Source organism: Atractosteus spatula, chromosome 10 (genome assembly GCF_055471065.1).
Source record: "Atractosteus spatula isolate fAtrSpa1 chromosome 10, fAtrSpa1.hap1, whole genome shotgun sequence".
Lineage (NCBI taxonomy): Eukaryota > Metazoa > Chordata > Actinopteri > Semionotiformes > Lepisosteidae > Atractosteus > Atractosteus spatula.
In genome coordinates, this window is record NC_142715.1 from 15,930,689 (window position 1) to 16,002,777 (window position 72,089).

A 72,089-nucleotide genomic window follows, 5' to 3' on the forward strand; every position below is an offset into this window, starting at 1 on the left:
AGGCATTGAAAGTTTTTTTTATTATTGTTCTAAAAATGTTTCATTTGGTTTTAATTCTTAAATATTTTTGGTTAAAAGATTTTTAAATGTGAAAAAAGCTCTGATTGTGAAACGGTCAAAATGTCAGTGAAGAAATCGGTAATGTGAGGAAAGATGAATTCCCCATTTCGTGCTGTATTTCTCTTTCATTCTAGTAGGAGTGGTGCTATTGCTTCTGGATAAAGTCTGGCAGTGGTCGTTCCAGACGGGTCAGGTATGACTGCGCTTTGGCACAAGAAGAGACATGTGACTTGCGAGTATGCCAATGGTGTCATTTTTTTTTTCCAGATCCTGGATAGCTTGATTGGTAGCGTATCAGGCTTTTAATCTGAAGGTCCAGGACTCAAGTCCCTGTTTGGCAGGTTGTGCTTTTTTAAATCTATTGTGAATGTCATTATAAATCTGTACTGTGGTTATTTTAAATGTTCTTTTATTTTCTGTAGCGTTTCCTTTCACAAACCGAAAATGTTCAAGGTGATCTTTCTACTGCACTCCATGTAGATAATCTAAATGAAATCACAGTCGAGAAAAGTACACACAGTGAGGAGCTCATGAATATGCCAAGAAGAAAGGAACACTGCACATATGCTGAACATCATGTTCGAGTTTACAATGACATCAGAAATTGGAAGCTAAGGCGTGTTTTTATTAAAGGTTCAAGGAAACCTGAATACCTTTGGTAGTACGATGATGCACAGATCTGCAGTCTGCAATTAGAATACTGTTTGTATGTTGTGTAAAATACGCCGTTCAAAACTTTTCTAAAACAGGAGATATGTTTTAGAATGCGTCTTCCTGTAAAAATAAAATAACTATAAGGGCGCTATAAGCAGAGTCTGAAGCCTGCTCCACAGAAGAACTATATTCAGAGGGCCAAAGAAGTGAATATTTCACCAAGTGAGAGGAAGCATCTTAGAAAAAGGAGGTGCAGTCACTTCCATGTGTCATAACACCACAAAGTCAGACTACAAGTGCTAAAAAGCTGCTCTCAAGGGTAACCCGGCCAAGTGCTCTAAGGAGATGAATTAAAGCTCTGTCTCTACAGGGCCGTGAGTTGGAATCCCACTGCTGCCAAATATCTCCTTGTTAAGAATTACGGTTTTGTTGTTGTTGCCTCCGTGCGATTTAATCAGTTTCAATAGAATTCATTTGAACAACAATAATAATAATAATAATAATAATAATATTTTTTTATTCCTCTTCTCATTGCAATTTGTACACAAAGATTATTTTTTTATATATTAAAAACGTGTTATCCTTGATGTTATCCTTATAAACTGGTGATTGAGGGTTCGAGCCCTCTCTGTGCCTGTTTTGTTTTATCATAACTTTGCTTTACTTAAGTTGTCAATTGTCTTGCAATGTAGAAATCTCTGTAATAAGAAGAAAAGAACTATCGGTAGTGGTTAATAATCCTGTTTTTCTAGTACAATCTGCCCTGCTTTTGCGTCGATACAGCATCAGGTGCATTCAACACACCAACCTCCACTGCTCATCAGAATGGCTGAGTGCTCTAAGGTGCCACACTCATGTGGACTCAATCATGTGTAGTGACAGTTTTATGTGATTCACAACACGGATTTCCCTTCATGTTTATTAGGATGTGTCATTAGTATGTTGGTTGTATGAGAACAGTTTCTTCAAATGTCCTGTCAATTAACAGTGGAGAGGTAGCCGACGTATGCCTTCATGAAAACTCTCTACAAGTGATTACAAGTGTCTTGAACAAATCTACATCATATTTTTAAAATAGTTTAGCTCAAGATGCAACGGGAGTATAAATTAATTCTTCCGCCCTCCATTCCAAGATAAAACTCCGTGTGTGAATCTTATTTTCCTGGAAGTTGCTGATGTTGGTCATTATTGGAAATGCCCAGTGATATCGACTCAGGTACTCAGTTGTTACGTGCTGTAATTCGATACATGCGAAGCATTTGCATTCCCTCCAATTATCAATAAAGTCAATAATGTATTAAACATCACATGCCACTTCTTCTCTAGATGATGTTCATGTTGGATCAGTGAGAAAGGCATGCCAGGTTGTGCTTGAACCAGCACCTTACTATCATTTTAATCCCAACCTGAACGCACTAAGCGATTGTACCACAGAGACTCAAACGGGTCGGTTTTCTCCATTTACGGTTTTTGGGGAAAATATAATCTGCATTTTTAAGCAAGATTGTATTTCAAATTTCACAAATTGTAAGTATTTCTGGAAAAACGCTGTTTCAGAAAGAAACTGAGTAGACGGGAATAGCCCAGTCAGTAGAATATCGAACTTTTCATCTCAGGGTCCCTATTCAGGCGGCTGATTTTCTTGCAACTACTTATTCCATGCTGAAACGGGCAGGAAACAACGTTTCAGCAGTGGAGCCTTCTTTGGGTGTGATATAGAATAAACCTTTACTTGTTTCTTTCAAATGAATTTAAACCTCATCTCCAGCACCTAAACTCATCAGTTGCTTTCAGTAGCTAAAGACACAGGCCAAACTGCTCCAGGTGAGGTTTGAACTCACAACCTCAGCATAGCTTCGCTGTGTACTGCCATATAAGTACAGTACCGCACGCTGACCAATTGCACCACTGGAGCTGTGGCACACCCACTCCTCATACAGACTGACGCTGCAGAAACACAGGGTGAAAACAGGGTTTCGGTTGTGAATCCATCTCCACATGGGGGAAAGGGACAGTACAATAGAAAAGAATATACAAGAGAAGAAACGGAAAGAATTGTGCTCACTGCAAAGTAGGAAGGAAAGAGGTGGCCGGATACATAAAACAGCTCGGTGGATAATTTGTAATGACATTCTTTGCTGACAACCAGCAGTCGGATTTCTTTTCATGTTCCGCTGTGCAGTTTGAACGTTTGTTCTCCCAGATCGGTTGGTTATATGAGATCAAGTGATATAAATTAGGACTAATCAGAATCAATACAATTGATGTCTGGCAAAGGCAAATAACCTTTGTACATGATCTGGAATGTGACTGGTTAAATTTCAGCACAGTTGCAACCCCCTTTATAAAGGGTGTGCACATGTATACAACCAAGGCATTGAAAGTTTTTTGTTGTTTATTGTTCCAAAAAATGTTCCATTTGTTTTCTTTCTTAAATGTTGTTGATTAAAAGATCTTATTAAATGTGAAAAAATCTGATTGTGAAAAGGTCAAAATGTTAGTGAAAAAATGTGTAATGTGAGGAAAGATGAATTGTGGGAGCCCCTTGACTCCTCATGTCGTACTGTATTTCTCTCTCATTCTACTGGGAGTGGCGCCATCACTTCTGGATAAAGTCCATCAGTGGTCATTCCAGACAGGTCAAGTACGACTGCACTTTCGGCACAAGAAGAGACATGTGACTTGCGAGGATCCCGACAGTGTTGACTTTCTTCCGGATCCCAGATAGCTCAGTCGGTAGAGCATCAGACTTTCAATCTGAGAAGCCAGGGTTCAAGTCCCTGTTCGGGAATTTGTGCTTTTATTAAATCTATTGTGAATGTCATTACAAATCATCTTTTATCTTTCTTCTTCTAGCTGTACTGTGGTTATTTTAAATGTTCATCACTTGTATTTTCTTTAGTTTTTCCTTTCACAAACCGAAAATGTTCAAGGCGATCTTGTCACTGCACTCCACGTAGATAATCTAAATGAAATCACAGTAGAGTACAGAACACGCAGTGAGGAGAGAAAAGCACACTGCACATCTGCGGAACATCACGTCCGAGTTTACAGCGACATCGGAGATTGGAAGCTAAGTCTTTTTTTATTAAAGGTTCAAGGAAATCTGAATATCTTTACTAGAAGTATTTCAGAATCACAGTTAAATCGAGTACGATTGCTGCACAGATCTGCAGTCTGCAATTAGAATACTGTTTGCGTTGTATAAAATATGGCGTTCAAAGCTTTTCTTAAACCGGAGAGTTACATTTCGGAATGCCTCTTCCTGTAAAAATAAAATCTCTACGCGGACGCTATAAGCAGAGTCTGAAGCCTGCTTAACAGAAGAACTATATTCAGAGGGCCAAAGAAGTGAATATTTCACCAAGTGAGAGGAAGCATCTCAGAAAAAGGAGGTGCAGTTGCTTCCACGCGTCACAAAGTCGGACTACAAGTGCTGAAAAGCTGCTCTCAAGGATAACCCGGCCGAGCACTCTAGTAAAAGGCGTGGAACCGACTGCACCTGATTTTTCTGAGATGCTTCCCCTCTCATGGCGAGATCTCGACTTCTTTAACACCTCTTGATTTAGTTCTTCTGTGGAGCAGGCTTCACACCTCTACGTATAGCGCCCGCGTAGAGATTTTTTTACTACGTAGCACCTCTACGTATAGTGCCCTTGATGTTATTTTATTTTTACAGAAGCACACACACGGAACGTTTTTGTGTTTTACTTTTTATTTGAACAACAAAATAGATTCAATATAAACAAGATTCGGTAGAATCGTCAGGGACACATAAAATAATACAGTTACACTTTCTTAAAAAACAATTAAAATAGGTAAATAAAGACAAGGTCCGCACAGCTTTAATGTTCTTACATTTCGAAAGAGTCTGTAATTACCTCTTTTCGTCTATTGTGAACTGTTCAAACTTAGGACTCAGACCATTTCACTCTACCTATAGAGTAGGTATCTCCTGTTTTAGAAATGCTCTGGGCGGTCTTACACGACGCACCTAAAGTATTCTAATCGTGGACTGCAGATCTGTGCTATAGCTCAGCTGAATCCTAAGATCCAGCAATCGTACTGGATTTGACTGGGATTCTGAAATGTCTTTTGCAAAGTTATTCGGGTTTTCTTGAACCTTTAATAAAAAAGTGATCTGAGACTTGCTAGCTTCCAGTCTTCCAGTGCCACTGTCACTAAACTAGGATGTGATGTTCCGCAGATGTGCAGTGTGCCTTTACTCTTGTCATGTTTTGTCATGTATTCGTTGCATGAGCTCCTCACTGCGTGTCCTGTACTGTATTGGGAATTCGTTGAGATTATTTACGAGGAGTACAGCGACTAGAATGCCTTGAACTTTTTTTCGGTATATAAAAGAAAACGCTAAAGCATATACAAAGTGACTAACATTTCCTATATGTAGGTTTTCTGATTATGTCTCTACTTCACTTTATTTCCTTAGTGACAGGCCATTTCTTTCGGATATTTGTTCTGGCGCGGTTATTGATCCCATACGAAAGATTATTTTTATAAAGAACATGTCACCTGCAAACTCACAGTAAAACTGGTATTGGGAAAAGTTTTATAATAGTACTTTTTATTAGAAAAAAATGTAAATTTATCATTACCTATAGGGTTTCTTACCAGCGTGGAGCTCAAATTCACAACCCCGAAGATTAAGAGTTTGGTACTAGTTGCACCACAGAAAATCGAAATCTGTTATTTATATTAAATACTGCGGCTCCTGTCCTTTTCTTCTCGTCAGAGAAGAGGTCAGTCTGGTCTCCAGTTTACCAACGATAAGCTCAGACTGTGCTCTTCTGTAAAGCAGTGTTTTCTTCACATTGCTTGTATGGGGCAACACATCAATTCGATGACCATTTGCTGTACACATATGTCCCCTCTTCCCTTCACTGAAGTGACATAGACGAAGGAAACTCTAGTCTTGGGCTGCTGTCACCCGGATTTGAAGCGCGGGTATTGCGGTCCCAGCACAAAGTACTGACCACTATACCATCACGGCGAGTTGGGACAGACTATTGTTAATTTTATTCAAATGCTTAGTGTCTTTAATCTGATGGATTCATATACCATGCTCATGAGAAAGTCACTCAGCTACCCACTGTTCCCAGAGCTGGATAGGTGATTCCAGATTCTACAGCTCTCTAGCAATAGAGGGAGTCAGACTACAGAAATGGCGAAAATCTCTTCAAAATGTGGAAATATATTCCAGAGACGAGTCCTTTTTTGAAGGTCAACACTCCTTGCAATTCACCCCTTCCCATGTCGCACAGTGTAGTGGTTATCACCTTCTCTTAAAACACCAAAGGGCTTCAGTGCGAAAGTGGGCAGAAACAAAGTGATCTCTTTTATTATACGTTTTGCACGCCTGACAGGGTTTTACAGTGCTCTTTTCTACACTAAACTGATCATTTGGTCACCAAAAGGCAAGAGAGACACATTTCTATGTTATTAGGAAATCAGGAATCCTTTCCGCAAGAGCCCATAGAAAAAAAAAAAAGATAATATGGGACTATAAACAAATTTTTTTTCTTTTTCGTAGCGCTTGAGCAAATTTTATAAAGAAATATATTTTATATTTCTGACACATGACTTAAAAGGCTGGTAGAGTATAGTTCATAGAAGAGTGCTGACCAACAATTTTCATCAACCGTACTGTAATGTTTTTTATAAAAGTAAGTTAAATGCATACATAGTAAATGTTTTTTTTTTCATATAAAAAAACTCATTCACGAATTTTAACTTTTTTACAATAACGTGTTTTATTCTGATCTTGTGCAGCAATATCACCAGACAGTTTAAGGGTCTGTCGTCCTTTTACTGTTCCGGGTTTTATTCTGTCTTCAGATGCACAAGATGTATTTTAAAAATACGTAAATAACAATTCTGGTGCAGCGAGGCATTCTGATTAATTCAGATTCACTCTTCACGTGTGTTATAGATATCATATAATGTTTTTGCATCCAAGCAAAACCCCGCTTGAATATGAAGTTGATAAACTTTACTTGTAACATATTTAACAAGGCACAGTGCCAAACTATTAAAATACATCAGAAACATACCCGGACTCTTCTAATTTATGCATTTGAAACGAACAGATGGGGGACTTTAACATGGCTTTCAGGAATCTGGAAATTCACTTTTAGGAGTTTTCGGAAGTCTGGACCCAGATGTGCTCGTTGTCACGACCACCAACCCGCCCAGACCACCCCCTAAGAGAACTAATCAGTACCAGCAGCAGGGCGATAATTACAAGCGCTGCTGCACGTGTTAAACTCAACATCAGACGCCCTACCGTGGGGCAGGGTGCAGTATTTAAGCCCCTCCAGCCCGCATCTGTTTTCTGGGTTAAGAGGGAAGAATAAATGTAGTAAATGGAGATGTTATTGCCGCTGGGGAGTATGGAGGCGATGGCGTGTGGAGGGAGGAGCAGAGCAATGAGTCGCACCTGCTGCGCCCTGAGTCCTGTCCTATTTAACCGCTGAGTCCAGATACACAGAGTCTCTACCCAGTGTTGGAGATGTGAAGGGTTAAACCCAGAAGCTGAGATACATTTGAGTTTGATACATTTGTAACGGCCATGGTGGCCTGTAGGGTCGGCATGCGCCGTTACTTTTGCGCACGTTTGGTGTTATACAGTAAGAGTGGTGAGGGCTCGGCTCACTCGGGTGATATTTCACGGTTGGACTTTTCAAGGAAGGTATTAGGGATTAAGGCGTTGGATGTTAACTGTTTAATCACTTTGCAGAAGGGAATTGGTTTTGACATTGGTTTCAAGTTGGTTACTGGAAGAGTTTTGGATAAAAGTAGAGGAGAAAAAAGATGTGGGTCTGATTGGAATGTTTGAATGGCAGAAGCTGATGGATCTTTCTAATAGGACTGTGATTGTTTGCATGTTTAATGAGATGGTGATGAAGGAAGATATTGTGACATGGTTGTCTAAGTATTGTTTAGTGAAAGGTGAGCCTCAGAAAGTCTGGGATGATGATGGCATCTGGAACTGTGCATGGAGAGTAAACTATGGCAGTTTTAAATGCATTCCTTCTTTGATTGGATTAGGTGGAAAATAGAGGCTTTGTGTTCTACCAAGCACAGACAAAACTGTGCAGGAGTTGTGGGAGCTGGGTCTCTTTGTGGATGCCTGCACAAATGTGGTGTGTGTGGTAAGTGCAAGGAAATTGGACATGCATATACTGAATGTACAAGCGTGAGGAAATGCAATCTATGTGAGTGTGAAGGTCATGTGTTTAAAGACTGTCCAAATTCCTTTGCAAATAGAACAAAACTGGGAAGACCGATGCAAAAACACGAAGAGTTTGAAGAGGTATTTAGGGCTGGAGCAGTGGTTCTGGATCAGGAACTGGATGTGGTTGACGTTGAAGAAAGCAGTGGAAAAGAGAGCGAGGGTTCAGAATGGAGTGAAGGAGATGAGGCTGAGGTAGAAGAGAATGATAATGTTGCAAAAAGTGAGGTGGAATCTGAATTGATTGGTAGCATCTCTCCAAATCGCCTGCCACCTGTGGAGACTGAAAGCACTCAAATGGAATGTACAGAACAGAGGGTGCAGTCTAAAAGGTCTGCTGAGACATTGGATTTAGAAAATGATTTAACTCTGAGTGGAAAAGTGAGGGAAGAATTTTCAGAGTCCTCAGGTAGGTTCTCCCAGGGGTTTAGATATCTCAGATATGTGATCCTACTGACCAAGCTTTAGAACCAGAGACTCAAGAAGGGCAGGTGGAGAACCATGGGAGGTGGTGGAGGAGGAGACAAGAAAGCAAATGGTGGGGGGAGGCCTGTATAGTAGGTGTCACCGACTGAATGATAATAGCCAGAGCTTTGTGTACCCTGGTCCTACTATAAGTATGGCTCTTAATATCGTGTCCATAAAAGTGAGAAGCATTCGCTCCAAGTTAAGGGCAAGGACTATACTATTATTTGTGAGTAAGGTAAATTATATAAATGATATTGTGTTGTTACAGAAATGTGGGTTAACCTTTTAAAAACAGCTATAAGGATATGGAGGAACTGTGGACATTGTGCCTATCAATCTGGAGTAGGTCCAATGAGAATAAATCTGATGGTATAGCTATTTTAATTTAAAATAAGATGGTAGAAGTACGTCCGCACCTTGTAGTGAAACCAGGGAGAGCACTGGTGGTGTATCTGGGTTTCATGAATTTTAACTTTTAAATGTGTATTGTCTGAGTTGCCCACATGACAAATATGTTCTAATTCAGGAATTGAGAGATTATTTATTGGGATGAGAAACAGTGGGTTTTAGCTGGGGATTTTAATTGCCTTTTAGAAAGAGGGCAGAATGAGGGGCAAGAGATGGGTCCAATTTGATAGATCATTAATATTATTGTAAACGGTATGAAAAGATTTTAAACTGAAAGATACCTTCAAACTTCATAGTCAGGGGAGGGCAGGTTTCACATGGCACAAGTCTAACGGGACCCAAGCCTCAAGCATAGATTTTGTTTTGATATGTGATTTTACTTGCACAACCGCAGGCTTAACCCCTGTTTTTTTTCCTCTGACCATTGTTTACTGTCATGTACACTTTCTATTCCAACGGCTGTTACTGTGGGGAAGGGTGTGTGGAAGCTGAATATTTCACTTCTGGAAGATAAGAAAGTGACGGGCAGGTTCAGGGAAAGATATAAGGAATGGCAGTCTTTGTACAACCTGTTTGGCACAAGAGCACAGTGGTGGGAGGAGGTGAAGGAGCGTACATGTTACGTCCCAGTGTGTGGTCTGTGTGTTTTGTTGTTTGTTCCACACTTCTGACTTTGATTGTTCTCCCTCCCACCATTGGTCGATCATTACACCATTGTTTCCGTATGACACTATCTTCAATTAGCTTCTTGACCAATCACAACTCATCTTATTCAGTATAAAACATGGAGGTTTTTAGAAGGAAGGGGCCTTTTGTTTGACTTCGGTCCCACTTGGCTTTGGGCTTCGCTTCGCTTCTGGTTTTGCTTCGGCTTTGTTGTTTTGTTGGTTTCTGTTCGTCTCTTTGTATTTTCGTTTGAGATATTCTTATTTTGTCATTACCTTGCCTTAACTTATTGTATCAACCTCTGTGTTCTTTTGTAGCCTGTTACTTGTCTATTCTCATTTGTATTCGTAATTTGTAGTTCACTTGTGTATTTGTGTGAACCTTTGTGTATAGGGTTAGTTCAGGTTGTTGGGCACTTTGCATACAAATAGTTGATTCTTGTATTAGTCACACTAGTTTAGTACGGGTGAGTGCCATTTGTCTTGTATGGTTTTGGGTAGTCAGTGGAGGTTAGCTGAGGTGTTGAAGACACTGAAGACCATGTGTTTTGGGTTTTCTTTTGTAGTCAGTTTAGCTTTCCCTCACTTTCTTAGCCAGCTCCATTTTGTTTATTTCTTTTCTTTGGCACCACTCTAGTTCCCTTACCCTGTGTGTTAGTGTCCAATTACATCCAGTCACTTATTCAACTTAAGATCATCACTTTTGCACCGACCCTTGTTATCACGCTTCCTAGTCCCTCGCCAGAACCCACCTGCTTCCAAAAATTATCCTAAATGTAAAACCCCTTTACCCCTAGACACTTGGGGTCGTAACATTGTTGGGGGCTCATCTGGGATATATCTCAAATTCCTGTCCTAAGGATTTTTTTTCAGTTGCAGAATATTGATGTTTGTACTTTTGTACATTTTGGGACTGGTTTGCGTCATTTGGTATTTGTTTTGGAATAAGGACTGGTATAGAATTCTGAGTTTTGGATTGTGTTTTTTTGGCAAGGTAATTATGGCTACATTTGATTTCCGAAAGTTTGTGGAACCTACCTTTTAAGCTGCTGGACAAGTGTAGGAAGGACCAATTGCTCCAAATTCCCGATCACTTCCTGATTCAGGTATCGACACAAGCTCTTAAAAGGGACGTCAAGAGAGCTGTGATGGATAGGTTGGTGGAGTTAGTTTCTTGTACTAGCGAGCAAGGATGCTGGTTCTCCTGGGGCTGGTGCTAAACCTGCTTGGACTTTGGAAAAACAGGATGAGGTGCAGGGGGTGGCTGAAGGCTTAGCGGAGGCAGAGATCAAGGTCACATTACCTCCCTTTGAACCATTCTCTCCAGTTTCCACTGGGTCAAAAAGCAAGACTAGCCTGAAAGTGTTTGGCCCTACTTTCATATGGAGGTGCAGAAAAAAAGCTCAGGCACACCAGGCAGAATTTATATTGCACCATGCAATTTGAAAAATGGAGATCGAGGCGGAGAAAGAGGTTAAGCTCTGACAGCTTGAACTGGAAGCAAGAAGGAATGGTCCAGCTGTGCAGCTGACTCACTCCAAGGCCTCTAGCCTCTCTCTACCACAACTCTACCACCTTCGATGCAAGTAAGCATATTGCTTTAGTCCCTCTATTTAGGGAGATGGAATTTGATTCATACCTTGGTGCATTCAAGCGAATTGCTACATCGCTTTGCTGGCCTAAGGAGGTCTGGTCACTGATTTTGCAGTGTAGACTAGTGGGCAAAGCTCAGGAACTTTGCTCTACACTTTCTTTAGAAGAAAGTTTGCACTATGATACTGTGAAGGCTGCAATCCTACGTGCATATGAACTGGTTCCTGAAGCTTATAGGCAACGATCTCGAAATCATCATAAAGAGTCAAGCCAAACTGTTGTTGAATTTGCCAGAGAAAATGGAATTCTCTTTGATAAATGGTGTATAGCCAGTAAAGTGAGTGACTAACTCATTGCAAGAGTTGATGTAATTAGAAGACCTTAAAAATTCTTCTTGGTTCTGGATTTCCAATTCTGGATTTCCAGAACCAAGCACTCAAAATACATCCCCCCCCACAAACAGCCCTTGGATCATCAACTCGATCAGGAATCGCAACCACATTCCCTTGATGCTTCCCTACCACCCTAACACACTTTCTATCCCCAGGATCATCATTAGCAACTGCTCCATTTTACATGATGATCACTCCATCGGTACCCTTTTTTCTGAACGCCCAATCATCTGTTATCGCCGATTACCCAATTTACATAAACTTCTTGGTCACAGCTCCCTCGACAATCAACCCCACCTGGCACCTGCAAATACAGATCTAACACACTCATTCAGGGCACCTCAGGTGAATTTCGGATCACCCAGATGACATCCTGTATCTCCAGCAACCTCATTTACTGTATCTCTTGCAAAAAATGCCCAGCTATCTACATTTGGGAAACTAGAAGGAGACTAGGAGAATGCTACAGAGAACATCTTAGGGCTGTGAAGGTTAAATATATTTCCAAGTCTGTAGTTTCTCATTTCACCTCAAATGGCCATGATCACACTAAGCTCTCGGTCTCTGTTCTCAAAGAATGGTTTCTCAACTCCATAGCAGAAAGACAACAGAAACTAAACTAATCGTGAAACTAGGTTCACCCTTCTCTCAATGACTGACTTATTTTCATGTAATCTACGCTAACCTCTTGCAGGTTTTGACTTCACACCTTTCTTCACCCTCTCCACTTTGCACTTCCTGAGTGGCATCTCTGCCCCTCCTGCCTCCTTCTCTCTACCAGCTTTTGTTCTTCTGTGCTGTTTAGTCTTTGCTTTCTTCCCCGTCTTTCTCGCACCTGAAAAAAAGTTGTATTTTCTATCTTCTCTTTTTTGCATGGAATAAACCTATTATTACTTGTTCCATTTCAGATTACACATGCTGATGCAGCTCCCCACCTGAATTAAACTACTTCAATATACATTTGTATATGTTAATTTAAAACTGTAAAAATAGTAAGATTGTCATTTCAGTTTAAAACTTTGCAAGCAGTAGACGCATGGCAGGATGCACCCAGGAAAGGACACCAGTCCATCACAGGGCAACGACACAAACGCACTAACTCGAGGTCCAGATTTACCTGAAGCCAACTAATCTACCAGTATGTTTTTGGACTGTGGGAGGAAACTGGAGCTCCCAGATGAAACCCACTTGAACACAGGGAGAACAAAACTAAGTACTAAGTACTAAGAACTCAGACAGCTTCCTAAGACTCCTCTAAACAGACACAAAATTCCAGATAAAATCTTCTTCAAATAAAGAGCCACAGCATATATACGAGAGTCCCAGGCATCTGTGATCAGTCTTCAGCTGATGCCTCAAATTGAACCCAGGGCCCCAAGGCTGAGGCAGCAATACTGACCACTGCACCACTGTGCAAGAGTGCTGCCAATAACCATATAGGCAGCACATATCAAGATCACAAATTGCACTTTTCAAGAAATCATTAACACCCACAACACACAACACAGGTCCATTAAATTCAAATACACTAAGCATGACAGCCAGATAGGCTTCCTAGACACCACCACATACAAGGGTTCCTCCTTCAACAACAGACAAACAGGACATTTTTTATATAATGTTTTATAATATATATATTATTTTATTTTTACAAAGTATTTTTAAAAGATACAGACACACATGGCTTACTGCACAAGGATAGCTTCCCCCAAAGCATACTTTCAAAGGACTGGCAAAATCACAACTCCTACACTTCCACAAAATCTGTACACAACAACAAGACTTTGAGGAAGCCAAATACACACTCTTCCAAGCTCTACACCCGAGCGGATACACACAAAGTTTCCTCAAAAATGTGGCCCAAACATTTCTAAACAGAAAAACTCCAGATGACAGAAAAATCCCCCTCATCACATCATATTCCCAACTCAGCATAAACACCAACCAAAAACTAAAGTCTACAATCACCATTATATTAGAAAACACAAAAGGGAGCACAAAATCATATCTGCATACAAAAAATACCAAAAAACTTCAGCTTTATTTAGTCCAAAGCAAGCTAAAACCTGTACAAAACAGATCATATACACCAAGAGCTGAACATTTCATAAACAGAAAACAATGACCCAAAACAACAAAACTAAAGAAATTTAAGTTTTGCAAGTTGCAACAGCATCCAGTGCAAAAAGTGCGGGGTGACCTATGTGGGGGAAACGGGTAACACCATCTGAACCCGACTGGCACAACACAGGTACATCAGGAGCCACGGGACTGGAAAGCAACCCCAACTGGACGGAGACAGAAAGAAAGAAAAAGGAAAGGATATTCAGAAGAAAAACCGTAAGAATGTTGCTAAGAGATTACTAGAAATAGGTCATTTTCATTTTAAAACTTCTTTCAGTTGTACTTTTAATTTGAATACAAAAAAAGTTTATGAGCATTAATTTCTCCCACAGATATAGACAGTTGCAGAGTCCAGAACCAAGTACGAAAGATTGCACAGACTGGGCAAGACATCACCTTGCCTGAGCAGCTTCTTGTACTGTATTACCTGCAGGCCTTTCTCCAGCTGAAGCACCTGCAGCACCCAGGGGTGGTAAAGAACATGACAGTAAGGATACTTTCATACAACAAAAGTAAGAAATTACACATATGGGATTTTTACAGTTTGGTGTATTCATTTTTATTTTCTCGCTATTACAGGTCTAGGAATGAATGTAAAGAAAGTGTTGTTTCAACAAGTGGGCACAAAAATGGTCATAATTGCTGTTAAAGAGCACAAAACCTCAAATAGCAGCTGGCTTCCTTTGCATTGAGTGAAGAAGAGGAACATGCAAGTTGATGGGTACATTAATATACCCCTCCACTCGATTTAGGGTTGTGGTAGAACTGAAACCATCCTGGCAAGCAGTGGGTGCAAAGCACTGTATCACCCATAATGTAACACCAGTCCATCACAGGACTCACTCACACCACAGCCAATTTCATAGAAGCCCATTAAAATCCATGTCAATACAGAGCAAAAGACCTCCACCTCCATAGCTTCCATCATGAACAGTATTTAAGAAAATCTGGAATGCACCTTAATTGCATTTTATTTGTGTTTTATCAGATGTTTCATCTTTACTTCACTAAACTGCGCTGTAATGCCCAGGTCAGCAGCTGTGTAAGGAGACGGAGAAGTTTTTCAGTTCATCTGCGGGAGGGCCAATTCACAGTCCTTCCAACGACTTGAGAAGACTGCATGAGAAGTAAGCAGAATAATATATTACTTCAATTTCTGTGGGTTGGAAACAATCACAGATGCTTGCTTGTTTATTTTGTAGATGCCACCTGTCATTCATTACCAGCCCTGAGGTAGAGATGGCAGCAAAAAACGTGGGATGGATAGTCGCAAGACAGTGCATCCCTGGAGAAAACGGGCAGACCTTCATTCACAAGGAAAGGCACTGCAACAGCTCAAAGCAGATGAGCCTTGGGACACGGTGGCCTCATCAGAGGAAGAAGAATGCTGTGAAGAGCTGGGAGCTCAACCTAGAGTCACCTCTCAATAAGTAACAGGTGTAAGACATGCGTCCAAGACAGAACCTCAAGGGGAGATGGCGAGCTTGCTCCGAGACTTTCTGTCTGGGCAAAAAAGAGAGAGGAGGGATTGTTTGAAGACTATGTGGACTTAAAACCTCCCTTTAAGAGATCTAAATTGTACCGGCATCGCAGGCTCAGGGAGCATCGCCAGGAAGCATGGAGACAGCAGAAAGTCCACGGCTTTCTCTTCCTACACTGGCTCCACGACAACGCACTACAGTGACATCAGGTCAGGACCAAGCTCCGCCAAGTTCAATACCCATGTCTGCTACACGTGCTTCAACAGAGGGCATGTTCCAGAAAGAGCCTAAGATGCCCCCCTACCAGCAAGGTGAGGACATCTCCTGCGATTTGAGCGCATGGCCAGAACCTGGAAGTGGCCAGAGGAGGAGGAGTGGTCCTGTCGGCTAGTGCCTCTGTTTACAGGCAAGGCTTTGGAGGCTTACAGTGCCATGGATGAAGACCGATCTAACATATGCAGTGACCTGAAGGAGGCGCTACTTACTAAATTTGACATATCCCCAGAAACATACAGACAGCTCTTCAGGATGACCAGTTTTTCCAGGAGAAATGCCAATGGAAACCTACTACCGCCTGAGGGGTCTGTACAGAAGATGGATTCGCCCAGAACAGTCTTCCAAAGAGGAGATTGGCGAGGCCATAATTTTGGAGCAGTTGCTACGTGTCCTCCCTTATGACACCAGGACTTCAGTAAAAAAACATGAGCCAGCCAATGGGTTGACAGCTTAGTCTCGCTATAGCTGCAGGGTGGAGCTGATAGGACCTACGTGTGGTAGGACTCCTGGTCTTCTTAGAGACTTCTTCTTAGAGAAAGGGTTTGTTTTTTGTGCGTGTGTACTAGTTCTATTTTGTTGGGTTCTTTTTTTTGTTTTGCTATATATATATAATTGTTTGTGGGGCGCACTGTCATAATATGCCATCACTATTGCACCTAAGTGCAATTGCAGCTGAGCCATCATTCTGTTTTAAAAGGACTCACTTGGGCACCCCTCCTGCCCTCCCGGTGACATCCCCACCGCTGCCACCAATGCACAGAAGAACATTGTGGTGGATTATTTAGCCCATTCCAATGTGACCGTGGAGAACTATTATAGAATGCTGACACATCCCAACATCTGCTCAGCAATTGAAGTAATTGAAGGCTTCGCAGAAGAAGGTGTTTAGTAAGCATCAACACGATCTCAAAATCAATACCTCACAAAACAACAATTATTCCTTTTTTTAAGTTCAGGGGAGCAATCAGACCCTGCACAAGAATGCACACCTGCTATAGAATAAGTTTGAATACAATGCAACCTTTCAGTTATGTGTTGACATTGTGTTACAGAGACCTGTGATATTTTATTTAAGTTTTTACAACAGTGAATCAAGGCCAAGATCCACTACAACCACTGCAGGATTTACATGTCTGCAGACCATTAATGGCAAGTTTACAAATCAATTATCTTCACTGACAAACACTAAGTTTGGAACATATTCTGAGGATTTATATTGTAGTTTTCCTTCCAGATCTTAACACTAGATAGTTGCCAGGTAACCTACTATATTCAAATGGACTGGTCAGCCAATGCATCAACAGTGTCTGAAGTGCTTGAGAAGTTGAAGCCTAACACGGGGCTACCACCAAATGACCAGCAACTTAAAAAGATAGTAAAGCGTCAAACCAAGAGAGGCCTGAGCATCACCGAGAATCCTGTGAAGGGCAAGAAGGTTGTGACTTCCAGGTTTCCAGAAAGGAGATGTGGTGTGTGATTATCCTGGCAAGGTCATCACAGAGACAGCCACTAAAGCCCTAACGACACAGATGGCAGAGGGAGAGATATATATATATATTTTTTTGATGGACCTGCACAAAAACTGTGCATTGATGCTCGTGAAGAACACTGTGCCTGCCTCACGGATATGGAGACTATCAGAAGGTGGATAAATCCAAAGAGAAAAGACAACATCAAGGCTTTAAGAGGGTCATTTATAATAAATGAACAGCCTGTCATAATTCTGTCTGTGACAGAAAGTGACATTGTTGTAATCAAAAAGGAGCTCTTTTCCCTCAACATTTCAAGGTGAAGGACAAGCTCAGGAGTGGTTGGATCACTGACCATTTCCAAAAAAGAAACTTAGTAAGTATATTAAAGGGCATATTCTGAAGATATTCATTTTCTTGTAGCTTGAAATTAATGTTAGAATTATGTTTGTGTTATTGTCTTAAAAATTGCATTTCTCATTCTCATTAGCAAGGCTATAAGGAAGGGATATGGGACTGGCAAAAAGATGCATGATTTTCAGAAGAGCATAGAAGGCAAATAACTATCCCACTCAATTGTTACTGCAAAGAAATGCCACATAGTGTAAACAAAAAAAAAAGTTTTGAGAGGTGAACCATTTTTGAAATTTATTGACAGAATCTGAATAGCACAGCATTCCCAGACCAGGCACCGGAGTTTCCCAGCAGCGTTAGATGGGTAGTCTCTTGGTAAGAGAGAGATCGACGGAGTACTGGACTTCATGAACGACACCTATCCAATTAATTGAGAACAGAGCCCACAAGATGAGTCTAGAGAACAATTTCTTACAATTTTAGTGGTAGTTTCTGAATAGATTAAGGACAACATAGTTGTAAAGCTATCTTGCAACTTCTTAGAACATATTGTCAGTGGTTTATATTTAAAATCTAAATATTTCAAATTAAATATTTTTCTTAAACAAAGGACATTTTTCACAGGAATAGCAGCCTAAATCAGATGACAAACTTGTGATAAATTGTGAAGTGCAAAACACAGTTGTATTGTTTTGTTTTTTTCTTCAACATAATCATATTAATAGGCATTTTATTTTTATAGCGGCCGCCTGCCATTCACCACCAGCCAAGATGCCACGAGGTACATGAGATGAACCAGAAGTACTTAATGATACAGAGAAGAGCATATGGGGGGAAAAAGACGACAAGAAATATCCATTAACACCTGCATCTGGAAGCCAGAAGATGGGTGATGGTCAGCTCTTCAAAAGCTGACACTGGAGGTTGAATTCAAGTTTTAACAGGGATTCTCTATGTTTGGCTTCAACACAAGTTATATTAATATGCTCACATTATTCATTTGTACAAAGTGCCCGATATTCAATACAACCCACGTTCCGAGGAGTACACATGACCCAGCCAAAACATGGCTAACTGAAGTGCGGCAGACCACAGGGAAAGAACTCTTGCTCACATGGATGTCTCTGCTCTGAAAACCACTGGATAAAGGTATATGACGGTCTGTTCTCAGCTGTTGATGTTGTGAAAAACCATTGAATCTGAAAGATTGAAGTGTCACCATTCTATGAAGTTCAGAAATAAGTATTATATTGAGAAGCTAGATCCGTTCTACTAATAGCTGTAGTACTTTAATATTGTACTGTTTGCTCTGGTTTTCAGACATCAGTCCAAGATCATTGGTGGGTTAATTGGTTTCTGGTGAAATTGGCCCCAGGTGTAAGTGTGTGTGTGTGTTTACATTTCTATCCGTCATTCTCAAAAGATGGTTTTGTTTTCTTTTCTTAATTGCTCTTGATTACTAGAGATTTGGCATAATACATTTGTGATTAATTTTTCATATAATGTTTATTTTTAGATAACATTTTCTTTGTGAATAGTCTTATTTTGATCTACATAATGTCAATGAGTTAGTACCTTAAAGAACAAGCAGTAAAAAAAGACATTTCAGGCAGTTTATTAGCTAAAGTTTTTATAAGTGAACTGAGATTCCTGTGCACTGCAGAGACCCATCTTTAATATGCTGCATGTGTTCGTGGTGGATTTGAAATTTGTTTGTCACGATGTAAAAGTATAGTAAATAGATAATATACTCTACTAATCAAGACTTGACTTTTTTTAATTACATACTTCCATTGACTGCTTTGGAATACATTCCTCAGTTTTCCTGAATAATCATTGTCCCACAGTGAAGACCTGGGTGACACTACAGGGGTCAGGGCTGTTCTGACTGGAGGTTTGTGCAGACTAGCCATTGTCTATATAAGACTGTGAGATCACTGGGGTTCCCCCCCCCCTGCCAACACCTGTAACACTGTCAAGTGGTTTAATTACCTACAAAAGCTAAAGTTTCCTCCATTAAGGGATCACAATTTGTCACATTCTGGCTGAACAAGAGACAAAATAAACCAGTAGAACAAGTCTGGAGCAGCAGAACAGAGGTTTTTGTTTATTTGTTGTAAAACAAGTCAGCCCTTGGGAATAAAAACTCTCCCTCCAGGCTGGTTGGTATCTCCTGTATTTGCCCAATATTCCCAGGGCTTCTCAGCTGAGTGATCAAAAGCTGAACTGCAAGGAGCTGAATTTCACACTGGGTTACAACAGACCCTACTGGGAGAATGGGCAGGGGAAGGGCGGTTGTGCTCCTGAACTAGTCCCCTATTCTCCTACTCTCGTATTTGCATCACAGTCTATAAACTCCAGCCCTATTGCTTTTCTTCCAGTTCATTTTTTTAATACAGCTCGTGAATTATGTATACTCTTGTGAAGTATCAAGAAAGCACTCATCTTTATTTCACGTATACAGCAGACTGTTTGGCAGAAAAAAATAAATAAAAGCGCTATTCCCGGCGGTCTAGCACAGTAACCACATCTCTAATAACTTTAATTAGAGGAAGAAACCCAGCTTCTGCTCAAAAGGAAAAATCAATGAAATCATGAATCTCCAACACTGGCTGGAGACTCTGTGTGTCCGTGCTCTGCGGTTATATAGGACAGGACTCGGCGAGCTGCGGGTGCGGCTCATTGCTCTACGCTCCCCGTGCGGAATGCGCGTCTCCTCCTTCCAGACTCGTAACACCGCTGCATACATCCCTCTTAAATCCCAGAAACACAGAAACTACGGGGTGTTTCTATGAGTTAATACTGGGTTTCTCTGTTCGAGGTTACAAGCAGAAACAAAAACGGCGCTGAAAGCAGGAAGTTATTTCTGCTCGTAGGCATAAACGTGTAAAAATAAATTTTCTGATTCCTAAAACCTAATAAAATCCATCTAAGTCTCCCTTTCGTTCCCAATGCACATAACTGAATATAAACCAGTCAAGTTCAGGTACTTTTCTGATGTATCTGAATAGTTCTGGCGCAGCTGTTACAACAAAGATACTTAAGAACTTATTTTTCATACGAGCTCTTGCCGTTTATAAATTGAATTTTTTTTTCAATTCGGTAAATCACACGAAACACCAACAGCACTCATCGTAAGCATCTGACCAATCACATTCCTGAATTTTAAACCCATTTAGAATGTATTTTTAATTTGTTTTATTTATTTTAATTTTACACACCTGTTTTAAGTATTCTTGCCATTTTTAGCATACTGTAAGTGTTATTTTTGCATTTTACAGAGCTTTTTTCCAATATATTGTGAGCATTTTAGTGTCATTTTAAAATAGGACTATCAATGCTCCTGACTTTTAAACCTGTATTTATTCTGACATTATTCTCTCCACCTGCAGATGAGGGAGGTATTTGATTTTAAATTTTTTGATTTGGGGGGAAAATGTACATTCATTTCCTTGTATGTATCACCAGTGGAAAACTTGGCATTTTTGGATGAATTGCAATCCTTACTGCAAGGCCTTCAGACTGATATAGAAATGACTGGAGATTTAAGTGACACATTTGATAAATCAGACAGGAACAGCATAACGTCTAAAATGGCAGAACCCTCTAAAGTACTGATAAATTTCAGGCACATTCATAATAAATAAAATTTATTTAATTTAAAGCATAAAATTTGCTTTAAAAAGAAAAGCACAATTTGTATGATATCATATTTCAATATCAACGTTCAGATGAAGGATTTGAAGAAGCAACAGCGATAGGAAAGTATATTGATTTTGGGACAATGTTTGCATCCAATAATCTTTCCTCCTGGAAAGAAGGAAAAAAAACATGTTTTGAGTCTCAGTCTTCAGGATCGGAAAAAAAATGTGCAAATTTGTTTCCGATGTATTTTGGATAAAGTTATAACTCTTGTAGTGGTTTGATGGGTTTACTGAGACAATTATCAATTGTAGCAGTAATCACAAGGTTGTTCGTTGGGGCTTTTAGAAAATCAATCGTCAGAACAACTAACAACGCACACACACGGGTTCAATACACGAGATACATTTATTAATATAAACTGTGCACCAAACATATACTAGTCTGCCTGGATACGAGCGGCAGACCTTACTGTGAGGGTATATATACAAGGTATATAATCTCGAAGAGATGCAAACACAAAGAGATACACAACAGAGAATATATGTCAATATATATCGTTCGGTTACCAAATCGCTAATCAGTGTTATTACCCACTGTTACTCTAAACTCGGAAGTGAATACATTACTCATGAATTAAATTGACAACAACTTGTGTTGAGGTACAATTAAATTCTCGAGACGCAATGTAGAACATGGGGTTTACTTATCCACTATCCACTTATCCACTGTGTTTGGATTTGGAATTTCCCAGCACGAACACCAAACCAGCTGACAGGCTCTGTTGCAGCGGTTGTCCAATGGGCATTGTGTCGGCGTCCTCTGGCTACCGGCCAACCAGTCGAGGTGCAGCTCGGAGTAGGACGGGCGGAGGAATCTAACTGCGGCGCGCAGGGCAGTCGTTGCTCCGAGGGGATCTACCAGCAGTCCGGCTGGCTAGTAGAAAGTCTCTATGCACAGAGTGTGACCGCGAGTCTTCACAAGTCACTCTTTTGCCTGGGAAGAAACTGGTTCGTTCCCGGTCCAGCGCTGCTTCTGAATAAGCTATTCAGGTTGTCGACTAGGGTCCAACTGTAGGCTGCCGTTGATCAAGCGGAGCATTCACGTTGGTAGAATTCTGAGTACGTACGGGATCCTCGGCCTCGCGCTTAGAACAAAGTCCAAGTCCTTTTGCAGACAACAGCAGTTGTCACGTGATTGTCTCTGAGGATGCGCGAAAATGGCCAAGGAGAGCCCAGAACTGAGCTTGCACTCCCTTTTTGATCAAGATCCAGATGTGTGCTGATTGGTTGAGAGTTTGGCGGGCATTGGAGACCCACGTGGTATTACCAGTCCCTGATTGGTTGGTCAAGGTGAGATATAAGTCACTTACTCTTGACACTTAGGAATGCAGTCCAGATGTCCATTCGGCACTCCCTAGACAGATAGGCGCCAGTGGATGACCATTGATCATGATAGCCAGCCTTAGCTACTTGCATCCCTGTCTGGGAGCTTGCTTCTTATCAAAAGAAAAATATCTTAAATCAACTTGCATGCATTCTTTCTCTGTGGCTGCACCACACAGATGGAGGGTGAGATGGGGCCTCCTTTAGGAGCATACCAACGCTTAATTCTGTCTTATTAACAAGCATTGCCGCTACACTCTCATAGAAGATACATTTTATCAGTTGAATGCAGTCGATACTTTCGACTTTTTATATGATGACAGGACCTACATTTAGGGCTCAGTACTGATAAAACTGCTGCTATTGATGGAGTAGAAATAAGTGATGTATTGGCAGTTTTTTTTTCTGAGGCAAGAAGTCCTAGAACACCTCCTATAAAAATGTTAAGATTCAGAGCAAGAAATATTTTTCCACCTCACCTAATGCTGTTGCATTAACGAGGCTGAAGTTGGCTTCTTATTCGCCAGCTGCTGCTTTGCGTTTTTCGTTCCATCTTAAATGCTGCTGCTGTGATGTTATGCCGCCTTTCGCCTGTAGTTAGCTCTCTACAGTCATTTTTAAAAATACCCGGATGGATTACTGTACATTTACTCAGTAAAGGGGAATATGTAAGTAGAGACTGTCCAAATTGCATTTTTGTATGAAATACATTTCAGAAACACAACTCAAAATAAAACAAACTGTCATGTTATACCACGAGTAAATAAGACAAAGGCAAAACAAATATGCAGAAAGTTCACTGGCACTTTCTGCATATTTTCCATGACCTTGCCTTCTGATCATAAAAAGTCTCAAAATCTTGCATTTTGCAAGAAATTTTAATATAGCAGTTTTAAATGGGACATTTAGAACATGGCATATGAGAATATATGGTTAACTGAGGATGAGCAGAGGGTGATCACTTTCTGCATATTGCTATGAACCTACCTCCTGGTTATAACAATGTCTAAAAATTCTGACACAGATGTGTGAGAGACAATGGAAAAGACTATCAAAATCCTGAACTTCAGGACATTTTACTGTACCGTTTTTTAAATACAACCCTCTGAACATGGCATGAGAGAATACATTGGCAAATGGTAAATGCAATGTTTGCTATATAGATAATACTTTATTAATCCTGTAGGGAAATTGATGAAAGAAACCCGTCCCTGGGTGGCCTCAAACCACCAACCTTTCAGTTAACAGCCAAATGCACTAACTGATTGCGCCACAGAGACTGAGACTGAGGGCCCTAGACAAGGTGCTAGGGCCCTCCCTCCTGATTTTAAAATCGTCTCATATTTCTGACATCAAGGTGTGAGACACAATATAACAGACTGTCAAAATCGTGAACTTCAGGACATTTTACTGTACCATTTTAAAAATATGACCTCTGAACATGGCGTGTGAGAAAATGGCATGTGAGAATGCATTGGGAAAAGGTGAATGCAATTTCTGCTGAATTGCTATGGCCCTCCCTCCTGATTACAAAATTGTCTCACAATTCTGACACTGGGGTGTGAGAAACAATGTAACAGGCACTCATAATCGTGACGTACAAGAGATTTTACTGTTACGTTTTTTTAATAACTCAATCATCCCCTACAGAGAAAAAACATCACCCCCTACCACCTCCACCAATCCTAACCTTTCCCTTTCACCCCTTCTGCATCCTCAGCTAAAATATTTTAATATTACAACAAAATTACAATAGATTGTACAGTATTTATGTTTACATTTATGTTAAGATTATGGTAAATATGTCAAAATATCAAAATCCAACTGCACAGTGCTAATGTAACAATGTTTCTCAAACAAATCTGCATTGTATTTTTAAAATATTTCAGCAGAGGATGCAACGGGAGTATAAATCACGATTCGACGATCATTTCTCTTGGGTGAATGTGGTTTTCTTGGGAGTTGCGATGTTGGGCATTTTTGGACATTTCCCGGTGATCCTGACACGTGTTAAACACTCGCATTTCCTGCAAATATAAAAATGGTTAAGGTTTCGCTAAGAAATCCAATCGAGCTTTGCGGAGACAATGTTTACATCGCAAAAGAAACCCGTCCCTGGGTGGGCTCGAACCACCAACCTTTCGGTTAACAGCCGAACGCGCTAACCGATTGCGCCACAGAGACTGATAGATGGGTACTTCTCTCGAATCACAAGTTTCAGGTTAAAAATAGATCGCTTGCCTTTTTTTGCCAGCCGGCAATATTTCTTCTGCACTGATAACCAAGAACTGAACGCTGGCCTTTTACAGCCACTTGGACACACTGCTCTGAGACATCTGCGTTCAGTAAGCGCTGAGCCTGCTCTCAGACCAAATTGCCTCTTTTACATAGCAGCCCCGACACTGAGAAACGAAGAGAACTGGCTTTTATCTGGCATTTTTCATGTCCAATGCGTTTGACATCTCCCAAGGGCGACAGAGTTCTTTTGCGACACTACTTCTTCTTTTTTTTTCTTTCTGTACTCATTGATAAAAAAAAATCAAGAAATCGTGCAAAGGAAAAATGTATTTTTTCATAGAGAAAATGTGCACCAGGAAATGTTGTGTTGAGAAGAAATGATTTAACATGATACGTGACCTACTTTACCAGAGCAAATGCTCACCCAGCAAGGTCTGGAGAAGTTGGAGAGTCTGGTGGATGTGATAATTTCACGGTGTTGTAGAAGAAAACGGTTTTTCTTTGAATTCTATATCAATCGGAATTTCAGTGCGACACATAAACCCTTTGTCTGACTTAAAGAGATTATATTTTAAAACTCATAAATATTTAGAAAACACGTTAATCACTTTGAAATTTTAGACGGGGTGGTGTATTACTAGTAGCAGCGCTGAGCTCACTACGGTGCAATTCAGGTTATGTGATACTGTATACGGTACCAGAGGTTTAATACATAACGCGTCTGTTTTCAGATCATAAGATTGTAGGTTTTACTTCTACCTGGCTCCTGTAAATTTTATTCAAACTCCTCAGTAATAGATGTCTATTATGTAATGAACTGCACCTGAAAGCAAACGCTGGGTCTGTTTTCCTTTTCTTTCTACCATGAAATAGCAAATCGTTACAAAAAGCACCAGCTAATGTCCAACAGCGGGGTTGTTTTCCAAATTACATTTTCAGGCTTCAGACACTTTTTAACAAAACAAAAGTGTCCTGAAACTCCCTAACTTTCAGGTTTGCTTGAACATGTATTAAAAAAAAGTTATCTGAAACTTCCGGGATTCCATTCTCTGATGTAGCTGTCTCTAAAGTCGGACGTGATGTTTAGCAGGTGTGAACTGTGCCTTTTGTCTTGTGTTCAAGGGTATTCGCTTCGTGAACTCCTCACTGTGTATCCTGTACTGCTCTGTTTTGTTTAGATTATCTGTGGTGTACAGATAGAACTCAACTGCATGGTGTGAATTCCGTGTTCAGCACCAGCACAACCTGAAAAATTAAAAGCTGACCCCGACGTGATTTGAACACGCAACCTTCTGGAGTCAGTAGTAGTTCAGGTGGGTAGCTGCCTCAGCATGTGTAGGCTGCAAAGGAACAAGTAATAGGTTTATTCCATGCTGAAAAAAAGAAGAAAGAGAACACAACGTTTTGGCCGTGGAGCCTTCTTCAGGTGTGAGAGAGACACGGCAGTAGGCAAAGGTAAAGTAGCGGGAGAATAAAGGCTGGGAGGGAGGAGGAGTGAGAGGCGGGAGCAGGGGACAGAAAGAGGGGCCAATCAAGAGGTGTGATGTCAGAATGGGTGCAAAGAGGTGTGAAATGAAACTTCCAATGAATGGAGAAAATTTAAAATAACAGTAGTCTGTCGTTAAGAGAAGGGAGAATGTGTGATCCTAGCTGCAGAATAATTTTAGTTTCGGTGGTCTTTCTGATGTATGAGTTCGGAAAACCGTCTTTAAGAACACAGACGGAGAGATTAGAGTGGTCGTGGCCGTCAGAGGTGAAATGAGAAACAATGGGCTTGGAGAGATCTTTAATCTTCACAGCCTTGACGTGTTCTCTGAAACGGTCTCCGAGTCTCCTTCCTGTTTCTCCAATGTAGATGGCTGGGCATTTACTGCAAGAGATACAGTAAATAAGGTTGCTGGAGGTACAAGATGCTGTCTGGGTGATCCGGAATTGTCCTGAGGGGCCTTGAATGAGTGTGGTGGTGGCTGTGTACTTGCAGGTGATACAGCGAGTTCTGTTGCAAGGGAAAGTGCCAGGTGTGGATGGTTGTTGAGGGTGGTCAAGGGAGCTGTGAACAAGGAGGTTACGCAGATTAGGTGGTCGGCGATATGAGATGATAGGGCGATCAGAAAAGAGGGCCCCAATGGAGGCATCATCCTGTAGGATGGAAAAGTTGTGGTTAATGGTCCTGGGGATAGGAAGTGTGTTAGGGTGGTAAGGAAGCACCAAAGGAATGCGGTTGTTACGACGGGAGTTCCTGATTGGGTTGATGGTCCGGGGGGTGTTTTTGGCTCGGGCAAGGGCCCTGTCAATCACACTGCTGGGGTATCCTCTGTTGATGAAAAATGAGTACATTTCGAGGGCTTGGTTCTCGAAGTCGATGTCGTCGCTGCATAATCGTCCTAATTAGTAACCTAAGGAACTGTGAAAAAGGAAGAGAGTTTTTAGTGTGGTTGGGGTGAAATGAGCTGTACAGGAGGTAGCTGTGTGAATCCGTGGGTTTGTAATAAACTGAAGTGGACAGTCGGGGGTAGTTGATAGACAAGTGGATGTCTAGAAAAGGAAGAGTAGTGGAAGATATGTTAACCGTATATTTGAGGGACGGGTGGAAGTTGGTGAAATGGTGCAGGAAGAGCTCAAGCTGATCGTTGGAGCATGTGGCGGCACCGACGCAGTCATCAATATATCGTTTGTAGAGGTCAGGGACATAGCCAGTGTAGGAAGCGAAGAAGCGTTCTTCTACCCAGCCGACAAAAATATTGGCATAACTGGGTCCCATTCTGGTGCCCATGGCAACTCCACTGACCTGTTGGTAAAAAAGATTATTGAAAGAGAATGCGTTCAGTGTGAGGACCAATTCTGCAAGGCATACCAGGGTGTGGGTGGGTGGATCAAGCACTGTGCGTTTGTCCAGCGTGTGCTTAAGGGCTGTAAGGCTGTCATTATGGGAAATGACGGTGTATTGAGATGTTATGTCCATGGTAACAATGTAGCATTCGGTACCCTGAAATTGGAAATCATTAAAAAGTTGGAGCGCGTGGTTGGTGTCTTTGATGTATGAGGGAAGATCTTCAACTAGCTATCTCATGAGGCTGTCGAGAAAGGCTGAGATGTAAGTAGTGGGACAGTTACATGCTGATACGATGGAGCGTCCAGGGGTGTCCGGTTTGTGGATTTTGGGGAGGAGGTAAAATTGAGATACCTGCGGATGTTCCATGATGAGCCGGTTCGCCTCCTGGGGGAGGTCATTACTGCTGATAAGAAGAGAAATGGTGGATACCACTTCCTTTTGGTAGTCAGTGGTAGGGTCCTGTTGGAGAGGGAGGTAGGCAGAAGTGTCAGTTAGTTGTCTAAAGGCTTCAAAGATATATAGATCCTTATGCCACACCACAACAGCGCTTCCTTTGTCCGCTGGTTTGATGACGACATCATCCCTGTTGCGGAGAGACTGGAGAGCCTGATTTTCTCCTTGGGTGAGGTTAGACCTGCGTTTACTGGGTATAGAGAGTGCCTTGGGAGCTTGATTAGTGCATTGGTTGATGAAATAATCAACTGGTGGAAAACGGCCAGAGGGGGGAGTCCAACAGCTCTGTTTGGGATTAATGTTGTTAATGACATCAATCACCGGGTTGTTATCAGCTGCCTGTGAAGAGGAATTGTCGGCAAAATGTGCTCTGAGACGAATCCTGCGGTAAAAGCGGTTAAGGTCAACATTGGTTTGGGGGATGTTCAGCTTCCTGGGAACTGGTACAAAACTGAGTCCTTTGCTGAGGAGGGATCGCTCATCCTGTGAAAGGGAAAGGTCAGAAGGTGTAGTGACAACAATACAGTAATTTCAGTCCTGTTACTGTTACTGTATTACAGATGTTTTCAGCACTAAAACCAGATAACAACAGTTCAGATTCCAGTAAAGAATCCCGTTGCTACACCACCCAAGTCTTTCCCAGTTCACTCTGCATCTCTGCACTATATTCTCACCAGTGAGGAAGTTAAAGACACTGGTTTTAAACACACACACACTGACTTCATACAAGTCACCACACTGACCTGACAGCTCCAGTTTCATGCCCATTTCTTCTTTTTTTTCCCAATCACATCACAGGGAAAAAACTCAGACCACTTCCACTTCAAGGAAGTAAGGGTTCGAAATTGCAAGGGCATCAATTATTAGTGAAAAAAGCTCTAAAATAATTTTATGCTGCACAGGGAGCTGCAATTATTCCCTGTTCCAAGAGGGACTGGAATGCTCACACTGCAAGGTCTGCTTTACTACAAGAGAGAAGTAGAGTGAAAGATGTCATAATTTCACTGCGTTGTTGAAGAAAACATTTTTTTCTTTGAATTCTAAATCAATCAGAATTTCAGAGTGACACACAAACCCTTTGTCTGTTTTAAAGAGATGATATTTTAAAACTGATAAAAATGTATAAAACACGTTTCTCACTTAGAAATTTTAGATGGGGTTCAGTACTGGCGTTGTTCTACTTAGCACGAACTGCAATGGCTCTGAATCTGACCGTTTCAATGGAAGCCCGTTTCCGCCAGGGAGTAAAAATAAAAACGTGCTATGGTATCTCAGAATTCCGACTTAGTAACTGAGAATTGCAACTTAAAAACTCAGAATTCTGACTTTATATCTCTTAATTGCGACTTTATATCTCACATTTGCAACTTCGAAATAACCCATATTTCATTGTCTGTCCTTTTGTTATCGTAACGGATTCGGGTTCTAGGGCTTGTGCCCACGCCGCTCCCACCCTACGTCGTACCTCACTGCATTGGCTCGAGCCCAGGTCTACGAAGTAAATTATTTTCGCAGTCATTAATTTACACGTGTATAGTAAATATAATAAATTAATGACTGCGAAAATAATTTACTTCGTACACTGTGCAGAGTGCCGTATACTCCTAGTTGCGGCACACACGATACATACAGTAAAAAGCCTCAGGCACTGTGTTGGATGTGTTTTCGACGTTATATATGCGTTTATTAATGTCATCGATTTTACGGTTGCAATTCGACGTTGATTATACGTCGCGGCGACGTATATATACGTATAGCCGTATTTTCACCGTGAATATACGTATTGTAACGCCCTCGCCTGGTGGTGAGGAGGAAGCGCCCCTAGGCGCTCGTAGTACCGCCGGGCATGCTGGGAGTGGTAGCCGGGGAGAGTATGAGGGTCAGCACGATGACCAGCGGCTGACCCTACCTGTGTAAATAATGTCCTAGTAATTCTAGTGCCCTGTGTAGTCCTGTAAAAGTGTAGTGTGTTGTTAGGTAATTACCACCCTAAATATGTGTACGTGTTCCGTCAGTCTCCTCATGTGTGTGTAGATCCTGTGTTTGGTTGTGTGTGGTTTAAAATGAATAAAGCTAATGCTTGTTTGTTAATTGCGTCTCCACTCGTCCTTGTTCTGAAAAGAACCTGCAAACGCTACATTGGTGTCAGAAGCAGGCAGAATGGACAACTCGTGGCAGACAGTACCCGACTCTGTTAAGCGCCGGCTGACGCTGACAGACGCAGAACCCATCGGCAGCGCACATAGGGAGCCTGAGCAACTCCTGGGTGCGACAGGTGGCCACAGCCCTTACCAGGGCTATTCAATAGTGGTCCCGCCGGTAGAATTGGGGCGACCGGCCGCTACTCCTGGTCAGCGAGCACCCCAGATAGAGGATACTCTCCCTGCCGGAGCCGATCAGCGATTCCCACACCCATCGGCGCGGGTGAGACCAGGTCGCTACAATGGGGAAGCGCCGTGGGAAATCTACGAGGCGCAGTTCCAGCTCGCGGCCCGGACGAATGGCTGGAGCCAGGCGGAGATGGTCGGCCACCTGGCGGCGGCGCTGGAAGGAGCGGCCTGCCAGGCGCTCCTGGACGTCCCGGAGGAGGACAGAGGCGAATACTCGGCGCTGGCAGCGGCTCTCCAGCTGCGCTTCGGTGTGGAGGAGGCGCCGGACTTGATGCGGGAGAGGCTGGCCCTGCGGCGGCGCCAACCAGGAGAGCGACTGGGCCCGGTTGCCGCTGATGTCGCGTTCCTCGCCCGCCGAGGATACCCAACTTTCCCCCGGGAGGCGCAGCGGGAGATGGCTCTCCAGGCCTTTCTCAAGGCCCTCTCACCCGAGGAGCTGCGGCGCCACGTGCAGCTGGCCGCGCCAACATCGCTGGAGCAGGCCTTGGAAGACTGCATTCTGGGGCTGGACGTACTGCAGCGAGTGGGGGCCAGTTTGGACTTGAGCCGGCAGGAGTTGGTGTGGCAGGGGGAGCGGCTTCACCTGGTGGAGGGCAGGCCCGGCGAAGGCCGAGGGACACGGGCTTGCCGGAGCCGGGAGAAAAAGAGGCAGTGGCGGCGGCGGCGGCGGCGGCGGCGGAGGCAGTCGCCGGGGCAGACCAGGCCTGTGAGCCGGGGAGCGAGTGTGCCGGATCCTGCTCCCGAGTCAGCCGGGGGGCCAGACAAGGCGGCGGCGGCGGCGGGGGCCGAGCGTTGCGTGGAAGCGAGGCGCGCCGTGGAGGACCTCTACCAGCGGAGCTGCGAGGGCCTCGATCAGGACCAGCGGCAGCGGCTCCAGGAGCTACTCGCCCAGAACGAAGACCTCTTTGCGGCGAGAGATGAGGACTGCACCCGCACTGCCCTGGTCCAACACGAGATCAACACCGGCGACGCTCGGCCCATCCGCATCCCACCGGGACGCATGATTCATGCCAAGCGGACCGTCGCCGAGGAAAAGATCCGGGAGATGGCCGCAGCGGAGGTGATTGAGCCCTCCGCGAGCCCGTGGTCGGCGCCAGCCGTACTGGTCAAAAAAAAAGACGGCTCGTGGAGGTTCTGCGTCAACTACCGCAAGCTGAACGAGGTCACCCGGAAAGATTCCTACCCCTTGCCGAGGATAGATGACGCCCTAGACTACATCACCGGGTCGACCTGGTTCAGCTCCCTGGACCTCCGCTGCGGCTACTGGCAGGTACCGCTTGCTCCTGATGCTCGCCCGAAGACGGCCTTTTCTATCGGCCAGGGCCTCTGGCAGTTTACTGTCATGCCTTTTGGCCCGTGCAATGCCCCGGCGACGTTCGAGAGGCTGATGGAGAGGGTGCTGGCATCTGTCCCGTGGAACCAGTGTGTGCTGTACCTGGACGATCTGCTGGTTCATGCCCGGGGCTTCGACCAGGCCTTGACAAACCTCCAGGCGGTGCTGGCCTGCATCCGCCGTGCTGGCCTGAGGCTCAACCCCCGCAAGTGCAAGCTCCTGCAGCAGGAGGTGACCTTCCTGGGACATGTTGTTGGACCGCGAGGGGTGGCTACGGACCCAGGTCAGGTCGCCGCAGTGAGGGGCTGGCCGACTCCACGCACCGTCGCGGAGCTGCGCAGCTTTCTGGGGTTGGCCTCGTACTACCGGAGGTTCGTCCGGGACTTTGCCAGCATCGCTGCCCCGCTGCACCACCTCACCGACAAGGGCCGCCGTTTTGACTGGGACTCGGGCTGTGAGACTGCCTTCAGCCGGTTGCGTGAAGCTCTGGTGGGGGCCCCCATGCTGGCCTACCCCGACCCGCGGTTGCCGTATGTTCTCGATACCGACGCGAGTGACTCGGGGATGGGCGCGGTGTTGGCGCAGGAGGGGCCGGATGGGGAGCGCGTAGTGGCATACTATAGTCGTGCTTTGACTAGGCCTGAGCGGAACTACTGCGTGACCCGTCGCGAGCTGCTAGCGGTGATGGCGGCGGTCCACCACTTCAGGCCGTACCTGTTCGGGACCCGGTTCCGGCTGAGGACCGACCATGCGTCCCTCACCTGGCTGCTCCACTTTATGGAGTCGGAGGGGCAGATGGCGCGATGGATAGAGATCCTCCAGGAGTACGACTTCACTGTCGTGCACCGTGCGAGGTCTCGCCATCTCAATGCCGACGCTCTCTCGCGGCGCCCCTGCGAGGCCGCGGACTGCCACCACTGCGCCCAGCGGGAGCAGCGTGAGGAGGCTGTCCGCCCCGTGGCGGGGGTGAGCACCGCGGCCACGGCCCTGGAGGGGCCGCTGGGGGTGAGCCTGCCAGACCTGGCGCAGCGTTAGGCAGCTGATCCTGACGTGGGGCCGGTGCTCCGCTGGAGGGCAGCAGGAGTGCGGCCTATGCGAGAGGAGCTCGCCCCGCACCCAAAGTCCGTCAAGGCCCTCTGCGCCCTGTGGGAGGCCTTGGAGGTAAAGGACGGGGTGCTGCGCCGGGGGTGGCGGGTACCCTCCAGTGGCGAGGTACGGTGGCAGCTGGTGGTGCCTCGGTTGCTCCGCGGGGTGGTGCTCCGAGCGGTGCACGGCCAGCCGGGCGTGGGGCACTTCGGCGGTAAAAAAACCCTGCAGCGTCTCCGAGGCCATTTTTATTGGGGTCTTTGCCACCGGGACGTGGAGCGGTACTGCCGAACGTGTGCGGTGTGCGTGGCGCAGAAGGGTCCCCCCGAGCGCTCCCGGGCCCCCCTCCAACAACACCAGGTGGGGGCTCCTATGGAGCGGGTGGGGGTGGACGTTTTGGGCCCGTTTCCGCGAACCGAGGCCGGGAACCACTACGTCTTGGTGGCCATGGTTTATTTTACGAAGTGGCCGGAGGCCTACGCCCTCCCGGACCAGAGTGCCCCCACGGTGGCCGATGCACTGCTGGAGGGGATGTTTGCCAGGCTGGGGGTGCCGGAGGAGTTACACAGTGACCAGGGGCGTAACTTTGAGTCCCAGGTCTTCGCCAGAGTGTGCCAGCGCCTGGGGATCACTAAGACGCGGACCACACCGCTGCATCCCCAGAGCGACAGGTTGGTGGAGCGGTTTAATCAGACGCTCGCCACCCAGCTGGCCACTCTGGTGTCCCGGCACCAACGGGACTGGGACCGCCACCTCCCCCTTGCGCTCTGGGCGTACAGAACCGCGGTCCAGGAATCCACCAGGTGCACCCCGGCCTCGCTCATGCTGGGCCGGGAAATGCGAACACCGGTGGACCTGGTCTTCGGCCCGCCGCCCGGAGACGGGTCGGCACCGCCGGCTGGACCGGACTACGAGTGGGACCTGCGGCAGCGGATGCAGCGGGTGCACAGCTTTGCACGGACCCACCTGACACAGGCGGGGGTCCGGCAGAAGCGGTACTACGACCTGCGCTGCAGGGGGCCTGCCTTCCAGCCCGGGGACTCGGTTTGGGTGTACAACCCGCGCCGCCGCAAAGGCCTCAGCCCTAAGCTGGCGCCGTCGTGGGAGGGGCCTGCTGAGGTACTTGGGGTGGTGGGCGAGGTCTGCTACCGTGTCCGGTTGCAAACACGGGGGAGAGTGGTGGTCCTGCACCGAGACCACCTGGCCCCCTACCGGGCCCGGGAGGAGGAGCCGTGTGGGGAGGCTCTAGAGGAGCAGCCGGGGCTGGAGCCGGCCGATAGTGGGGCGTCCGTGGGTCGCCAGCCGTCACCACGGCGCAGCGGGCGCTCACGCAGGGTTCCGCAGCAGATGGCCGAATACGAGTACAGCCTGAGGGGGGTGTTCGACGTCGGCGAGACGCCAGACGCTTCAGGTGGGGGCAGTGTAACGCCCTCGCCTGGTGGTGAGGAGGAAGCGCCCCTAGGCGCTCGTAGTACCGCCGGGCATGCTGGGAGTGGTAGCCGGGGAGAGTATGAGGGTCAGCACGATGACCAGCGGCTGACCCTACCTGTGTAAATAATGTCCTAGTAATTCTAGTGCCCTGTGTAGTCCTGTAAAAGTGTAGTGTGTTGTTAGGTAATTACCACCCTAAATATGTGTACGTGTTCCGTCAGTCTCCTCCTGTGTGTGTAGATCCTGTGTTTGGTTTTGTGTGGTTTAAAACGAATAAAGCTAATGCTTGTTTGTTAATTGCGTCTCCACTCGTCCTTGTTCTGAAAAGAACTTGCAAACGCTACAGTATATTCGACGAATCAATGCCCACAGCTTGGCATACAAGGGTTTTGCGGAGGGGGTCTTGCCACCTGCCTGAAAAAAACAGTAAAATGTTTGAGTGCCTATAGAGTTCCTATTTTTATTTTCTTGAGAAAAGTTGATACCATTTCCTGGACACCCCGTCCCCCATCAGTGCGCGGTGCCCGGGGAAAAATCTGTAGGGGGGTGTCTGAAATTCTGAGGGGGGGTGATATTTCGGTTGAAACGGAGCTGTTCGGTGCAGCTACCCAAATGAAATCTCGCAGTTATGCCATTGATTAGTGCTTCATGATAGAAGATAACGACTAGCAATCTGGTATTTGCGATGAAGTTCAGTTTCACATTTTTCTTCACTCACGGTTTGTATTGCCTGGAGCGAAAAGTATCACAAGCATTCATTTTTGCATCTACATGGACGTTCTGAATCGTTAAGAAAAAATGTTGTAAAACCAACAGAAAGCACAGACTGCTATAACAAGTCCTAGTTATATAACGATTTTAAGTATAATGATAAACTACTGCAAGGAATCGGTCCACCTGAGCAAACAGGATCGTAATGTTGACACTCAATAACGACACTGATATGTGCAGTTCCTGGACGGAAGTAAATATGTGAGTAACTACAGTAAGTCAATATCACCGGGAATGTGAATATAAACGTAAACGTAAATACTATTCAATACATCCCAATTCAGTTGTACTTCTTAGAATATTTTAGCTGGGGATCTTCAAATAATGAGTGTAGAAAAGAGCAACACTAAACACCATCAGGAGTGCAGAACATGTGATAAAAGTGTTCTTCAATCAAAAAGTGAATTTGTCTTTCACTTAGATGTTTATCGAAAGCTCAGTATACGATGAAGAAGAGGCTCGTGTTCTGAATTCTCGTGTTTTATTGTCTTGCTGCGACCTTTAAAATGTTCAGTTAACTCCTCGCTCTTCCTAACACAATTAAAGAACCGCAAGCAAAAGTACCAATCGGGAGTTTAGTTCAGTGGTAGAGCACATGCATCGCATGTATGAAGCCGTTTTCAATCGTCGGTGTCTCCACTTTGGATTTCTTTTTAAAGCGATATATCTTTTCTGTGATTTCTTTCGTGTGACTTCCCTCGTGTGTGAATTTCAGCACGACGCGTAAACAGACAAAATGAACGACGTTGTGTCTAAGTACACATAGAACACATGTGAAAAGTTTGACCGGGGCGATATTACTAGTCGCAGCTCTGAGATCAATGTGGTTGAGTTGGAGAATGTGACTCGAGGGCCAGAAGCGCAATGGGTAACGCGTCTGATTACGGATCATAGTAGTAAAGCAAAACTGAATTATAAAATCATTTTAGGAATTCTGAGCGATATCTCAAACAGGCAATTCAATAAGAACGTTGAAATCTTTGAATATCACCTCATTATATATAGTGTTGCTTTTAACTCGGAGTAAAACTATCGGATTGAAGGAATTCTTACCGCGGTGTTAAATGTATTGTTGTTATTTGGAGAAATCAATGAACTCGTGAATTTATATGCTTTAAAACACGTACATATGCACAGAAATAAACGACAGTGCTGATTATTTTCCCGAGACGGAGCACTGATATGACCTATCCGAGCCAATTGATAAAGCCCACTCAGAGGATACTCTAGCAGAGCGTGGAAGAACGTTCAGGTTTGTAACCAGTTCTTTAATTGTGTTAGGAAGAGCGAGAAGTTACCTGAACATTGAATGTGATTAGCAGAAGTAAGGTATGGATTCAAATGTTGAAGCCCGAATTATAAAAGCAGCAGAAGAAAGGTGCAGCATCATGCAATTTGTGAGAATTGGCGGTTCTTATGCTGCTTGGATTTCTTTCAAGCCTATGAAGTGACCCCCGTTTCATTTTCATTTTCAAACTTCAGAACCGAATAACAAAACGGTTTCATGTGTGACAGCATTCCATTGGAAATACCGTTTCCACGATGTATTCAGCGACGCGAATTACATATTTTAGTACTGGCTCAAATGCGAGGAATTTCAGAAAAACCTGGAAAAGCAACGCTTGCAGTAAATGACAAATTTAAAGCGTGTAGTCAGCATAAACAGAACATCGCAATGCTCTGTAAAAAAGATCTGAAGCCCCAATTCCTCTTTTATCTAAGGCAGCTCATTCCGATACGATGTTTCTGCATAAGAAATGAGAAATGCCAAACTCCAAACACGTTGTTGCTATTATTGTTACTCCTGCTCCTGTAGTTTTAAGCTCTAATCAGTGGGTATGCAATGTTGTCTAGGGATTGGCCTACTTTGCTCCGTCCAAATTCCATTATGTGAATTTAAGCTTTTTTAATAACAGCATTAACAATACAATGCGTGCTCATAAACCGTTACTTATTAACTTAAGAAGCGGCAGTGTTTAGACAAAGTGTGGTATTCGAACAGTTAATGCTGAAGTGTTTAATACTTGATCATGAGTAGATCTCCCTCGATTCAGACAAACTCTTGCTTGCCCAATACTTTCAGAGCAATATCTGAATTGACCCAGTGGGCAAAAGACGTATAATATACGTCTATTAAACGCATACCTTAGACGTCTAAATGTGGTCTACAATTCGTCTAGAATGAAATTCTAATATACGTCTAAAGTTATACGTCAATTATACGTCTATGTTTAGACGTTCATTATACATAAATGGTTGGAGTTCTATTATACGGATAACTTTAGAGGACTATTATACGTATATGGTTAGAGGTCTATTATACGGATAACTTTAGAGGTCTATTATACGAATATGGGTAGAGGTCTATTATACATCAAAGATAGATTTTATAGGTGTAGAAACAAGTAAACCAAGCCAATGATTTGGTTTAGAAATTTATTCTGAAAATACACATTCACACCTGAAACATATGTATTTCAAATTATACATTGTATACAATCAATCAACAATCAACATATGGGCAATAATCATAAAAAACACAACTAGTCTTAAACTTCAGCTAATTCTGGTAACATGGCAATATACAGTATAGTAATGACAAACACAAAACTAATTACATTAACACACTAACTCAAAACCACATTTTGATTCAAATATACATTTTAAAATGTACAACTTCTATATTTCCAAGAAAAAAAAATATTACAATGGAAGTTAAGACGATTTTTGTCCACTATTTGCAAACCCTGTCTAATTGTCCTAACAGTTAGAACCAAAAACCTATTATTTTCAGTGTCCAGATCTCCTGGCCCCCTGCCTTGCATATGCATTCTTCAAGTAACACATTGCGTGCTTCTTTATTTCTTTTTCTGTTGATGTAGGGTGGGACTTCAGCACCGCAGCTAGGAGAAAATTATATAATATTACTTCCCAAATAAATGATGATTAATATCTTCTTTAGTATAATCTAAAAAATGAACGGTTTACTAAGCTCAAAGCTGAAATAAATGTATAAAATTTGGCTTGCATCATAGCAGTTGAGCAATAAAGTCTGTCCTAATTAAAGAGTACCCAACGTTTGAAAGTACAACATAGAATAAGAATAAGAGAAATGGCAAAACGATTTTGTGTCATCTTCCCCATTCACACTATTTTATGTGCCATTTTTTTGCTTATTCACGTACTATTTTAATCAAAATAATATTAAGAAAGATCTGTATGTATTCAGATAGTATTATTATTGTTCATACTTACTCGTCAAAAGAGGATTGCTGAGATATTTGCGGATATACTTCTACGTTTGAAAAACGTGTCCAAAATGGTGACCAACGAATACTAGCAATGCATTGTGGTATATAACCGGAAAATATGCTGGGTTCGATATTTTCTCAACGTATGCGTTTATTAATGTTGTCGATATTATGGTTGAAATTTAACATTGATAATACATCGCGGCTATGTGCCCCCTGCTATGAGCTGATGTGCAATTTTAACGCATGCAGTTAGTAAGGATCGGGCACTGTTATGGTATTATATATAATGACATTATGGAATAGGATGGGGACAGGCCTGGCATCACGGGGGGAAGGGGGAATGTCGCCCTTTCAGTTTTGGGCAAAAAGATTTACCTAACTTAATTTGCGCCCTAAAAAAATAGTTGTACTTCAGACAACACTAAATGACACGAACAGTCACTCAGTCTGTTTGATGGGCAGGAGGGCTATCCGTCCAGGAACTGCACATATCAGTGTCGTTATTGAGTGTCAACATTACGATCCTGTTTGCTCAGGTGGACCGATTCCTTGAAGTAGTTTATCATTATACTTAAAATCGTTATATAACTAGGACTAGTTATAGCAGTCTGTGCTTTCTGTTGGTTTTACAACATTTTTTTCTTAACGATTCAGAACATCCATGTAGCTGCAAAAATGAACGCTTATGGTACTTTTCGCTCCAGGCAATACAAACCGTGAGAGTGACGAAAAATGTGAAACTGAACTTCATCGCAATTACCAGATTGCTAGTCGTTATCTTCTATCATGAAGCACTAATCAATGGCATAGCTGCGAGATTTCATTTGGGTAGCTGCACCGTACAGCTCCGTTTCAACCGAAATATCACCCCCCCTCAGAATTTCAGACGCCCCCCTACAGATTTTTCCCTGGGCACCGCGCACTGATGGGGGACGGGGTGTCCAGGAAATGGTATCAGCTTTTGTCAAGAAAATAAAAATAGAAACTCTATAGGCACTCAAACATTTTACTGTTTTTTTTCGGGCAGGTGGCAAGACCCCCTCAGCAAAACCCTTGTATGCCAAGCTGTGGGCATTGATTCGTCGAATATACGTATATTTACGGCGAAAATACGGCTATACGTATATATACGTCGCCTCGACGTATAATCAACGTCGAATTGCAACCGTAAAATCGACGACATGAATAAACGCATATATAACGTCGAAAACACATCTAACACAGTGCCTGAGGCTTTTTACTGTATGTATCATGTGTGCCGCAACTAGGAGTATACGGCACTCTGCACAGTGTACAAAGTAAATTATTTTCGCAGTAATTAATTTATTATATTTACTATATTTTTTATACACGTGTAAATTAATTACTGCGAAAATAATTTACTTTAATACTTCGTACACTGTGCAGACTGCCGTATACTCCTAGTTGCTGCACACACGATACATACAGTAAAAAGTGTGCCATGTGCCAAGTTTCCTTGAAGCTACTAATGTTCGTCTTTATTGGACATCCCCGGTGATACTGACTCAGGAGCTCAATGTTTATGTGTATAGTTCGACATGTGCAAAACAACCGGGGTAAAGTTAGCTTGAAGTTCGAAAACGATTTTGGCACGCCTGTAGCGCTTTAACAAAATCTCTTAGAGTTACAAAAACACTTGCTTTGTGTATAAAATACATTGTGGATGCTTTCTCAGCCTTTACTTTTTCGTTTTTATGACATTTTTTGACCAAGCACGAATATTCTTTTGTCCAGATCTCCGCAATGGAAGCACAGAACGCCTTCAAACCAAAAGCATTTTAAAGACCACGACTCGTGGATATTTCCACAGCCTTTACATTAAACTATCAGTGAGCTAATTATCTTTTTTAAACCTCCGGTTTTTCATCGATGGGTAATTATGCACGAACTGGAACCCGGGGGACCGCTGTGTGCACACGTTCACAACGCGAGAAATACTGTTCAATACGGCTTCATGCGAAAAACCCGTATATGACCATAGGAAGCAGAACGGCGCAGTCTCCAATTACCCAGACTGTAAGCACGGGAATAAAGCTTTGTTTGATTTCTGAAACCCTTCCTTTACATCCTGTTTTCATTCAGGTAAGGATCAACTATATTCACAATACTACTGACAGCAGGAAGATTAAAATATTCTTTTCTCAGCAGCTTATTAAAAACAGCTCCCATGATGTTCAAACCGACTTTTTACGCAGAACACTGACACAGCTTTGTGTTCTGAATCTCTTTTTCTCGTGCTTTTATTTAATGTGGCACAATGCACTGGGATAGGGGTATTCTGTTCACAAACCAATAGCATTTAAACCACAGCACCCACAATGCTCCAAGTGTTTTGCACACTAAGCAGGTCCTCTGACTTTTCCCAGCTTTGTTTTGGGTTGTGGAACCTTTATTTATATTTTTTAGGATTTTCTGAAGATAACATTACAGGTAATACACTGGGATAGGTGGGTCTTCTTCATGGCTCAATAGCATTTCAAATACAGCAGCCACACTGCTGTACCCAAGTGTTTTACACAGGCCCCCCAACCTCATCCAACCTTGCTGTGGCTGTGGCCCCTTTCTTTATTTTTTTATGATTTTTTCAATGTGGCACCATTAGACAGGCGGTACATGGGGATAGGGGGGTGCTATTTACGAGTCAATAGCTCTTCAAGCACAACAGCCACAGTGCTGCAACCAGGTGTTTTACACACCAGACAGCTCTCCTAACCTTATACAACCTCGCTTTGAGTTGTTTAACATTTCTTTCAAATCACTTGGGTTCATCAATCATTTGATCATTTTTCAGCGTGGAATAAACCTATTACTTGTTCCTTGGAGATTACCATCTGCTGATAAGATATGATCGCTATATTGACCATATACAATTTCTTGCATAAGGAATTCATATTTTGCATACACCGATCCCCCCGGAGTCCCAAGTGATTCTGGTTTTGGAAAGCTAAAAGACAATGAGCTTCACGATACCAGGGGGACAGTGGGTGGTCAAGTCTCCCCTAAACAATGGATCTTGTCAGATTATGATGTCAGTGCATTTAATTATGTTGTTGAACTCTCTTTAGCCCAAATACAGAGGAGCCCAGACCCAGAATGTTACACATACTGACAGAGAGTGATCTCATTATGTGTGTTTGGATTTTAACAACTATTTTTATTGTTTGCTAGAACCAAAACAATCTATGTTAGACATTTTCATCTTCAGCCAAAAATACAAACCTGTGTACATAGTGTGGTGCAGGTTCTTGTCCCATCCTGCTCTTGGTCCAGGTTGGAGGGTTGCACCGATTCTGAGTCTTGTTAGCTGGTATGGATGGGTTTGGGGGTGTTGATACCAGAGTGGTCCAGGAGGGGGGTGCAGGTGTCTCAGGGGCATTCTTGTTTTTCTATGAGTTCAGGTTGATTCTGTTGGTTCTGTCATGAATCTCCCTCACGCAGGCAAGCGCTCCCGCATTCCCTCGAGCTCTCCCCATACCAAACGTGCACGCGTCAATCAGTCCTCTACTTAAACCCTCATCTGTCCCCCGGTCATTGCTCACGATTGAGTTTCTCTCCCTGAGCTTACCTACTAACTACGCCTTTGCCTTACTATGACTTCTCCCCTGGACCTCGACCCCACTTTTCCGACAACCGCTTTAGCCACTCGATTTTGTACCTTCGCCTGTTTTACGCTTTCTCGGATTCTGACCCCAGCCTGTCTCTTCGTTTACGCCTCTGCCTACCGACGCAACTTCTACGCCTTCCCGGACTCCGACCCCTGACAGTCCCTCGACTACGCCTTCGCCTGTCGATTCTGTGCCTATGCCTGTACTACGCCTTCCCGGACTCGGACCCCTGCCAGTCCCTCGACTACACCTTCGCCTGTCGATTCTGTGCCTACGCCTGTACTACGCCTTCCCAGACTCAGGCCCCTGCCTGTTTACTCCGACTACGCCTGCGTCTCGCGCCAACCCTACCAAGGGCACCGCATTGGATCCCTATCCTCAGCAGTCAGCACCTGCGTGACAGGTTCTGAGTGTCTTGGTTACATCCGTTTGTGTGTATAGATGAAAAAGCTATTGAAGAGCACCCCCACACCCCCCACCCGTCTCGGTGGAAGTTGCCATGTTCAAAAAATCCTAAAAAGATAATTAAAATTGCACACAACAAAGCATGACTGTGAAAGGTCAGGAGGCCTGCCTAGTGAGCACAACACTTGATTACAGTAAAAAAAAAACATTAAAAAATAAAGAAATGTTCCACAACTCAAAGCAAGGTTGTATAAGGTTAGGGGAAATGTCTGGTGTAAAACACCTGGTTGCAGCACTGTGGCTGTTGTGCTTGAAGAGCTATTGACTCGTAAATAGCACCTCCCTATCCCCATGTACCGCCTGTCTAATGGTGGTACATTGAAAAAAATCATAAAAAAATAAAGAAAGGGGCCACAGCCACACCAAGATTGTATGAGGTTGCCTGTCTGGTGTGTAAAACACTTGGGTACAGTAGTGTGGCTGCTGTATTTGAAATGCTATTGAGCCATGAAGTCAACCCACTTATCGCACTGTGTTACCTGTAGTGTTATCTTCAGAAAATCATAAAAAAATAAAGAAAGGGGCCACAGCCACAGCAAGGTTGGATGAGGTTCGGGGGCCTATCTGATGTGTAAAACACTTGGTTTCTGCAGTGTGGCTGTTGTATTTGAAATGCTTTTGAGCCATGAAGACGACCCACCTGTCCCAGTGTATTACCTGTAGTGTTATCTTCAGAAAATCATAAAAAAATAAAGAAAGGGGCCACAGCCACAGTAAGGTTGGATGAGGTTCAGTGCCTGTCTGGTGTGTAAAACACTTGGGTACAGCAGTGTGGCTGCTGTATTTGAAATGCTATTGAGCCATGAAGTCAACCCACCTATCACACTGTGTTACCTGTAGTGTTATCTTCAGAAACTCATTACAAAATAAAGAAAGGGGCCACAGCCACAGCAAGGTTGGATGAGGTTCGGGGGCCTGTCTGGTGTGTAAAACACTTGGGTACAGCAGTGTGGCTGCTGTATTTGAAATGCTATTGAGCCATGAAGACGACCCACCTGTCCCAGTGTATTACCTGTAGTGTTATCTTCAGAAACTCATTACAAAATAAAGAAAGGGGCCACAGCCACAGCAAGGTTGGATGAGGTTCGGGGGCCTGTCTGGTGTGTAAAACACTTGGGTACAGCAGTGTGGCTGCTGTATTTGAAATGCTATTGAGCCATGAAGACGACCCACCTGTCCCAGTGTATTACCTGTAGTGTTATCTTCAGAAACTCATTACAAAATAAAGAAAGGGGCCACAGCCACAGCAAGGTTGGATGAGGTTCGGGGGCTTGTCTGGTGTGTAAAACACTTGGGTACAGCAGTGTGGCTGCTGTATTTGAAATGCTATTGAGCCATGAAGACGACCCACCTGTCCCAGTGTATTACCTGTAGTGTTATCTTCAGAAACTCATTACAAAATAAAGAAAGGTGCCACAGCCACAGCAAGGTTGGATGAGGTTCGGGGGCCTGTCTGGTGTGTAAAACACTTGGGTACAGCAGTGTGGCTGTTGTATTTGAAATGCTATTGAGCCATGAAGTCAACCCACCTATCGCACTGTGTTACCTGTAGTGTTATCTTCAGAAAATCATAAAAAAATAAAGAAAGGGGCCACAGCCACAGTAAGGTTGGATGAGGTTCGGGGGCCTGTCTGGTGTGTAAAACACTTGGGTACAGCAGTGTGGCTGCTATATTTGAAATGCTATTGAGCCATGAAGAAGACCCACCTATCCCAGTGTGTTACCTGTAGTGTTATCTTCAGAAACTCATAAAAAAATAAAGGTTCCATAACCCAAAACAAAGCTGGGAATAGTCAGATGACCTGCTTAGTGTGCAAAACACTTATCTGCAGCATTGTGGGTGCTGTGGTTTAAAAGCTATTGGTTTGTGAACAGAATACCCCTATCCCAGTGCATTGTGCCACGTTAAATAAAAGCAAGAGAAAAAGAGATTCAGAACACAAAGCTGTGTCAGTGTTCTGTGTAAAAAGTCGGGATGAACATCATGGGAGCTGTTTTTAATAAGCCGCTGAGTAAAGAATATTTTAATCTTCCTGCTGTAAGTAGTATTGTCAATATAGTTGACCCTTACCTGAATGAAAACAGGGCGTAAAGGAAGGGTTTCAGAAATCAAACAAAGCTTTATTCCCGTGCTTACAGTCTGGGTAATTGGAGACCGCGCTGTTCTGCTTCCTATGGTCATATACGGGTTTTTCGCATGAAGCCGTATTGAACAGTATTTCTCGCGTTGTGAACGTGTGCACACAGCGGTCCCCCGGGTTCCAGTTCGTGCGTAATTACGCATCGATGCAAAACCGGAGGTTTAAAAAAAGATAATTAGCTCACTGATAGTTTGATGTAAAGGCTGTGGAAATATCCACAAGTCGTGGTCTTTAAAATGCATTTGGTTTGACGGCGTTCTGTGCTTCCATTGCGAAGATCTGGACAAAAGAATATTCGTGCTTGGTCAAAAAAATGTCATAAAAACGAAAAAGTAAAGGCTGAGAAAGCATTCACAATGTATTTTATACACAAAACAAGCATTCTCGCAACTCTAAGAGGTTTCCTGAAAGCGCTACAGGCGTGCCAAAATCGTTTTCGAACTTCGAGCTAACTTTACCCCGGTGAAAGACCGGTAGATGGAACAGAAGACTCATCTAGTCCATAGTAAGGTTGTGTAGGACCGCACACACTACGATGTCAGTGTTGAGTAGTGTGGTTTAAAAGCTTTTTTCACAAACCAGGAAGGAGTAGAAACCTACAGTCTTCTGATCCATAATCAGACACGTTATCCATTGTGCCATTGGCGTTTGTATTGCATTCCCATACAGCACCACATTGAGTTCAGAGCCGCTACTATTCATGTGGTTTGTACGTGTGTCTAGTTACTACGTCTTTCATTATGTCTGGTTTAAAATAATGTATCTTTAAAACAGACAAAGTGTTTATGAGTCTCACTGAAATTCACACACGAAGAATAAAAAATATCGCGTTTAAAAAGAATACAGAGATGCCGGCGATAGAAAACGGAGCGTCTTAAGTGCGCGCTATCACTGAACTAAACTCCCGATCTGTAAGTTTGTCGGCGGCTTTTTAGTTGTGTTAGGAAGAGCAAACAGTCCTCAGTGTACATTTTAAAGGTCTAAGCAAAACAATCAGACGTGAGGATTATTCAGAACAGGAGCCTGTACTTCTTTGTATACTGAGCTTTCGGGTGAACGTCAAAGTGAAACACAAATTCGCAATTTTCACTTTTTGATTAAGGAACAAGAAAACACCATCCTTCAAACTGGATTCGGACCAGGGACATAAGAAATACTCGCTGTTTTTTCTACAGTCTTAAGATCTAGCAACTGAGCTATCGGGAGGTCGAAAAGTAAACGCTTTGTCACACGTGTAGTCCAATGTAGTGTAGTGTTCCTCTTTATTTAAATCCCAGTTCGACATCAAAATACTCACTCCCATAGTCTCGTTCAGAAGAAGAAATGGACCAGGCTTCTACTCTATGAACGTCCAGAGTTCTTATAAAACGTTTGAAGGGACATCAGTGCAGGCGGAAATTGACCCTTTTTCTAGTGGGATCAAGATCATATAAAACCTTTCTTTTGGACTGAGAAGAGGATCATGCAGACACTCAAAACATACTTGTCTTTGCTTCTTTCGAGGACGAATGGAGTATTGAGCTGCAAGCATCGGTTCAAATCAAAACTCTCTGCTACTGCAGTTGCTTGTTTGAGAGTTTCTTCAAACCTTTCAACTGAACGTTGATATCAAGTGATATTGACGGTAATATCATACGGATTTTGGTTTTCTTTTGATGGAAAATTGTATTAAAATACAAGCCTCTTTCACATTTGTATAATACTTTCCCTTGCATCATCAGATAAAAATTCTAAATACCAAAAAGTTACAATATATGGAATAGCATTTATTTTAAAATGTATTTTAAAATTTGCGTTTATTTAGAGCTTAGTAAAGATAACATTGCTAATATTGATGGAGTAGAAATGTAAGATGAATTGATAGCTTTTTCTAGCTAAAAAAGTCCTACAACACCTCCTGTAACAGATAAGGACTCATAGCAAGACAAGACATGCTATTGCATTGCGCATTTTGCAGATACGACCAGTTTCTGCTTCTGGTGAGTGCATTTTTTCCAAACTGAAATTAACAAGAACATTTTCAAGATGCGCCATGTCCCTAAATCGTTCATCAGGACTACTATTAATATCAGGTGAAAGCAGTACAAAGCATAAATTTAACCTAAATATTAAGAGACTATATCTGTCAGCTACTGCTGTAAGCCATGTTCAGCCAACGCTAGAAATATTACTGCTCTACTACAGTAGCTAAAGAAAGCAAGTCCGACTTAGAAACAGATCACAAGTCGAAAACATAAACCGACGAGGATGGGATTCGAACCCACGCATGCAAAGCACAATGGATTAGCAGTCCATCGCCTTAACCACTCGGCCACCTCCTCACGAAAGTGCCCTCCCCCTTGGGCGGGATTTTGCTCTGCGACCAGGCTCAGCACATCGACCTCAGATGTCTCAGAGCGGTGTGTCCAAGCGGCTGTATAAGAATAGGTAATAGGTTTATTCCATGCTGAAAAAAAGAAGAAAGAGAACACAACGTTTCGGCCGTGGAGCCTTCTTCAGGTGTGAGAGAGACAGGGCAGTAGGCAAAGGTAAAGTAGCGGGAGAACAAAGGTTTGAGGGTGGGTACCCACCTGTATAAGAATAGTGTTCTGCCGGTGCTGTGGTAAAGCTGGTTAAAACACCTATTTCATAAAGAGGAGATCCTGGATCCGAATTCCAGTGGTACCTTTTTTTCCTGTCTTGTTTTACAGAACATGTAATTTGGGACACTCAAAGAAGTCTTGATTTGGTTTAATGCGTTTATTCATTTCCATTGAAGAATAACTTGTTTTTTTTAAATCATATAGCTTGCGAAAGATGAAATGCGAGCGAATTTTTTTGTTCACCAAAAGTATGTAAATGAAAAAAAATCAAGGTGTAAGCATTTCTGTGGTGCAATCGGTTAGCGTGTTCAGCTATTAACCCCCAGGTGGGTTTTTTGATCCCACCCAGGGACGCACTTCTTCCTATACCCAAAGAAAACATCATCACCGCAAAAATTTAATTGTTCCGCAAAACCTGAACTATTTTGATATTTGCAGTAGTAAACAATTGAGTACCAGAGTCAACATTACCGGGAATTTCCAATAATTTCCGATATTGGCAACTTGCGAGCAGTTAGTATTCACCCATGGAATTATATGTTCCAGTGGGTGGCGGGAGAATTCACTTCTACTCCCGTTGCATCTTCAGCTAAAGTAATTTAAAATACAACGCAAAATTGAGAACTTGACAAGCAAAAACGACAGATCGCCGAAGTTGTATTTTAATATTTTCGTATATTTACTTTAATTTGAATATAAATGTTAACATAAACGCTGTTCAATATAATGTAATTTTGTTGTACTTTTAAAATATTATAGCTGAGGATGCGAGGGGGGCTATTACACCTTGCCAAACATCTAAATAATTGTAAAAGAGGCTGGCATTTTAATAAAACGGGCGATCAAAAGAAAGCTACAAATAGTACAGTATTATGCTCAATATCCCTCGATATTGAAGGTCAGATGAAGAACTTGAAGAAACTCTCAAAGAATCAACGGCAATAGCAGAGGATGTTGATTTTGAACCAATGTTTGCACCTCAATTATCCAGCAGTCTTTGCTTGACAGACTTCCTCAAGATATGCGGTGTTCTATACAGAAAATCGAAAATTAAAGGGCTAATGTGCCAAGAGGGGTGGTCCGAGACAAAGACTGCGTTAGAGGAAAACTAAGCTCTGCACGATAACGCGTGTCTAATACTTGGCCCCTGAAAGGCATCATATTCGTTGAACTGCCTACCAGCTTTGACTCTTGCACGAATTTCGCGGTATGTGTGTACGATCTTATAATTCAGGAATATCAATGGTCAGACGTTTATGGTGGGTTTGTGTTTTGTATTATTTAATGAATGGAAAAAAACATTTTCAAAACTACAGCTCGAATGGAATAATAAAAAAAGTTTATTTGCCTGTTTGTTGTAACAGCTGTGCCAAAAATATTCATCTACATCAGAATAGTACCTGAACGTGACTGGACCTTATTGGATTTTAGGAAATTTATTTTTGCACATCTTCGCCTACGATCAGGAATACCTTCCTGTTTTCAGCTTGTTTATTGTTTCTACCTGTGATCTCGGAAAGAAAGACCCGCTACCTGTGAAATAGGTAAAACCGAAATATTCCGAGAATTTGCTGTGGTTTGAGAGGAGTGTATGAAGGTATTAAAGGAGAAATGAGACGCGCATTCCACACGGGGAGCGCAGAACCATGAACCGCGCCTGTGTCTTTTCTTATATAACCGCTGAGCCCGGACACAGGGTCTCCAGCCAGTGAAATACAGGAGAAACCGCAAGGAAAACAATGTTTCTTTTAATAAGTCTTCTTGTGGAACTGTAATGGAAACACTTGGGAATTCTTAGGTTGTTGCTTCGACTCTGGCTTGAAGGAAGGTGCTTTTTGTGTATTTTAATCAAAGAGTTAAAATAGTGAATCTGTTTAATTCAGTCATTGATCAAAAGCTCAATAAACGACGAAGCAGAGGCTCCTGTTCCGAATTCAGCTCCCGTCTGATTGTCTTGTTTTGGCCAAGATCTGATCTATGAATTAAGGGACTACTCTGTCTGCTTTGTAATTCAAAACTACATTTTGTAATGCAAATGTCAAGTTTTTGTAGATATAAAGGTGTTCTCTGTTTTCAAAGGATAGCTGCTTAATTGGCTTTATGATTTGGTATTGATTTTGTATCGTTGAATTATTAACTTTGTGCTTTCTGTGTTTTTATCGTATTGTGGACTTATTTTTTAAACAAATGCTTATAATGGCAGACACGGCACGCTGTTTATACCAGCGGTGAATTGTACATTTTTATTAAGTACAATCTACTGTGCACTTTTGGGAGTATAACAGGTTCGATATAAAGTGGCAAAAATATAAAAGGGGAAAATACCCCAGACTGCGTGTAAAGCCCTTGTTGTGGCTGTTGTTTTATTTTTAGATAAAAATGGCATACTGTGCATGAAATTTTGCAGAAACACAATCTGATATTTTAATAACTATTATTTAAATAATTTGATAAGTATGAGGCCTTGGATCCAAATCTTTGGTTCTGATTTTTTAAACTTTTGATCTTCCCTTCCTCTCGATGTGAGCAATTGTTTTCTTTCACGTTGCGATCCAAAGAGCCTCAGACGCACAGTCTAACAGTAACCAAACCAGGATGGATTCTGCTGGGAGCCGGACTGAGCTCATTCTCACTCCCTGTGCTGAAAACAGAATTATCTCTTTCCCGAACATCGTCTACAGATCACTTGTGTGCTTTTAACCTTCTCGCAGCTACAGACGAGACTGAAGCTGGAGATGTAAAGGCAACTGCTTGTGCACCTTCTACAAATTTCACAATCGAGACAGACTTCTCTTTTTTTTTTAAAGTAGATATAGCCCTGAAAAAAGCATTAGCTTTATCAGTTTTTACATTAATCGATTTTGAATCAAATATTTTATTTTTATTGCAATTTACATAATAATAATAATAATAATTATTATTATAATCGCTTACACTTATATAGCGCTTTTCTAGACTCTCCACTCAAAGCACTTTACAGGTAATGGGGAATCCCACTACCGCCACCAATGTGCAGCCCCACCTGGATGATGCAACGGCAGCCATACTGTGCCAAAATGCTCACCACACATCAACAATCAGTGGGGAGGAGAGCAGAGTAATGAAGCCAGTTCATAGAAGGGGATTATTAGGAGGCCATGACTGGTAAGGGCCAATGGAATATTGGGCCAGGATGCCGGGGTTACACCCCTACTCTTTCAAGAGGCGACCTGGGATTTTTAAAGGCCAGAGAGAGTCAGGACCTCAGTTTTACTTCTCAGCAGACGGACGGCACCTGTTTACAGTTTAGTGTCCCCGTCATTATACTGGGGCATTAGGACCCATATGGACCGCAGGGTGAGCACCCAGCGACAGAAACCAGACATTACCGTGTGTTGGGCTCGGTTGCGAGCAGGACAATGACTTCACGGGGACAAAGTAGAAAAAATCAAAACGGTTCTGTAAAAGACATGTGTCAGCTGTCGGTTCGCAGTCTGGACTCTAAATCCATCGATCTGATTTCAAATCTCTCTAAAACCTGAGCTGTGGCTTCTTTCGAGTAGTTATTCAGGAGAACATTATGTTAATTGTATAGCTGAAACGTTGTGTTTTCTCTCTTCTCTTTTCAGCATGGAATAAACCTATTACTTGTTCCTTTAATATATTGTTCGGTTGAACTCAAAATGCTTTACTACTACAAGAGAGGATTATAGTATTGAGGATGAGACAAATTTATTATTTCTTGGAAGAAAATGGTTTTTCTTTGCATTTGAAATGAATCGAAACTTTAGCGCGACACACAAACCCTTTGTCTTATTTAAAGATATAATATTTTTAAACAGACAAGTATAGAAAACGTTGTTTTTACTTAGAAATTATGGACGGGGGCGATGTATTACTAGTAGTGGCACTGAGGTCACTATGGTGCAGTTGAGCACCATAAGATTAGGGCCAGTGGCGTAATGTATAATGCATCAGACTTTGGATCAGAAGATTGTAGGTTTGACTCCTGTCTGGCTCATGTTGCTTTTAAACCAATCAGAGTCCTCAGTAGTAGATTTTCTTTATGTAAATTAACTGCAGCTGAAAGCTATAGAAAACACGTTGGGTAAATTGCAATGAACTGCCAAACTGTTTTGCACGAAGCTGCAGACTACTTAACACAAAGCTTAACACACAGCTGTGGTAACAAAGTTGGCGAGCAGCTGAACTTAGCAGCTGAACTTGTGCCAAGTAGTCAGTTCGGTGATGAGGGTTCAGTACTGGCGTTGTTCTAATTAGCACGAACTGCACAGGCTGAATCAGACAATTTCAAATAGTCTGATCAGTGTAGGACAAGTTAATGAAGAATTATTACTTTGTCTGTCCCTTGTTTGTATATAAATGAATGTCTCTGACAACTTAATGTTAGTTTTTAATTTAGTTTTAGTTTTACGATGTAGGTCAGGCGTTGACATATGCACAAACACACAAAACGTCTCACTCCTGATTCAGCTCATGCTTCATACGAGTGAAGCAATTCCTCCTGCTTCTCGTACAACCATATCAGAACAGAAGCCCGTGTCACCCAGCTCTGATTCAAGAGCGATTCATATCTTGACAGGGTGCCCCTTTGGAATAGTTGTCAGAAAATGTGAGAAAAGGAAAGTTATGTACAGTAAGCTCTCACACACAGCTCTCAAACACAGCATTAGAGATTGGAATCTGATTGTAAAAAAAAAACTGCCCGTCTCCCCGGCATTTAACAGTGCTGTTGTTTTTATTTTACATATTGTTAGCATTTTAATGAATTGTTAAAAGATTTATACACAAATCGCTAAATACGAAACGTAAAAAACCCAACTGTAAGCAATTGACCATTCCTATTCCTGAATTTTAAATCCCTGTGTTTATCTGTGTCCAAGTGCCTGGTGCAGCTATTTTGAAAGCATACCTCAAGAAGGACTTTACACGCAGTCTGGGGTATATTCTCCTTTTACATTTTTGCGATTTTATATCGAACCTGGTATACTCCCAAAAGTGCACAGTAGCTTGTACTGTGTGCCCTGTTTGCCTTTGTAAGCATTTGTTTAAAAAATAAGTTCACAATACGATAAAAACAGAAAAAGCACAAACTTAATAATATAACGATTCAAAATCAAAACCAAATCATAAAGTCAGTACCTAACTTTTGAAAACAGACAACACTTTATCTACAAAAAACTTGACATTTGTATCTATTTTTGAATTACAAAGCAGACGGAGCAGTCCCTGAAAGACCAGAATTGTTTAAATCCCTTGTACCAATTTAGATTGATCTTGATCAGAACACGACCATCAGACGTGAGGGGAATTTGGAACAGGAGCCTCTGCTTCGTCGTTTATTGAGCTTCTGATCAACGTCTGAGTGAAAGTTATTTATTGTCTTTGATTAAATTACGCAAAAGGCACCTGCGTACACCTTTTAGCTCATAAATTCATCGTACATTTATATCCTATCAATATTAGCAATGCTATCTTACCTAGCACTAAATGTAGCTCTAAATAACTGCAAATTTTAAAAAACATTTAAAAATAAATGCTATTCCATATATTGTAACTTTGTGGTATTTAGAATTTTTGTCTGAGGATGCAGGGGAAAGTATTATACAACTGTGAAAGAAGCTCGAATTTTAATACAATTTCGATCAAAAGGAAACCAAAATCCGTAAGATTTTACCATCAATATAACCTCGATATTGACGTTCAGTTGAAAGACTTGAAGAAACTCACAAAGAAGCAACTGCAGTTGGAGAGATTTGATTTGAACCGATGTTCGCAGCTCAATCATCCGTTCGTCCTCGAAAGAAGCAAAGGTTAGTATGTTCTGAGTGTCACCATGATCCTCTTCTCAATCCAAAAGAAAGGTTTTATGTGATCCTGATCCCACTAGAAAAAGAGTCAATTTCCGCCTGCACTGATATCCCTTCAAATGTTTTATAAGAACTCCGGACGTTTATAGAGTAGAAGCCTGGTCCATTTCTTCTACTAAACGAGACTATGGGAGTGAGTATTTTGATGTCGAACTGGGATTTAAATAAAGAGGAACACTACACTACATCGGGCTACACGTGTGACAAAACGTTTATTTTCCGACCTCTGGATAGCTCAGTTGCTAGATCTTAAGACTGTAGACAAAAACAGTGGGAATTTCTTATGTCCTTGGTTTGAATCCAGCTCAAAGGATGGTGTTTTCTTGTTCCTTAATCAAAAAGTGAAAATTGCGATTTTGTCTTTCACTTTGACGTTCACCCGAAAGCTCAGTATACAAAGAAGTACAGGCTCCTGTTCTGAATAATCCTCACGTCTGATTGTTCTGCTTAGACCTTTAAAATGTACACTGTGGACTGTTTGCTCTTCCTAACACAATTAAAAAGCCGCCGACAAACTTACAGATCGGGAGTTTAGTTTAGTGATAGCGCGCACTTAAGACGCTCCGTTTTCTATCGCCGGCATCTCTGTATTCTTTTTAAACGCGATATTTTTTATTCTTCGTGTGTGAATTTCAGGGAGACTCATAAACCCTTTGTCTGTTTTTAAGATACATTATTTTAAACCAGACATAATGAAAGACGTAGTAATTAGACACACGTACAAAACACATGAATCTAATTGAGAAAATTTTGACCGGGGCGATGTATTACTAGTAGCGGCTCTGAACTCATTGTGGTGCTGTATAGGAATGCAATACAAACGCCAATGGCACAATGGATAACGTGTCTGATTACGGATCAGAAGACTTTAGGTTTCTACTCCTTCGTGGTTCGTGAAAAATCTTTTAAACCACACTACTCAACACTGACATCGAAGTGCGTGCGGTCCTACACAACTTTACTATCGACTAGATGAGTCTTCTGTTCTATCTCCGATTCTTTCCGCACATTCCTGCTATTTCACCACCGTTATTGTAGGACAACAGCCACAGACACCAGAAGATATATTATTCCGAACAAATGTCTTAAAAAATCACGTTGAAAAGGGTGACAATAAGTTTTTGTTTCTTTAAGGTAACCTTACTTTTGCCTGTAGAGTTCACATTATTTTCTGTAGCCACAAAACCCCAATATTTTTGCTGTCTCCCGAGAAACACAAGCGTGGAGTCAAATCATATTAAATAACACAACACATCTATTAATTTAACACCCAGATGTGACAGAAGACATGTAAGACTTACACACAGCCTTTAATATACGATAGTGAATTTGCATGTATCCTGGGGAGGGAAGAGAACTGATATTAAGGAAATACATATTTAAAGGGGATATAAGTCTTAAATGTGTTTTGTCACATCTGGGTGTTAACTGAATAGTTTTTTAGCATTATTTATTGTGTTTTGACTCTATACTTGTGTTTCTCAGGAGACAGCAGAAATATTGATTTTTACATTTATATTCACATTCCCGGTGATATTGACTTAGGGACTCAACTATTTACTTGTAGTTTGACTCGTGTCAAAAGTTTAAAAGACGGCTAAGGACGTGGAAAGAACCTCAATCACATTTAGAGAAGGTAATGGTTAGATCGGATTAATTCGAAGTGTGTCTCTGGGTGCGTTTGATCTACCAACGTTGTGATTAACTGAAGGACACCCTGATTGAGTGTGCCATAGAAACTGACACATGTCGTATTTTTTCTACATTCACAGATTTTTGGCTAAAGTAAAAAAAAATCGTTGTCATTTTCTTGCCAGCTGGCAGTAATTCTTTTGCATTGATACGAAAGATGAGCATTTCATCTTTCGCAATGTGTGGATTTCTTAAAAAACAAGTTGTGCCAAAAACGAAATGAACACTTCCTTTAAACATAATGCAGAAGCATGTTGTCTATAACAATAAACGGTGCGCGAAGACAGGCACCGCTGGGATTTGAACCCAGGATCTCCTGTTTACTAGACAGGCGCTTTAACCAACTAAGCCACGGCGCTGGCGAAGCGCTGCCCTTTTAAAGCCACTTGGACACACCTCTCTGTCACATCTTCGTTCGGTGTGCGGTGAGCCTGGTCGCTGAGCAAGTTGAGAAAGGATGTGAAGTGGCTTTTATCCAGCAATTTCATTACCAAGGAGCTCGATGTGCTTTTGATGATTTACAGGGTGTCCAGTGCAACACAGGCGATGGGCTGCTGGGATTTGGAGCCAGGATTTTCGTTAACTAGACAGGTACTTTAACCAACTAAGCCACGGCGCCGGCAGAATTCTCCTCTTTTACTGCCGCTTGGACACACCGCTCTGAGACACCTGCGTTAAATAAGCGCTGAGTCGGCTGGCTGAGCACGTTGCCTCCTTTACATTCAATAGGAGCCCCGACACTAAGAGAAACGTACAGAAATGGCTTTTATCGGGCACTTTTCATGTCCAATGCGCTTGACATCTCCCACGGGCGACAGAGTTCATTTATGACGCTTTTCCTTTCTTTCTTCTTTCTGTACACTTTGATGAAAAAAAAGAGAAATCATGTAGAGAAAATGTCTTTTTTACATGGAGAAAACGTGCACCAGGAAACGTGGTGTTTAGAAGAAGTGAGTTAAGGTGAAAAGTGACCTAATTTACCGGAGCAAATGCTCACCTGGCAAGGTCTGCTTTACTACAAGAGAGACGTAGAATGAAAGACGTGATAATTTAACGCCGTTGTGGAACAAAACGCTATTTTCTTTGAATTCTAAATCAATTAGAAATTCAGAGCGACACATAAACGCTTTGTCTGTTTAAAAGTGATGATTTTTTAAAACTGATAAAAATGTAGAAAACACGTTTGTTACTTAGAAATTGTAGATGGGGTGGTGTACTAGTAGCGGCGCTGAACTCACCAAAGTGCAATTCAGTTACATGACGGGCTAAATTGTTTAATGGATAACGCGTCTGATTTCGGTTTATAAGATTGTCGATTCGACTTCTACCGGGGTTGTGTGATTTAAATCAGGCTCCTCAGAAATAGATGTCCGTTATGTAAATAGACCGCACCTGAAAGCAAACGTTGGGTCTGGTTTCCTTTCTTTCCTGCATGAAATAGCTAATCGTTACAAAAAACACCAGCTAATGTCCAATAGCGTTAGTCATTTAAACAAACATGAATATACCGTAGGTCTTGGTACATGGGAGTGGATTTCTACCACAATTAAAAAAGGACAAATTATAATTACAGGCTTCAGACACTTTTTTAAACAAAAGTGGCCAAACACTCCCTAACTTTCAGGTTTGCTTGAACCTGTAATAAAAACGAGGTCTGAAGCTTCCGTTCTCTGATGTTACTGTCTCTAAAGCCGGACGTGATGTTTCGCGGATGTGCAGTGTGCCTTTTCTCTTGTCGTGTTCAAGATGATTCGCTGCATAAGCTCCTGACTGGGTGTTCTGTACTGCGCTGTTACTTCGTTCAGATTTCCTATGTGGTGTACAGATAAAACTCAACTGCGTGGTGTAATTTCCAGGTTTGGTACCAGCAGAACCTGCAGACAAATGAGCTGATCTCGACGTGATTTGAACGTGCAAGCCTCTAATCTGGAGTCAGACGCGATACCGTTGCGCCACATGCTAAACGTGCTTTTAACTCCCCCAAAGAGAAAAATCAGCGTCCCTGAAAAAAAATTATTTTTCATTCTCTCCTGTGAGGAGCGCCACTCTTCCAACGAGGGTCTCTTCTTCCCAGACCACAGATTATTCTTCCTGCCCAGCTCTCACACAGATAGCAGACACACCATCTCCACTTATGTCTTCACTACATCTATAGATTTGACCCCCTACAGCCCCGATATTCCTGGACAGGATATTTACCACCAGCCTCGTGAACTTCTCATCTTGACCTCTCCCAGGAGGAGAACAATTAGCACAGAATCCTCTCTCTATTTAGCAAATAACAGAAACCACAGTTTACCTGTCAAGACAGAAAACCAGTCTGCTCCAGGTGAGGCTTAAACTCACAACCTCGGCATGACTCCACTGATTATGTCATTTTACATGGCCTGAACCAGGAAAGAGACTGGAAGTCAAGAAGTTATGGTGTTTTTTTAATACTTGCCTACACTTTTAATTTTTCTGTCAAATCTTTTATTTTGGAGTACTTTCAATTGATGTTTATCCTAGTCCCGATGAACGATTCTGGGCCATGGTGCGTCTTGAGTAATGTTCTTATAGGCTTCAGTTTGGAAAAGTGCGCTCTTCAGAAGCTACCGAAACCGCTAATGGTTACATAACACTTAATGCAAAAGCAACGTTCGGGTTTGAAAAAGAATATTACTTGATATGAATACAAACACTGTTACAGGAGGGGTGTTAGGGCTATTTTAGCTTAGATCATCAATTCATCTTACAGTTCTTCTCCGTCTATATCAACAGTGTTATCGCTACTGAGCACTAAAGGCAGGTCCTGGCAATACTTCATGAGATCTTCTTTAGAAAACATTTAAAAAATATATTTCCACTACCATACATAAAGTAAAAGATACCGATTGCAGCTAGATGCAAATTCCAATCGAAAATGTATCAGCTTTAAAATTTTCTTTTGGATCCATACAACGACCAGCATGAGACTCAAAATATAATTGTGTTTGATTGTACAGCATAGATTGTACAGCATTTATGTTTATATTTATGTTAAAATTAAGGTAAATATATCAAAATATCAACATCCAACTTCACAGTGCTGACGTAACAATGCTTGTCAAGTCCTCAAACAATTCCGCGTTGTATTTCTAAACGATTTTAGCAGAGGACGCAACAGGAGCATAAATGATATCTCCCGCCAGCCCTTCAAAGATACTTTTCCATGGGTGAATATGGTTGTCTGGGGAGTTGCGGTGTTGATCACTATTGGACTTCCCCGGTCTCAAGTGTTGTTGTTGGACACGGGCAAAAGACTCGCATTTTCTGCAAATATAAAGAGGGTTAAGGTTTGGGCTTTAGCGGAGACAGTGTTAACATTGACAACATTAAGGAGATCATCCCTGGGTGGGTGTGAACCACCAACCTTACAGCTAACAACAGAACGTACTCGCCGATTGCGCCACAGAAACTGACAAACAAGGATGTTCTCCATTCGCACCTATCTGGTCAAAAAATAAACATCGCTTGCATTTTCATGCCACAACCCATTTGTATCTGCTAGGCGGCGCAGTCGTCTTGCACAAAGATAGCTTTGAAAAGCGTTAAAGGCAAGTCATTCCGAGTTGGTCGTTTGTGTTTTCGAAATGCTGTATTGCTGCCAAATGCTGAAATGATCTCTCGGCTCCTCGGTTGTCATCTCTGCTCTGTAAAGGAATCACAGCACGCGTCGGCTTCCAGCACGGTGGGTCGGGACACGATGCCGGTGGTCGAAAACAGTGATATCTTCCTCGTTAGTATAGTGGTGAATATCCCCGCCTGTCACGCGGGAGACCGGGGTTCGATTCCCTGACGGGGAGTTGCTCTCCTTCTACCTCCTTAGAGAAAGGACTGGCTTTCACTTCTCTGTGTTTCCTTTCACAGCGCCATACACCTTTTCATTGCTCTCGCTTTCAGAGCATCTGCACGGCACACGACTCGACATAAGGATGCGCATTGAAGTGAAAGCAGGAAGCGCTGCGACATGCACTGTGCAGATCCCGCCACACTAAGAGGTGAGTGGGTCTGTTCGATCACAGCGCCTAGGCGAATCCCCAAACAGTGTGCGTGGCGACAAAAGAAGCCGATCTATTTCGAAACGGGGACCTTTCGCGTGTGTGGCAAACGTGATAACCAGTAGACTACGGAAAAGTGCGAAAACATGCCCAGTGGCCCAGCGCTGAGCTTCGCCAGTGATATTCGATGTGAATTGAATGCTATTCAATTCACCAATCCTATTCAGGTGCAGAAAAGGTCAGAGCTGTGTCTGTCTCTGTATCTCGCCGTGATCGTATAGTGGTCAGTACTTTGCGTTGTGGCCGCAACAACCCCGGTTCGAATCCGGATCACGGCAGAATAAAGGCGTCTGCTTTTACTACTTGCACGAATGAAGGCAAAAAAAGCCAATCGATGTGAACAAACGGCGCTTAACAGAGGAGTACTGCCTGACTGGATCGTTGATGAACTACAGACCTCTTCTCTGTTTTCTTCCATGACTAACTAAGGACTGGGCTGCGTCTTCGAGAGCCGGGAAGTCGGCCTGGACCGCTAATTCCCGAGAGTCCCAGCCAGCCGGCCCGGCGGAGATCAGTGCGGGGAGCCCGGCCCCTGCGAACAGGCACAGCACAAAGAGAAACAAGCGCATTGCCAAATTGACGTCCCACTAAACTACTACAGAAGTAAGACAAATAAACCACCAAACTGTGTTGAAGCAAGAGAGCATAAAGTGTGAACGCGGTGACTAGGTTTTTATACTGGCAGGACCTGCTACCGCACACCTGGTCACATTACCGCTCAATCAACACAATCGATTACACACAGAGACCCGGATTGTTCTCAGCGTCTAATTAGAACCTGCTTCCAGTCTGAGGCGGGACTCCGTGAAGCCGCCTGAACACTTTCCCGTGTGTATCTGAGCTCAGCGGAGGAGTTTCACGCAATTTCGACAGAATTAAATCACCCACACGTGTAAAATTTGCTCAGATTAATTTATTGTTCAATTAGTTTCTAATTTCCAAGGACAGTGTGTTAAACTCGCTGTCAGAGTACGGAACATGCGACACGTCCGTCCACACTTTCTTTTATCGAGGGGGCTGTTCTATCAACATGTACCGCAATGAAAATAATTTTACTATTTTTCATGTGTAATTGCATGTCACATTAAAATGTGTAATACAAGCATTTCTTTGCTTCCCAGTAAAGAAATACTGATCAGCTTTTGATATGATCTGATAATAATTGACTGATTTTTCGGAGATTGGTTTTGCTTCGCAGCACTGAGAACCTATGGAAGCCCGTTTCCGCCAGGGAGTAAAAAAAACGCGCTATGGTATCTCAGAATTGCGACTTAAAAACTCAGAATTCTGACTTTATATCTCACATTTGCGACTTCGAAATAGCCATATTTCATTGTCTGTCCTTTTGTTATTATAACGGATTCGGGTTCTAGGGCTTGTGCCTTCGCCGCTCCTACCCTAGTTCACTGCATTGGCTCGAACCCAGGCCTTGCCAGCTGTCGGAATTCTGAGATACCATAGCGCGGAAACGGGCTTCCATACATTTCAATTAGTCTGATCAGTGCAGGACAAGTAAATGTAGAATTATTACTTTGTCTGTCTCTTGTTTGTATATAAATAAATGTCTCTGACAACTTAATGTTAGTTTTTGTTTTACGATGTAGGTCAGGCGTTGACATATGCACGAGCATACGAAATGTCTCACTCCTGATTCAGCTCATGCTCCATAGGAGAGAAGCGATCCCTCCTGCTTCTCATACAATCATTTTTATTCTTAATCATAATTTTCTTTAGTTATGATCAATATTGAACTTTTTCTAAATAAAACGACAATAATCAAACATGCAGGCAGACTTTTAAAAAGTATTAGGAGTTGACAGGGTGCACCTTAGGAATAGTCGTTAGAAAATGTGAGAAAAGGAAAGTTACGTAAGCTCTCACACACAGCATTAGAGATTGGCATCTGATTGTAAAAAAAACTACCCGTCTCCCCAGCATTTAACGGTGCTGTTGTTTTTATTTTATATATGTATATATTGTTAGCATTTTAATGAATTGTTAAAAGATTGATATGTGTAGCGTTTGCAGGTTCTTTTCAGAACAAGGACGAGTGGAGATGCAATTAACAAACAAGCATTAGCTTTACTCGTTTTTAACCACACAAAACCAAACACAGGATCTACACACACATGAGGAGACTGACAGAACACGTACACATATTTAGGGTGGTAATTACCTAACAACACACTACACTTTTACAGGACTACACAGGGCACTAGAATTACTAGGACAATATTTACACAGGTAGGGTCAGCCGCTGGTCATCGTGCTGACCCTCAGACTCTCCCCGGCTACCACTACCAGCATGCCCAGCGGTACTACGAGCGCCTAGGGGCGCTTCCTCCTCACCACCAGGCGAGGGCATAACACTGCCCCCACCTGAAGCGTCTGGCGTCTCGCCGACGTCGAACACCCCCCTTAGGCTGTACTCGTATTCGTCCAACTGCTGCGGAAACCTGCGTGAGCGGCCGCTGCGCCGCGGTGACGGCTGGCGACCCACGGACGTCCCACTTTTGGCTGGCTCCAGCCCCGGCTGCTCCTCTAGAGCCTCCCCACACGGCTCCTCCTCCCGGGCCCGGTAGGGGGCCAGGCGGTCTCAGTGCAGGACCACCACTCTCCCCCGTGTTCGCAACCGGACACGGTAGCAGACCTCACCCACCACCCCGAGTACCTCAGCGGGCCCCTCCCACGACGGCGCCAGCTTAGGGCTGAGGCCTTTGCGGCGGCGCGGATTGTACACTCAAACCGAGTCCCCGGGCTGGAAGGCAGGCCGTAGTACCGCTTCTGCCGGACCCCCGCCTGTGTCAGGTGGGTCCGTGCAAAGCTGTGCACCCGCTGCATCTGCTGCCGCAGGTCCCACTCGTAGTCCGGTCCAGCCGGCAGTGCCGACCCGTCTCCGGGCGGCGGGCCGAAGACCAGGTCCACCGGTGTTCGCATTTCCCGGCCCAGCATGAGCGAGGCCGGGGTGCACCCGGTGGATTCCTGGACCGCGGTCCTGTACGCCCAGAGCGCAAGGGGGAGGTGGCGGTCCTAGTCCCGTTGGTGCCGGGACACCAGGGTGGCCAGCTGGGTGGCGAGCGTCCGATTAAACCGCTCCACCAACCCGTCGCTCTGGGGATGCAGCGGTGTGGTCCGCGTCTTGGTGATCCCCAGGCGCTGGCACACTCTGGCGAAGACCTGGGACTCGAAGTTACGCCCCTGGTCACTGTGTAACTCCTCCGGCACCCCCAGCCTGGCAAACATCCCCTCCAGCAGTGCATCGGCCAACGTGGGGGCACTCTGGTCCAGGAGGGCGTAGGCCTCCGGCCACTTCGTAAAATAATCCATGGCCACCAAGACGTAGCGGTTCCCGGCCTCGGTGCGCGGAAACGGGCCCAAAACGTCCACCCCCACCCGCTCCATAGGAGCCCCCACCTGGTGTTGTTGGAGGGGGGCCCGAGAGCGCTCGGGGGGACCCTTCTGCGCCACGCACACCGCACACGTTTGGCAGTACCGCTCCACGTCCCGGTGGCAAAGACCCCAATAAAAATGGCCTCGGAGGCGCTGCAGGGTTTTTTTACCACCGAAGTGCCCCACGCCCGGCTGGCCATGCACCGCTCGGAGCACCGCCCCGCGGAGCAACCGAGGCACCACCAGCTGCCACCGTACCTCGCCACTGGAGGGTACCCGCCACCCCCGGCGCAGCACCCCGTCCTTTACCTCCAAGGTCTCCCACAGGGCGCAGAGGGCCTTGACGGACTTTGGGTGCGGGGCGAGCTCCTCTCGCGTAGGCCGCACTCCTGCTGCCCTCCAGCGGAGCACCGGCCCCACGTCAGGATCAGCTGCTCACCCCCACCACGGTGCGGACAGCCTCCTCACGCTGCTCCCGCCGGGCCCAGTGGTGGCAGTCCGCGGCCTCGCAGGGGCGCCGCGAGAGAGCATCAGCATTGAGATGGCGAGACCCCGCACGGTGCACGACAGTGAAGTCGTACTCTTGCAGGATCTCTATCCATCGCGCCATCTGCCCCTCCAGCTCCTTAAAGTGGAGCAGCCAGGTGAGGGACGCATGGTCGGTCCTCAGCTGGAACCGGGTCCCGAACAGGTACGGCCTGAAGTGGTGGACCGCCGCCATCACCGCCAGCAGCTCGCGACGGGTCACGCAGTAGTTCCGCTCAGGCCTAGACAAAGCACGACTATAGTATGCCACTACGCGCTCCCCATCCGGCCCCTCCTGCGCCAACACCGCGCCCACCCCCGAGTCACTCGCGTCGGTATCGAGAACATACGGCAACCGCGGGTCGGGGTAGGCCAGCATGGGGGCCCCCACCAGAGCTTCACGCAACCGGCTGAAGGCAGTCTCACAGCCCGAGTCCCAGTCAAAACGGCGGCCCTTGTCGGTGAGGTGGTGCAGCGGGGCAGCGATGCTGGCAAAGTCCCGGACGAACCTCCGGTAGTACGAGGCCAACCCCAGAAAGCTGCGCAGCTCCGCGACGGTGCGTGGAGTCGGCCAGCCCCTCACTGCGGCGACCTGACCTGGGTCCGTAGCCACCCCTCGCGGTCCAACAACATGTCCCAGGAAGGTCACCTCCTGCTGCAGGAGCTTGCACTTGCGGGGGTTGAGCCTCAGGCCAGCACGGCGGATGCAGGCCAGCACCGCCTGGAGGTTTGTCAAGGCCTGGTCGAAGCCCCGGGCATGAACCAGCAGATCGTCCAGGTACAGCACACACTGGTTCCGCGGGACAGATGCCAGCACCCTCTCCATCAGCCTCTCGAACGTTGCCGGGGCATTGCACAGGCCAAAAGGCATGACAGTAAACTGCCAGAGGCCCTGGCCGATAGAAAAGGCCGTCTTCGGGCGAGCATCAGGAGCAAGCGGTACCTGCCAGTAGCCGCAGTGGAGGTCCAGGGAGCTGAACCAGGTCGACCCGGTGATGTAGTCTAGGGCGTCATCTATCCTCGGCAAGGGGTATGAATCTTTCCGGGTGACCTCGTTCAGCTTGCGGTAGTTGACGCAGAACCTCCACGAGCCGTCTTTTTTTTTGACCAGTACAGCTGGCGCCGACCACGGGCTCGCGGAGGGCTCAATCACCCCCGCTGCGGCCATCTCCCGGATCTTCTCCTCGGCGGCGGTCCGCTTGGCGTGAATCATGCGTCCCGGTGGGATGCGGATGGGCCGAGCGTCGCCAGGTGTTGATCTCGTGTTGGACCAGGGCAGTGCGGGTGCAGTCCTCATCTCTCGCCGCAAAGAGATCCTCGTTCTGGGCGAGTAGCTCCTGGAGCCACTGCCGCTGGTCCTGATCGAGGCCCTCGCAGCTCCACTGGTAAAGATCCTCAACGGCGCGCCTCGCTTCCACGCAACGCTCGGCCCCCGCCGCCGCCGCCTTGTCTGGCCCCCCGGCTGACTCGGGAGCAGGATCCGGCCCGCTCGCTCCCCAGCTCAAAGGCCTGGTCTGCCCCGGCGACTGCCGCCGCCGCCGCTCCCTCTTTTTCTCCCGGCTCCGGCAAGCCTGCGTCCCTTGGCCTTCGCCGGGCCTGCCCTCCACCAGGTGAAGTCGCTCCCCCTGCCACACCAACTCCAGTCCAAACTGGCCCCCACTCGCTGCAGTACGTCCAGCCCCAGAATGCAGTCCTCCTGGATGGGTGCGAGGTAGCAGAGGTGGCGCACCGTCGCTGCACCTAGACGGAAGGCAAGCACCTGTTTCCCCCGGACTGCAGCGAGCTGTCCCGTCACGGTCCTTAGCCGCAGGCTGGAGGCCTCCCATCCTGGGGGGTTGGTGCCCTTGGTGTCGGGGAGGACGCCCGGTCGGAGTAGGGTTACCGATGAACCGGTGTCGAGTAGGGCCAGGCAGGGTTGGTCCTCGATTTTGCAGTGGAGGTACAGGCCCCGGCTACAGCCGACTCGCCCCACGGTGGCGTGAGGGGCGCCGGTCTTAACAGCGCTCTCCGGAGCGGGGGTTTAGGTATTCGAGGGGCGGCCTTCCCCACGCTGAGCCGCCCCGTTCCCGTTTCCCGACGCCGATCGAGGAGTGCGAGGTTCGGGTGCCCGGCAGAACCGGGCTCGGTGTCCCCTCTTCCCGCAGCGGTTGCAAATCAGCGTGCGGGGCTGTTCTGCAGGGGTCGCTGCCCGGGCTGGCTCCTCTTCCCCCTCGCTGGATTCCTCCGTCGCCGTCTCGGTCAGCCGGCAGGGCGCACTGCGTCTGCTGGCGCTTCCAGTCACCCCGAACACGGACTCAGCCCGTGTAGCAAGGGCCAAGGCCTGCTCCAGCGATGTTGGCGCGGCCAGCTGCACGTGGCGCAGCAGCTCCTCGGGTGAGAGGGCCTTGAGAAAAGCCTGGAGAGCCATCTCCCGCTGCGCCTCCCGGGGGAAAGTTGGGTATCCTCGGCGGGCGAGGAACGCGACATCAGCGGCAACCGGGCCCAGTCGCTCTCCTCGTTGGCGCCGCCGCAGGGCCAGCCTCTCCCGCATCAAGTCCGGCGCCTCCGACACACCGAAGCGCAGCTGGAGAGCCGCTGCCAGCGCCGTGTATTCGCCTCTGTCCTCCTCCGGGACGTCCAGGAGCGCCTGGCAGGCCGCTCCTTCCAGCGCCGCCGCCAGGTGGCCGACCATCTCCGCCCGGCTCCTGCCATTCGTCCGGGCCGCGAGCTGGAACTGCACCTCATAGATTTCCCACAGCGCTTCCCCATTGTAGCGACCTGGTCTCACTCGCGCCGATGGGTGTGGGAATCGCTGATCGGCTCCAGCAGGGAGAGTATTCTCTATCTGGGGTGGTCGCTGACCAGGAGCAGCGGCCGGTCGCCCCAATTCTACCGGCGGGACCACTATTGAATAGCCCTGATAAGGGCTGTGGCCACCTATCGCACCCAAGAGTTGCTCAGGCTCCCTATGTGCGCTGCCGATGGGTTCTGTTTCTTCCAGCATCAGCCAGCGCTTAATAGAATCGGGTACTGTCTGCCACAAGTTATCCATTCTGCCCGCTTCTGACACCAATGTAGCGTTTTCAGGTTCTTTTTAGAACAAGGACGAGTGGAGATGCAATTAACAATTCAATTTCAATTTTTAAGAACTTTATTTTCTTTTCACAAAAAAGTACAGGACATCACAATTTAGAACGCTTTACATTAATATACATACTTAAAACAGTATATATGATCACATCTCATTACATTTTGACACGGTACCAGTTACATAGCAACAATTTCTTTTTTTCTGGTGCAAATCACATTCTTTACTTAAACATGATAATGTTTTTCACAGTTTCTTGAGATATTGACCTATGCTCTCTATTTCCCACAGATTTTCTGCTTCCTCCCTCCCTTCTCTCCACAGATCTCTGAGGTAATAGTTCTCTCGGGTGATGAACAGGGCCAGGCTACCTGCTGCCTTGACTGGGACCTCGATGCCTTTGAACAGCCCCATGTTCCTCACTCTCCACAGGGTGTCTTTCCCACTGTTCACCACGGCCCAGATCCTGTCAAACACGTCAGGAGGAAGTTTGACAGGAGAGATGCCGTATATGACGAAAGCAGCGGTCAGGGTAAATTGGGGCGAGAGAGCTTGCAACCAATTTTCAAACTGTGCCCAGAAGGCCTTAGCAAAAAAGCAGGACCACAGGAGATGGGTCACATTCTCCTCCTCGCCGCAGCCCACCCTAACGCAGCGAGGGCTGGGGGTGAGGCCCCTACGGTACAAGAAAGTTCGTACCGGTAAGCACTGGTGGACGACACTCCAGGCTAAATCTCTGTGAATGTTGCACAGAAACTTAGAGGATGTGTGTTTCCACACCTTCCTTGTTTGGGCTGATGTTAAAATGCCCACAGGGGTCTGCCTATTGTTCTGGGGTGCAACGAAATCTTCCAGTTTTTGGACGCTGACATCTCGGAGGGGAATATGGCCAATTGGGTGAGATCTTAGAAAACTTTTAACTGTCCCATAAATTGCAGGGCATGTGTCAGAGAGTGGGACATCCAGCTTGGGTCTGACACCCCACACTCTGAACACCTCCCTACCTATCCAGAGCCTGGAAAAATAAGTCCAGGTACGCGCTGCAGGTGCTGTTGCAAAGCCTCTCAGCACAGAGGCCAGGAAAATGCACAGCAGCTTCGTAGCAATATCTGGGACAGACTTCCCCCCTGAGGGTAGCGGCCTGTACATTATTTCCCTTCTGAGTCTTTCCTGCTTCCCACCCCATAGAAATTGAAACGTCAATCTCCTCAGCACCGCCGCAACACGGTGTGGGATTGGGAAGGTAGAAGCCAGAAAATTCAAGACAGGCAAGAGCTCAGCTTTGATGACCAGCACCTTCCCTGTCATGGTGAGGTCTCGGTCCTTCCATTGCATCAGTTTTTTGTTTAAGATTGGCAATTTGTTCTGCCAATTTACTGTTCCCATCTCTTCTCCAAAATACACCCCCAGGACCTTAATTCTCTTCTCTTGCAGCCTGAGATCATGTCCTTCTTTTGGCTCCCTCCAGTTCTGATAAAAAATCTCACTCTTAGATTTGTTAATTTTTGCAGAGGAAGCCAAAGAGAAACGATCACAGCACTGCAGAGCTCTGCTAATTGAGGCATTGTCAGAGAGGAGCAGGGTGACGTCATCCATGTATAGAGATGTCTTTACCTCTCCTCCCCCACTTCCAGGCACTGGTATCCCATTAATGGCCTGATCCTGGCGCAAGGCACAGGCTAAGGGCTCCATAGCCAAAACGAATAACAAGGGGGATAATGGGCAGCCCTGCCTCACCCCTGAACAGACTTCAAAGGGGCGTGATCTATTGCCATTAACCATTACTCTGCTGTTGCTACCTGTGTACAGCAGGTTAATCCACTTTCTCATGATGGGGCCAAACTTCATGTGCTCAAGTACCGATGTCAAGTACTGCCGGTTTAGGCGGTCAAAGGCCTTTTCTAGGTCTACACCTAAAATGCACAGAGGGAGGGAGCGATCCTCCGAGTACAGACAGACATCCCTCAACAAGGCCAGGTTGTCGCTCATCAGGCGTCCTGCTATCCCACAAGTCTGTTCTTTCCCTACCAGTGAGGCCACTACATTTTGTAGGCGCAGGAAAAGGGCTTTGGACAGGATCTTAGTGTCCACGCCTAACAGGCTGAGGGGTCTCCAGTTCTTTATGTCATTCTTTGCTCCTTTCTTAAACAAGAGAGAGATAGTGCCTTCTCTTAAGGAGTCAGGCAGCAATTCTGTCTTATAGCTTTCCTCGAATAGGAGCAGTAGCGGATCCTGAAGCAGATCCCAAAAGGTGCAATAAAATTCTTTAGGGAGCCCGTCAGCACCCGGAGTTTTTCCCTTCTGTAAGCTCTCCATAGCCTGTCTCAGCTCTTCTACTGTCAAATCCCTCTCAAGTACTTCCCTATCTTCTTCACTCAAAACGTTTTCTAGCTTTGAGGTGAAAAAATGAATTTCTTCATCCTTTACCTCTGTAGAGCTGTACAGTCTTGAGTAGAAGGCCTCGGTGCAGGAGAGGATAGCACTCGGCTCTGTTCTCTCTCGTCCCTCCTCATCAACTACACTTTCCATGACAGACTTGGAGCCTACCACTTTCCTGAAAAAGAAGCGAGTACACTTCTCATTTTCTTCCAAGAACTGCACTCTGCTTCTTAACAGCACTCCTCGACTACTTTCTTCGGCTATGCTCCGGATGTCCTTTTTTAAAAGGGTGATATCCTCGAGCACATCGAAGCCACTGTGCAGCATCGTGTAGAGACGCTGCAGCTGCCTCTGTTTCCTGGCTAGCACTCCTCTCCGTCTGGCAGCAGCCTTCCTTCCCTCAGCCATGAAAAAGGCCTTTGTCCTCACCTTCACCTCCTCCCACCACTCTCCTACTGACCCGTACAGACACTGCAAGGACAGCCACTGTGATAGTTTCTCCTTGTAGCGGGATACTACCCCCTCGTTCTCTAGCAGCTTTGTGTTGAGTTTCCAGAGGCCTGGGCCAAAGACAGTCCCGCCCTGGAGTTCCACTCTACACCCTAAAGCCCGATGATCTGAGAAGAAGACAGGCTGAAGAGTGACCCCAACAACTTTCACTCTCGCTGAGACAAAGCAATAGTCAATTCTGGAGCTGCTATTCCTCCCTGACCATGTATATCCTGCTGTTGTGGGATATATACATCTATATGTGTCTGAGAGTTTAAAGTCTTGAACTAAGTTTTGCAGGGCCAGTGAGCTGGAATCCAATTTTATCGGAGAGCTAGACTGCCTGTCTGTGTGCTCTAAGATACAATTAAAATCCCCTCCCACTATCACGTCTGTGCTACATAACAATAGGGGAGAGAGTGCCTTGAGTAGCTCCACCCTTCCTCCCACGTCGGTAGGACAATACACATTGATTAGCCGCAGGTTAACGGTCCCCCATTCCACATCCACACACAGCAACCTGCCATCTATGACCCTCTGAATACTTTTCAATTTGAAAGCCCATCCTTTGAAAAGAATGGCCACGCCAGAGGCTCTGTTGTTATTGTCCCCTGACCAAACAGAAGGCCCTTTATCCCATCTATCTTCAAAGCTTTTATACCTCTCTTGATAGGCTAAAGCACACTCCTGCAACATCAACACATCTCCCTCTCTCTGCTGGAGGTAATCAAAGACAGACTGACATTTAACTCTGTCATTGATACCTCTGGTGTTAAGAGAAATTATGTTTAGAGCCATATTACATAAGAAAGTGGAACCAGTCTTTACAAAACACATTTCTCTTCTGTCTCACCTGTTACCTTCTTCTTTTTCTTTTTCTTCTTACCAATTTCCTGCCAGCCATCCTCTGAATGAGCCTTCATCAGGGTGGCAGCAGTAAAAGCGTTCACAGAGTCCATTTCAAGGAAGGGGCTAGAGGGAGGGGTGGAGGGGTTCCAGCTGTCCCCATCGCCATGCTCTCCTTCCTCCTCGCTCGGGGAGAAAACAGAGTCATTTTTCCTTTTCCTCACGTCCAGCTCCTGGGAGCACTGAGGGGAAAGGGGTGCAGCCGATGCACCAGTCTCCTCTTCCCCCTCACCCACCAGCTGCTGCAGATCCTCCGTGATGGACTGGATGGAGGAGAGGAGGGCATCTGTAGCACTTGCAGAGTCTGGGAAAAGCAGCTCCGCTGAATCCTGGTTATCCTCGCTGGACCCGCTCCACCGGGGGGCCCCACACTGGCCCTCGTTCTGAGGAGCAGGAGTGGGGGAGGGGTCCTCGCTGTTCTCGGGGGTTTTCAAACCCTCGTGCTTGTCTGGTGCAGTCTGCGGTTGTGGGGGCGTAGTGGATCTTTCTTCCACCGGCCCCGGAGCCACAGCAGGACTGATCCTGGCTGGAGGCTGAGAGTCTTTGTCCAACAAGGGTTCTTTGTTTGACTTGTTGTTTGCTTTGGCTTTTCGGGCCGGTTTGGCTGAAACAAGCACTGCCTCATCCTTTCTCATTTTGAGTTTATTGGCGTAGGCGTGAGGGCAGTTCTTAAAAACGTGTCCTTCCGAGCCACATAAATTGCACTTTGGCAGCATTGAACAGTCAGAGGCTAAATGTCCCTGTTTGCCACAGGTCTTGCAGCATTTCACAGTGCAGGACGATGCCAGGTGTCCCACAGCACCACAGCGCCGACACACCTTTGGTTGTCCCACATAAAAAACATAGCCATTGCAGGCGCCCAGCCGGATTGTAGAGGGCAGGTGCCTTAAGCCTCCATTTACATTGTCCGGTAGCAAGCGAACCTCGAATTTCCTTGCTCCTGTTTTTATACCGTCAACATCTCTAACCTCAGTTCCATGGTGGACGGTGCAGTACTGGTTAAGCCAGGTGTGAATGTCCTCCGTCTTTGCCAGTTCCGAGAACATAACAACATGCACGGTTTTCCTCTCTCTCTGTGTCAAAGGCTGCAAGTTGATCTTCTCAAGAGCAGGAACTTTCCCTCTTTTTGCCTCAAACACATCCACACATTGTTCAAACAGAGGATAGGTAGCAAATACAACCTCAAATGCTTTCTGACCTGGGAGAGCGAAGATGAAATCCAAGTGCCGAGGTTCAAAGCCAAGTTCCTTCTGCAACACTTTTCTGCTGAACTGCATACGATCCATGAAGAGGTCATTAACATTAGCTTTATTCATTTTCAACCACACAAAACCAAACACAGGATCTACACACACATGAGGAGACTGACGGAACACGTACACATATTTAGGGTGGTAATTACCTAACAACACACTACACTTTTACAGGACTACACAGGGCACTAGAATTACTAGGACATTATTTACACAGGTAGGGTCAGCCGCTGGTCATCGTGCTGACCCTCAGACTCTCCCCGGCTACCACTCCCAGCATGCCCAGCGGTACTACGAGCACCTAGGGGCGCTTCCTCCTCACCACCAGGCGAGGGCGTTACATATGCAAATCGCTAAATACGAAACGTAAAAAACCCAACTGTAAGCAATTGACCATTCATATTCCTGAATTTTAAATCCCTGTGTTTATCTGTGTCCAAGTGCCTGGTGCAGCTATTTTGAAAGCAGAGTCTATGATTTATTGCGGAAGTGCATTGTTGCCACCAAGGAAAAAAATCCAGAATTCTCTTAATTAAGAAATACAAAATTATCTCCTAATTGCGAGATAGCAACGATATCATGTGTGTGTATGAACAACCTGTAACATTTGCAATGGCAGTACCTACAGACTATCGAAAGGTTTGCTGGCACTGTGGGTTTAGTGTTCCTGATAATGTGCACGCTGAGAAATGCATACAGACTGACTTTCTTCTCGGAATGAAAAGGTTACCGTTTGTTCCTCATGTAAACACAGTTTTAACCATTATCACACTCATATATATGAATTAAGAACGAATGTGATCTGGAATCCATTGTACCGCTTCAAACTGAAAGTCAGATATTTAGTCTCAAAACTACATAACTCAAGATTTTTTTTTTCCTTGATGGCAGCATTGGCTTCTGTAATTTAGATTCAACCACTGAAGAGGTTGGTTTTGTGTTTTTAGCTATTGAACATAACTGGTAAGTTTAAGTCAGTTCTTGTTACTCTTTCCGCTCAAGAGCTGTATTAATACCGGCGCACCTGTCTCCACAGGAAAGTTATTGCTGTTCCCAAACCAATGTACTGCAGCTTGTGGCCACGTGTTCCTGCTGTCAGCCTGTGATACCATGTTCATCCACCGCTAGAAATATTACTGCTCCAGTACAAGAGTAGAAGAGGAAACAAATGCAAACACCGTTTAGAAAAACGGTGACACACATCTCAGGCCTTAACCATGACACGGATGGGATTTGAACCTAGACGAGCAGAGCACAATGGATTAGCAATCCAAAAAGTGACTCCTGTTTAATTTTCTTTTCGCTTGCTCGATTTGTAGTACGCTCCTCAATCCTTACAACCGATAAACAAAACGGGTTAATGTGCCACAGCATTCTGCTGCAGGTACGGGTTGCACCGTGTATTAGGCGAACCCGAATGAAATATTTCAAATATGTGAAGAATTTCATGAAACCTGAGAAAAGAAGATCACAGCCAATGTCAACAGTTCAGAGCCTGTAGGTAGCTTCAACAGAACAGAACGATCTGAAGCCGCAATTCTTTCATAGAGTGTATTGTGTCACTCTAACCATGCTGTTGCTATTACTGCTACGTCTGCTGCCGTTGCTTTAAACTC

At 44.6% G+C, this 72,089-nt stretch overlaps 4 non-coding genes across 4 annotated transcripts; 1 reads left to right on the top strand and 3 right to left on the bottom strand.

The window, feature by feature from the left end:
• The first annotated feature begins 3,432 nt into the window (after positions 1 to 3,432).
• trnae-uuc (transfer RNA glutamic acid (anticodon UUC)) lies at positions 3,433 to 3,505 on the top strand. The gene has a single exon. It is a non-coding gene; the product is annotated as a tRNA-Glu (tRNA).
• Positions 3,506 to 24,330: 20,825 nt separating this feature from the next.
• On the bottom strand, positions 24,331 to 24,404 carry trnan-guu (transfer RNA asparagine (anticodon GUU)). The gene has a single exon. It is a non-coding gene; the product is annotated as a tRNA-Asn (tRNA).
• A 22,076-nt stretch (positions 24,405 to 46,480) lies between these two features.
• On the bottom strand, positions 46,481 to 46,562 carry trnas-gcu (transfer RNA serine (anticodon GCU)). Its single transcript has one exon. It is a non-coding gene; the product is annotated as a tRNA-Ser (tRNA).
• Positions 46,563 to 54,670: 8,108 nt separating this feature from the next.
• On the bottom strand, positions 54,671 to 54,744 carry trnat-agu (transfer RNA threonine (anticodon AGU)). Its single transcript has one exon. It is a non-coding gene; the product is annotated as a tRNA-Thr (tRNA).
• Positions 54,745 to 72,089: the final 17,345 nt, after the last annotated feature.